This window comes from Myxine glutinosa, unplaced genomic scaffold (assembly GCF_964187855.1).
Source record: "Myxine glutinosa unplaced genomic scaffold, kmMyxGlut1.1 SCAFFOLD_1764, whole genome shotgun sequence".
NCBI lineage: Eukaryota > Metazoa > Chordata > Myxini > Myxiniformes > Myxinidae > Myxine > Myxine glutinosa.
The window spans coordinates 29,065-94,308 of record NW_027617859.1 but is presented as its reverse complement, the minus strand read 5'-3'; the positions used below and the strand labels follow the sequence as shown (position 1 = coordinate 94,308).

The 65,244-nt window shown below is 46.2% G+C and overlaps 1 protein-coding gene and 1 pseudogene across 1 annotated transcript; both read left to right on the top strand.

Moving 5' to 3' along the window:
* Positions 1-5,071: 5,071 nt before the first annotated feature.
* On the top strand, positions 5,072-43,722 carry LOC137419012 (uncharacterized). The gene is made up of 4 exons (XM_068105183.2): positions 5,072-5,554; positions 6,087-6,209; positions 33,279-33,416; positions 43,035-43,722. Exons 1-4 carry the CDS (start codon positions 5,098-5,100, stop codon positions 43,454-43,456), a joined length of 1,140 nt encoding a protein of 379 aa, XP_067961284.1. The 5' UTR covers positions 5,072-5,097; the 3' UTR covers positions 43,457-43,722.
* An 11,118-nt stretch (positions 43,723-54,840) lies between these two features.
* LOC137419014 (protein FAM200C-like) lies at positions 54,841-56,603 on the top strand (annotated as a pseudogene).
* The last annotated feature ends 8,641 nt before the right edge of the window (positions 56,604-65,244 follow it).

The window sequence follows — 65,244 nt, the reverse complement described above, 5'->3', positions numbered from 1 at the left end:
TTGGTGTGGATTACATCATTTCTGGATGTGATCAATGCCAGTAACCATCTATATCCCTCCCCTCCCCTTCCCCTCCTCCCTCTCCCTTTCCCCCTTCCCCCTCCACCCTACCCTCTCCCCTTCCCCCTCCCTTTCCCCTCCCTCCCCTCCCCTTTCCCCATGCCCCTCCCTTTCCCCCCCTACCCTCCTTTCTGCCCTACCCCCTTCCCCATCCCCCTCCCCCCTCCCCCTCTCCCTCCTCCCTCTTCCCTCTCCCTCCCCCCTCCCCCTCTCCTCTCCCCTCTCCTCTCCCTCTCCTCCCCCTCCCTCTCCTCTCCCTCTCCTCTCCCTCTCCCTCTCCCTCTCCCCCTCCCCCCTCATCCCCTCCCCCACCCTCCCACTCCTCTCCCTCTCCCTTCCCTCCCCTCCCCCCTCTCCTTCCCTCCCCTCTCTGCCCTCCCCTTGGCCCCTCCCCCATCCCCTCCCCCTCCCCTCTCCTCCCCTCCCCTCCCCTCCCCTCCCTTCTCCTCCCCTCCCCCCATTCCCCCCTCTCCCTCCCCCTCCCCTTCCTGCCCCTCCCCCTCCCCTTCCCCCGCCCCTCCTCCTCCCCTTCCCCCGCCCCTCCTCCCCCTCCCCTCCCCTCCTCTCCCCCTCCTCTCCCCTCCCCCTCCTCTCCCCTCCTTTCCCCATGCCCCTCCCTTTCCCCCTACCCCTTCCCCATCCCTCCTCACTTTCCCTCATGCTCCTCCCTTTCCCCTACACCCTTCCTTTCTGTCCTACCCCTTCCCCACCCCTCTCCCCCTCCCCCCCCTCCCCTCCCCCCCCCCTCCCCTCCCCCCTCCCCCTCCCCCCCCATCCCTCCACCCCTCCCCCATCCCTCCTCTCCCCCCTACCCCCTCCTCTCCCCACCTCCCCCTCCTCTCCCCCCATCCTCTCCCCCTCCTCTCCCCCTCCTCTCCCCCCTCCTCTCCTCCCTCCCCCCTCCCTCCCCCCGTTCCCCCTCCCCCTCCTCCCCTCCCGTCTCCCCTCCTCCCTCCCCCTTTCCCTCCCCCTCCCTCCCCCTTTTCCCCTCCCCCTCCCCTCCCCTTTTCCCCTCCCCTCCCCTCCCCTCCCCCTTTTCCCCTCCCCTCCCCTCCCCCTCTCCCTCCTCTCCCTCCCCCCCCTCCCTCTCCCCTCCCCCCTGTTCCCCTCCCCTTCCCCCTTCCCCCTTCCCTCCCCCGCCCGGCAATGCCGGGTACTTCTGCTAGTATAAAATAAGAACAAGTGTTATATCCGCAAAAATCAGCTATAATTATTAAAATTTCAATGTACCCCCTTTATATAATATATGTTTACTTTACACCGTGAACGAAAGAGTCCTTTTGTTTCACCAATCCTACAATTTTACTAATGAGGACGATGAGCTCTTTCCTCGAACCGCTTCCTTGTGCTTGTCCGAGTCCACATTACTCATTAGGTTGTACATCAATAGCTCCTTTATTTGGCACAAAGACACAGTACGTACCAGCTCTACACACCAAGCACTCGGCTTCCCATTTTTCTCGACCTCTTGGAAAACACGGGAATTCTGTCTTTAGTTCTGCCAGGGAATTTACAAATTTTTTTTGGCATTGAAAATAAGCAAATCGAATGAAAATTAAATTACATGTGCTCTCTCTACTTAAACTGGTCAAAGAGAAACAGACCAAGATTAATTTGATTGTGTGTGTTTTATTAATTAGATTGGGTGTGTTTTATTAATTAGATTGGGTGTGTTTTATTAATTAGATTGGGTGTGTTTTATTAATTAGATTGGGCGTGTTTTATTAATTGGATTGCGTGTTTTATTAGTTGGATTGGGTGTGTTTTGTTAATTAGATTGGGTGTGTTTTATTAATTGGATTGGGTGTGTTTTATTAATTGGATTGGGTGTGTTTTGTTAATTGGATTGGGTGTGTTTTGTTAGATTGGGTGTGTTTTGTTAGATTGGGTGTGTTTTGTTAGATTGGGTGTGTTTTGTTAGATTGGGTGTGTTTTGTTAGATTGGGTGTGTTTTGTTAGATTGGGTGTGTTTTGTTAGATTGGGTGTGTTTTGTTTAGATTGGGTGTGTTTTGTTAGATTGGGTGTGTTTTGTTAATTAGATTGGGTGTGTTTTGTTAATTAGATTGGGTGTGTTTTATAATTTGATTGGGGGTGTTTTATTAATTTGATTGGGGGTGTTTTATTAATTGATTGGGGGTGTTTTATTTAATTTGATTGGGGGTGTTTTATTAATTGGATTGGGGGTGTTTTATTCGGAGCGGGTGTTTATCGAGCGGGGTGTTTTGTCGGAGCGGGTGTTTTGTCGGAGCGGGTGTTTTGTCGGAGCGGGTGTTTTGTCGGAGCGGGTGTTTTGTCGGAGCGGGTGTTTTGTCGGAGCGGGTGTTTTGTCGGAGCGGGTGTTTTGTCGGAGCGGGTGTTTTGTCGGAGCGGGTGTTTTGTCGGAGCGGGTGTTTTGTCGGAGCGGGTGTTTTGTCGGAGGCGGTGTTTTGTCGGAGCGGGTGTTTTGTCGGAGCGGGTGTTTTGTCGGAGCGGGTGTTTTGTCGGAGCGGGTGTTTTGTCGGAGCGGGTGTTTTGTCGGAGCGGGTGTTTTGTCGGAGCCGGGTGTTTTGTCGGAGCGGGTGTTTTGTCGGAGCGGGTGTTTTGTCGGAGCGGGTGTTTTGTCGGAGCGGGTGTTTTGTCGGGGCGGGTGTTTTGTCGGGGCGGGTGTGTTTGTCGGGCGGGTGTTTTGTCGGGGCGGGTGTTTTGTCGGGGCGGGTGTGTTTTGTCGGGGCGGGTGTGTTTTGTCGGGGCGGGTGTGTTTTGTCGGGGCGGGGGGTGTGTTTTGTCGGGGCGGGTGTGTTTTGTCGGGGCGGGTGTGTTTTGTCGGGGCGGGTGTGTTTTGTCGGGGCGGGTGTGTTTTGTCGGGGCGGGTGTGTTTTGTCGGGGCGGGTGTGTTTTGTCGGGGCGGGTGTGTTTTGTCGGGGCGGGTGTGTTTTGTCGGGGCGGGTGTGTTTTGTCGGGGCGGGTGTGTTTTGTCGGGGGCGGTGTGTTTTGTCGGGGCGGGTGTGTTTTGTCGGGGCGGGTGTGTTTTGTCGGGGCGGGTGTGTTTTGTCGGGGCGGGTGTGTTTTGTCGGGGGCGGGTGTGTTTTGTCGGGGCGGGTGTGTTTTGTCGGGGCGGGTGTGTTTTGTCGGGGCGGGTGTGTTTTGTCGAGGGGCGGGTGTGTTTTGTCGGGGCGGGTGTGTTTTGTCGGGGCGGGTGTGTTTTGTCGGGGCGGTGTGTTTTGTCGGGGCGGGTGTGTTTTGTCGGGGCGGGTGTGTTTTGTCGGGGCGGGTGTGTTTTGTCGGGGCGGGGTGTGTTTTGTCGGGGCGGGTGTGTTTTGTCGGGGCGGGTGTGTTTTGTCGGGGCGGGTGTGTTTTGTCGGGCGGGTGTGTTTTGTCGGGGCGGGTGTGTTTTGTCGGGGCGGGTGTGTTTTGTCGGGGCGGGTGTGTTTTGTCGGGGCGGGTGTGTTTTGTCGGGGCGGGTGTGTTTTGTCGGGGCGGGTGTGTTTTGTCGGGGCGGGTGTGTTTTGTCGGGGCGGGTGTGTTTTGTCGGGGCGGGTGTGTTTTGTCGGGGCGGGTGTGTTTTGTCGGGGCGGGTGTGTTTTGTCGGGGCGGGTGTGTTTTGTCGGGGCGGGTGTGTTTTGTCGGGGCGGGTGTGTTTTGTCGGGGGCGGGGTGTGTTTTGTCGGGGCGGGTGGTGTTTTTGTCGGGGCGGGTGTGTTTTGTCGGGGCGGGTGTGTTTTGTCGGGGCGGGTGTGTTCTGTCGGGGCGGGTGTGTTCCGTCGGGGGCGGGTGTGTTCCGTCGGGGCGGGGTGTGTTCCGTCGGGGCGGGTGTGTTCCGTCGGGGCGGGTGTGTTCCGTCGGGGCGGGTGTGTTCCCCGTCGGGGCGGGTGTGTTCCGTCGGGGCGGGTGTGTTCCCCGTCGGGGGCGGGTGTGTTGCCCGTCGGGGCGGGGGTGTTGCCCGTCGTGTTCGATCGGGGGTGTTCCATTAATTCGATCGGGGGCGTTTTTGGTCGATTTTCGATCGGGGGCGTTTTTGGTCGATTTTCGATCGGGGCGTTTTCGGTCGATTTTCGATCGGGGGCGTTTTCGGTCGATTTTCGGTCGGGGGCGTTTTCGGTCGATTTTCGATCGGGGGGCGTTTTCGGTCGATTTTTGATTGATTGGGGGCGTTTTGATGCACTTTTAAGCTGCTTGCTCACTACACCCCGTGCTTTTCTGATTGCGGTCATAATGCAGTTTCTACTTGAGGAGCAAAAACTAGTGTAACAAAAAGTGAATGCAGCCCAATACCGTGTCAAAAAGTTCAGTATTCTACAGAGGATAGTGATGTCACCCAGATGTTACATCAAGCTGTAACATTTAACGACACTTGTTACAATGTTACATGAAGTAATTGCATCGATTAATGATTTATAGAACACTCGTACATTTACCATTGAAGTAATCAACAAGTTATATCACATATCTCAGAAATCCCGACTTCTTTCAATATGTGTTTTACATTATTGTAAATGGGGGGATGGGTGGGGGAGGACAGTGGGCAGCAGGGGGAGAGCAAGAGGACAGGGACGGGGCAAGCAGGAGGTAGCGGGAGGACAGGGGAAAGCAAGAGAGAGCAGAGGGACGGTTATGCAGGGGACGGGGAGGCGGGGAGAGAAGGAGGGGGACCAGGCAGAAGGAGATATATTTCAACCTCTTTGTGCAAGGAGAAAACAGTTCATCCGGCTGATGAAGGAATTCATTCTTCATGTCGAACACCAAAGCACAATGCAAGATACTTGAAGTAGGCTCAGAAATGCCAAAATATTTTTTCAACATACAAGAGTTACTGATGAATAATATACAAATATAGCCCATTTTTGTTTGTTTGATTGATGTCTCTTGTGCCTTTTTATTTTTTTTATCATTTTTATGTCTTTGACTATTGTGCGGATCATATCCTGTTCATATAATTTATTTAATGCCCCATGTACATTTCGACCGAGGTGGTAAGTATTTTGGTTTTGAAGAACACAGGTTAAGATGACATGTGGAACCTTTATTTTTTGTTGGTGGAATTGGTCTCTCCAACAGGTCATGACTGAAATGGAGACCTTGCCAGAATGGTTACAAACACAGGGCCTGACACCAGAAACTGCTCAAGCCGTAGTCACGCAGCTGGGTATTGAGAACCGTAAGGTGCTACAAGCCTGCACTGAATCAAATGCACTGAGAGCTGAGCTCCTCTCAAATGCCCAGCAAAAGTTTGCTTTTGCAATGTATGAAGAGTTCCACCGATTTATGGAGTCTCATGTGAAGCCAGGAGTTATCCAGTCTGCAAGCTCTTCATCGGCACACATTTTCTGCTCGATGCTTGACCAAGCAGGTGACCAACTTTCTGCATGTGCCCAGAAGCTGCGCTCATTGAAATCTTCCTTCGCAAGTTCGGGAGTTACAATTCCTAAACTTCAAAACACTCGTGGTTTGCATGGGATCAAGATACATGGTGTCCACAGCCTCCAGCGTGACATTTCCACGTTGAACCCCAAATCTGGTACGTGATCAAACTTTTTCTTTCCAATGTTTGCCTTCCAATATTTTTTAAATCAAAAACAGTTCAGTTTTTTAAATCTTGTGCTGTTGGACATCCATGGTTTGAAGTTCAATGTTAATCTTTCATGAAACTTGCCTCATTGCACCATTTATTGCTGTTATGTTTTCATTTATCGCTGTTAGTGAGTCTTGTTCAGGAGATTATTTATTTACCTTCACCAAAGCGTATCGATGGATATTTTTTTTTTCATTCAAAAGGCCTCTAAAGGTGGTTTTATATATTCAAAAGAAGCATGTTTTGTGATAAGTTGTTGTTCGTTTTGTTGATGGATGAAATGTACAATACATGCATTTTTTTGATTAACGCCTTTAAGTTTCCTTTTTTATAACGGCAAAGATCTTCTTTTTTTTTTTTAAATGCTGTAAAATGAATTATTTTTTTTTCCAACTGAGTTGTGTTTGAGTTTTCATGTGTACAACTTCTTGATGCTGTGCAAATTTTTACATTTAACTTGATGTGGAATTGTTTGCAGGTGAAGATGGTCTGGGAAAGACAAATGATACCACTCAAAACACCTGGAAATCTTCTGTTGTCATGAAAGAGTTAGAAATTGCAACAACACAGGAGTCAAGCAATATTTCATCTATTGATGCAGGTTGGTGTGACCAAACAAATCACTGCACCCCTCCAAAACATGGCACTTTGTTCTCCTTTGGTGAAATATATAATTTGAGTTGGAATAATAGTTGTGTGCAGTATAGAAGAAATCCTGACCTCCCTTTTCTTTTTTCATTCTTTAAAGACAGTACGTTTGTTTGTTTACTCCTGATGGCATTACAGTACTTTACCGATTAGTGACTACGATCATTAGTTGGTGGAGAGCACTTGAAATGGAACCACAGCCAACTCAGCTTGTCAGAAGGCTGAAAACCTCAATTCTGTGCCTTCTTCCAAATCTTGTGTTCCTGTCCCGTCGCTGTCTGTAACCACCAGATGCAACCACACCAACTTTCTTTAGCAACACCAGACAACAACTTTAGCAACACCACTGGATCGGAAGGACGCCTTCAGCTCCTGTCTCCTAAAAACCTGGCCTACTCGTCTTCCACATCATGTTTCTGCTCTGCTCACCCTATCCTTTGCCTCAGGCCATGTTTCATCTGCTCGGAATTCAGCGAACGTCACAGCATTACATAAACAAGTTGCAAAATAAATCCCCTTCACTACAAACTTATCGGCTTACTTCCAATCATCGAGGTCAGGGTATCTGTCATCGCAATTGTCATTGAATCCTTCCTTTTCTCGAATGGACTGATCTCAGGTCATCAATTGGGATTCCGACCAGGTCACTATCTTGGACATGCTGCTTCTACTCTCCCAACAATGGATGGATGCTTTCAATGTCAAACATGAGATCAGGGCTGTCTCTCTGGACATAGTGTATTCAGAAAGTATTCAGACCCCTTCACTTTTTTCACATTTTGTTATGTTGCAGCCTTATGCTGAAATCGTTTAAATTCATTTTTTCCCTCAATCTACACTCAATACCCCATAATGACAAAGAGAAAACAGGATTTTAGAAAGTTTTTGCAAATTTATTAAAAAGAAAAAAACTGAAATATCACATTTACATAAGTATTCAGACCCTTTGCTATGACACTTGAAGTTTAGCTCGGTTGCCTCCCATTTCTCTTGATCTTTGAGATGTTTCTACACCTTGATTGGAGTCCACCTGTGGTAAATTCAATTGATTGGACATTATTTGGAAAGGCACACACCTGTCTATATAAGGTCTCACAGCTGACGATGCATATCAGAGCAAAAACCAAGCCATGAGGTTGAAGGAACTGCCTGGAAAGCTCAGAGACAGGATTGTGTTGAGGCACAGATCTGGGGAAGCCTTCAAACAAAATCTCTGCTGCATTGAAGGTTCCCAAGAGCACAGTGGCCTCCATAATTCTTAAATGGAAGAAGTTTGGAACAACCAGGACTCTTCCTAGAGTTGGCTGCCCGGCCAAACTGACCCATCGGGGGAGAAGGGCCTTGGTATATAGAGGTGACCAAGAACCCGATGGTCACTCTGGCTGAGCTCCAGAGATACTGTGTGGAGATGGGAGAAACTTCCAGATGTGCATTGTCAGCTGTGAGTCCTTATATAGACAGGTGTGTGCCTTTCCAAATCATGTCCAATCAATTGAATTTACCACAGATGGACTCCAATTAAGGTGTAGAAACATCTCAAAGATGATCTAGAGAAATGGGAGGCACTTAAGCAAAATTTCAAGTGGCATAGCAAAGGGTCTGAATACATATGTAACTGTGATATTTCAGTTTTTTTCTTTTTAATAAATTTGCAAAATTTTCTGAAATCCTGTTTTCTCTTTGTCATTATGGGGTGTTGAGTGTAGATTGATGAGGGAAAAAATGAATTTAAACGATTTCAGCATAAGGCTGCAACATAACAAAATGTGAAAAAAGTGAAGGGGTCTGAATACTTTCTGAATGCACTGTATCTTGAGCTTTCAATACAGTTTGGCAACCCGGCTTGCTCTTCAAATTACTGCCTATGGCATCCAAGGCGAGCTCCACATGGCTTACTGACCTCTTCTACTCTCCTGGTTTTAATAAATTTTTAGTGGAATGAAATGAATGAATGAATGATCGTTTTAAGGCCATTTTCCCCGCTAGAGCGGGGGTTAGCCTTGCGGGCCCTATGACGATCATGGTTCCCTGTTTGAGGCAATGTTTTTATGGCCGGATGCCCTTCCTGACGCCAACCCTTGGTCACGCTCTTCGATGCGCAGGGATACGGTGTACCTATTCTAAATCGGGGTACACACCGTGATCATTCATCCCAGCAAGCTGGTACTCAATTTGTCGACCTCGGAAGGATGACAGGCTGTGGCATAAGGCTTATCTTAAATACCGGCTTATAAGCTGCACTATAATTACCGGTGTATAAGCTGCAACGTAACTACCGGTGTATAAGCCGTTCCGTCAATACCGGTGTATAAGCCGTTCCGTCAATACCGGTGTATAAGCCGTTCCGTCAATACCGGTGTGTAATATAAAATGAATCGTTTTTTTAAGGCCATTTTCCCCGCTAGAGCGGGGGTTAGCCTTGCGGGCCCCATGACGATCATGGTTCCCTGTTTGAGGCAATGTTTTTATGGCCGGATGCCCTTCCTGACGCCAACCCTTGGTCACGCTCTTACGATGCGATGCGCAGGGATACGGTGTACCCATTCTAATTCGGGGTACTCACCGTGATCATTCATCCCAACAAACTGGTACTCAATTTGCCGACCTCGAAAGGATGACGGGCTGAGTCAACCCCCCTGGCGTTAATTCAGTGATCGACCGGGATTCGAACCCAGGATCCTAGGATCCCGAGCCAGCACCCTAACCGCTAAGGCAACACCAGGGATACTTATTATAAGCAAAAATACAAATTATAAGCCGTTCCGTAAATACCGGTGTATAAGCCATTCCATTAATACCGGTGTAGAAGCCGTGCAGTAACTACCGTTGTACAGTTGGACCTGATATTCATGGGGGCATGTTCCTGGAAAATGCCACAAATGTCGAATCTGTGAATGTGGTGGCATTTCTTTTTCCAATGGGATAAAGGGGGATCATCAGAGGATCTTGATTCATGGAAAATCCCGCGAATGCTGAGGCACACCCTGTATGTCGGGGATTGTTTCATTTGGGCAAAAGAGGATATTTTCCTGGCGGTTCCTGGTTATAGGGGAAAAATTTTCAAGTTCAAAATGCTTTCAACAGCGAATGCACATGATTACCGTTTCATAAACAAGAAAAAGCAATCGGAGATTGCAGACCCTCATCAGGATGTATATTTAGTAGTTTTTAAGGCTTTTGTGTTAAAACAAACATGGTGGCCAAAACCATGAATGATATCATTATTTAAAAAAAATTCTCCACCAATTTATCCCGAGATGATGCTCAACAAATTTCATCTTAATGGATGAAGTTTTGTACTTGTCAAATTACGACGTCATGAGGAGGCACCTATAACATCATCATTAACATATGTTTTTCCTCATGGAGAGTTCTTTGCAATGAACCCTGTCAATTTTTTCTATGCAGTGTTTTCGGAGATATGGAGGTGCAAAGTTTTTTTTTTTCAAGATGGCGCCTGTACCACGTGACTTATGACGTCATAATTGTCATTGAAAAATTCGACAGGTGGAGGTGCACCTACGTTGAAAATTTCCTGTCAATCGGACAAACGGTTGTAAAGAAAATAATATTTATTCTGTGGGTAAAAAAAAACAAAAAAAACAGACTGAAGAACAAACGGACTCGAATGCAATACCCACTCCTTTGTGAGGGTAAAAATGCTTACAAAAATATATAAACATTGAACCGCGGGTCCTGAAGCTCATCTGAATCAGGAGCAACAGTCACTCACACCTCCCCTCCCCCCCAGGGGGACGCCCATATACCCAGATATTTTTGATAATGCCGTGAACAAACTTTGGTACATCACAGTTGCCGAATAAATGTTGTGGTCAAGTTTCATCAAATTTCAGGCCTGGGGATTTCAGATCGCATTGGTAACCGTTTTTCGGTTCCATGATTTAAGTTTATGGGAACTGATAGGAAACAGAATTCTGGTTCTGTGCCCAAACCTAATGGGAAACGATTTTTTTTCCTTTAGAATTTGTAAAGCAAAACATTTGTAATACAAAATTTAAAATGTAGTCTCCAATAATAAATCCTGTCATTTACATGTATGCAATGTAATGAATGCATGTTCATTATTGAGGTTGATTTTTATTATCAGCGAAGAGCAAATTCTGTCAATTTGATTGTGTATACCCTTACGAAAATTTTCTTATTATTTTAAGTTATATGATGATTCTCCATTTTTTTTTAGAACTGACTTTCACAATACTTTCTGTCTCATGAGTTGTAATGCAAGACGACAACAGACACTGTTAATGCTTCAACTATTATGTAAACCAACAACGAATCGACCCCCCCCCCCCCTCCCCCTCCTCTGTTCGGTCTGCACAATTTGAGAACCCCTCCGCGTCTAGCATAGCATAGCATAGCACTGTACTTACTACTACTGTACATACTAGTTGATTCTCCCTTGTTAGTCCCCTACCGGTATACACCGGAGGGGACTATAGGTTTGCACGCCGTCCCTCTGTCAGTTCGTCATGCAAAGAACAGTTTTCCGGACTTTTTTTTTCTAAACTCTTAATGCTTATGATTTCAAACTTGGTACATGGTCTCCTGATAAGTTACAGATCAAATTCGAACTTCACGACGTTTCGATCATTTTTGACAAAGTTATGGCACTTTGTTTATTCTAGAGTTCTCCTCAAGCCGCACCGCGCGCCCTCAGCCTCGTCTCGCGAACGTCAAAAGCGCGACACAGCGCGTGCTTTCGGGAGGGGTGGAGCCAGGCCGAACAACGTATATATATATATATATATATATATATATATATATATATATATATATATATACACACACACACACATCGATCATTGATTGTGAACCGGAAAATATAATAAATTACTGATATTTAGCGACTCGAAAGGTTCTTTATCAACAACTTATTTTCTCGTGCTTCTGCTGACCTGTCTGCAAGGTGTATAAATCGAAGTCCCGAGTGCGAATCACAGGTGAGCCCGTCCTGAGGTAATTAGCAATTGGGAACGATTCAGAACCTGTGGGTAAATAACCATTGGTAATTTCCCCAACAGTTTTCCGGACGACAGACTACCGGTAGGGGACATGTATTGCAGCGCAATACTCAGAATGCTCGTTAGGTTTATGGTACTCACAGCTTTTCAGAATTTCTCCACCACAGAATTGGAGAGAAATAAATAAAAACAAAATACTTATTTCAAGTCAAACTGAACAGTTTAATAACATCGTACAACTTCCATAAGTTTTGGTGTAACAACTTAAAGGTCATAGGACAATAAATGGATTGTATTGCAAACTGTGCGATGTTCCGCAAGTCCCATGTCCATATAATACATCGGAACAACGTGAAAAAGTACGTATTTAAAATCGTGTCCAATAAACTTTAAGTAATATCAAACGTGTAATATCAAAGTAGGACTTCAAATATAAATTTCAATATAGATTTTCTTGACCGAATTGCATGTTCGTTTTGCCGAAATCATTGAAAACTGTTGGCCCCTCTACTTTCAGGTAATGTATACATGAACTTTGAGATTTTGTATGTCATATTAGGGTTTAATAGTTTTATGGAGACCAGTTTACATAATATGCAGCACTGGACCACGGCTCGAATACAATACGGATGCCATTTTGAAAAGGAAGTCTGTGATTTAGACCGATGCGCATTGCGCATGTCCGTCAAAGCGGAAGTCATATCGTGAACCTGAATGTGGGAAACTACATGCTATCTGCTTTGCCGGCCTAATTTTGTTGGAAATATAACAACTTCTAAAATAGTTAGCTGAAAATCACACGTGAAGGTAAATACTACATATTTTTGCCTTGCACTGCCTTTCTGCGATGTGATGGGAAACGTACTTTCGGTTCCGTGTTTTTGCTATCACGTTACCGGTAACGATCGTTTCCGTGAAATCCGCAGGCCTGAACATTGTGTGCTTGATTCAAGCGATCATGTCTGAAGTGTTGACAAACTCACTCACTGACTCAGACTTATCTATGGGCACTGCTCGATCGCATAAGGCCGAGAAAAATATATTTCCGGTCTCTGGTCAGCGCGCGCATCGATTTTGACCCTGCGCGTCAACTTCTTTTTTTTTTTTTTTCAAATTTCCAATGGTACCGACAAGTACAACAGCGCACGCCTGTTGTTGCCGGGCCGGCGCGCTATCTCGGGAAATACGGGTCTGTGAAGGTCGCCATTGGTATCGACGTTCGCGCACGGTTCTCCCCTACAAAACTACGTTTAGTTTAGGATTTGCATATCCAAAGATTCCAAAGATATGAGTAGTTTTGTGTGCCGTGACGTCATGAATCCAATCGGCTGGATATTGTCATTTATTGAAACGAACACGTTTTGTCGGGTTCGTGTGAAGCAACCAGAAGGCCTAGAGAGCTGCGGTTGGTCTCGTTAGTTAGGCCTGGATCCTATCTCGTTTGTCATGAATTTGTAGGTGTCTGTGATAATCTGGTGGACTGGGAGAAGAGATCGTGGGAAACCATCGGCCTGTTAGACCACTTGCGCATGCTCCGTGTTGACGCGATCGACGCATTGGAATGTTTGATGGTACTTCGAGGCAGACTCGGCGTCAGAACAAATCTAATCGGGGGGGCATTAGGGTAACCGCGGGGGAGGGGGGGGGGCACAAACTGCCGTTCGATAACTCAATCTATGATGTAAATGCTTGATAGTAAGAGTTTGCCCTCAACAACCAGCACACCAACCCAGTTCGAATTTAAAAACATGCTACACACACACACACACACACACACACACACACACACACACACACACACACACACACACACACACACACAAGCCATGTCTTTCTCTTTCTCTCTGTCGCTCTCTCCCTCTCTCGCACACACTGCACTGTGCGTCATTAGAACATCATTTGAAATAGACTGTATACTCAACTCTTAAAAAGCAGACAGACCCAAAAATCATTCAACATTTTGCATAATAATCATGAAAACCAAGGCTGGCTTCCTAGTTAGGCAGTTAAGAGGAAGCATCGTTCATTTTTTCAGGAAAGCACCAAATTTGGCACAGATGTAGTATGGACCTATACAATTGTTTTCCTGAGGGGCGCCCAAAAATTCAAAAAATCCCAAAAAATGTCCTGGATGCCATGAAAAAGGGGAGAAAACGGGTATCGATTCGAACTGTAGATTTTGATATTGTGGTCTTGGCAATAGCACACTACTTTACCTACCAGTCACACGGTGTGGAGGAACTCTGGATTGCCATTGGCACTGGTAAAAGCTACCGCTACCATGCCATCCATAAAATTGCCACTGGCCTTGGCCGCAGGAAGTCCGAGTCTTTGCCATTATTTCATGCCTTCACTGGCTGCGACACAGTGTCATTTTTTGCCCAAATTGGGAAAAAGACAGCCTGGAAGGCTTGGGAGGCATACCCCAGCATCACGCAGACCTTTCATGCTCTCGCTTATAGGCCATCTGTGGACGCTATTACTATGGAACTACAGAGCATAGAAAGATATGTTGCCATCCTCTATGACCGGACTACCGAGATAAAGACAGTGAATGACATGCGCCGACACTTGTTCACGAAGAAGGCAAGAACAATTGATCACATTCCCCCAACAGCAGACGCCTTCGAACAACACCTAAAACGTGCATGTTTTCAGGCTGGACACGTATGGAGTCAGGCACTTGTGCCCTACCCAGAACTTCCATCACCAGCTGATTGGGGCTGGATGAAAACAGGGACTTCTTGGACACCAATTTGGACCACAATACGACTGATACAGGAGGCATGTTCAGAGCTTACAAGCTGCCATTGTAAGTCGGCCTGGAAAGGCAACTGTAAATGCTCCAGGGCAAATCTGCCCTGCACATCACTGTGTGACTGCGATGGACAGTGCTTGTAGTACTACGCGTCTGTGCGAGAGCCTCCACCTTTCAAGTGCCCACAATATTTAAAGTTAAAACTGCAACTGTGTGTAACTTTGATTAATTAATACTAGAGTCCCTGTATAAAGAGTTGCGCCATGCGCTGACCCGAGATTTCTGGTCACGTGATTTCGTGGCGCCATTTTGTCTAACTTCACCGTGCGTGAACGTCAGCTTGGTACGGGAATGTTGTTTATTGCCAAACAAAATGACTGGTTGTTCTGCTTTTGGTTGTTCAAACCAATCTGGGAAATATAAGATGTATAGATTTCCAAGTGATAAAGTCAGAAGACAAATTTGGGAAGCAAAAGTCAGACGAAAGAGCTGGAAAGCGATCGACTCCTCGAGACTCTGCCAGGTAGGCCCACGCCGCTTGATAATCGATGTTCAAAAGCAATTCTATCTGCTCGGGTTTTTTTTGGTTGTCTGTCCGTTGAAAACCCTTTTAAAGGGAAGTGATTTGTGTTTGTTTATAATCTTCAAGGAGCTGACCAAAAATGCATTTCTGTGGGAAGAACCCTGCTCAATTTTTTTCGGGTAGTCCTAGCGGACCGCATATTGTCATTGATTGATGAAATATCTGTACTGAATGTATGAACCAAGTTTTGTACTGAATGTTTACTGTGTTGGCCTCATCGTGTTCCTGGTGAAATTAAACAAGTTATGGTGAATACGACGTCGTATCTGTGCTTTTCCATATCTGTTCGACTAGACGAACCGTGCACACTGCAGGTATTTTTAAAAGTTTTTTTCTCTTTAATTACGGCTTGGCGCAGTCGAAAATTAAGTGTTAATTAAGTCGCCAGCTATGAAACATATTAATCGATCAGGCAATATCCATCAGAGTTCTGGGCAAGGGTGTAGTAATAAATGAACGTTTCAATCTTACTAGATGCCGATGACGTTTTCCTTATGTCAGAGACAGAAGCTGACTTGCAGCTTGTTAAATCATTACAATGGAAATTGAATATAAATGTCGATAAAACTAAAGTTGTACACTATAGAAATATGGCAATACCACGTACAGAATTTGTTTTAAGTGTGTTAGACTATATGTCGGCTGGAAGTCCTACACTGGAATTGCTCTCGGCACCCTTTTAAAAATATTGGATATGCCCACACTCCTTTCTAAAAGTTATTAAAATTCAGAGAACGACAGCATTGGTTTGTCTTACTTATAATGTTAGCTCTTATATGCAGTGTTGGCTTGTAATATGCATTACCATACCACTTTTAATATCACCACACAGCTCTTTTTCACGGCAATAGCTGAGTTTTTGACTAAACAAATATCACCTGTATGTAATAATAAGACTAAATATGTGTAGTAAAATTTTTTTTTAGCAGGTTTAGAATATATCACCCCATATCGCGAATGTACATGTATATCTAATCCGACACACTTAGACACAAAATGGCGTCCAAATTTGAGTTGCCACAACTCTCTATATACAGGGACTCTAATACCATTCCATTGTTATCAGAGACCAATAAAACAATGTGTATCATTTGGAATTGAAATTTTACCTAAAATACTATGAGAGATTCAAGGAAAATGGAAACACCATGGTGGCCATCTTGAAATTAAAGATGATGGATGCCAATCTTTATGCAATTGATCCCATTGGATTCAGAGACCATGAAAACATGGGGTAAGACACTGGAACTGTGGTGTTATCGCTCATAGTATAGAAGTTATTGAGGGAAATAGGTCACAGAGGGCGGTCATGTTGAAATTCAATATGGCGGCCACCAGGGGTTCTGAATTTTTGGGCGCCCCTCAGGAAAACAATTGAATAGGTCCATACTACATCTGTGCCAAATTTGGTGCTTTCCTGAAAAAATGAACGATACGCCCTATTTTTCGGTCTTTTTTTTTTGTTTTGTTTTTGTATACAAGATCGAGGCTCGTGTAAGAGCCAACATCAATCATAAAAAACAAAAAAAACCGGACACACAAAACATATAACAAGAAGACATCATGCGGAGCACGATACTTGCAAAATACGAAGAAGAAAAATTCCATTGATACAACAAATTGTCCATTTCATCAAGATTAAAATTGACAATCTTGATCAAAGCTCGGGTCAATAGGAAGAAAAGTGACGATTTTTCAGATGAAAAATGATGATTTTGGAAGGTTGACCTTGAGTTGACCTTTGGCCTTTTGACCTCAAATAGTATGTCTCCAAATTTAGTGACTCGATATGCAAATGCTTTTCAATTTCCAAGTCAATCGGTTGAGAATTGACGGCTTTTTAGATGAACATCGATGATTTTTAAACTTTGACCTCGAGTTGACCTTTGACCTTTTGACCACAAAAATAGTTAATTTCCCAATTTAGTGACTTTATATACAAATGTTATTCAATTTTCAAGTCAATCAGATTTAAAATGGCGATTTTAGAAATTTGACCTCCAGATGACCTTTGACCTCAAAATCAATAGGCTTCTCAATTGGGGCGACCTATACAACGTGGTCTTAACTGCCTAAGTAAAGTAAGTTTGGCACCAAAGGCTTGGCCTGGGGATGGGGGTTCGGGGGGGCACAAGAATTCATTTGGGGGTGGGGGGGCATGGCCCACGAATGCCCTCCCATGACACCGACGCTGCTTCGAGGCGATCTCGAGAATGAAATGGCAGTCTATAATATGCTTGAAGAACTTAATGATTTTTAAAATAAATACATTTTAAAACTAGAACGGGCACTCGGTAGAGCGCATACCTTCGCCGCAGCTACTGTTCTGTACTTGGCATGGGAGTGTAGGGAACAGAACAACAAAAATACGATTTTGACCTTTTCGTGACCTTGACCTTTGACCCGATTGCTCCCAAAATCTAATCAAATGTGTCCCGTATAATAACCAATCATCCCACCAAATTTCATGCAATTCGGTTGAATACTTTTTGAGTTATGCGAATAACATACACACACACACACAGACATACAAATAAATACACAGCGATCAAAACATAACCTTCCGCTTTTGCGAAGGTAATAACTTATTAAGCTTGTGTTCATTATTTACAAAAAGGCCTACCAGTACCAGTCCCATTGGCTGTCTTTAATTTCTCTCTGGACGGCGCCACGGCATATGAGGAGGACCGCAAGGCATGAGGACACAAACAACACCTCTATATGTGCAATCCATGCTTTTCAAAAAAAAAAAAAAAAAACCCGCATCGCTGCAACAATTCTGGAACTTTGATCTTTCTCAAGACCCACCTGTTCAGCACTGCATTCAACATTCAACCCACAGCATTTAACCCCTGACTATCACTTCTCCTTCTCCCTCCTTTTGCTTTAAATATTTCCCTATTGATTCTTGTCTTTTTGCAATTGTTGTTTTCATGTTTTGTTATGCATTATGTTTTGCACTCTGTCAAAGCGCCTTTGGGCTTCATGAAAAGCGCTATACAAAATAAATGAATTATTATTATTATTATTATCTGACCAGAGACCAGCAATATATTTTTTCGGCCTAAACTCACTGAACGAAAGGCCAAGTGAGCTAAAAGCAACATCAGGAACTGTTTCTAATGTTTATTGAAGGAATGTGCTTAGTTGAAAGTGCCTAACAATTCCGTAGTGTGAAACCAAAAAATAAAAAAAACCTTACCGTTTCAAAGTTTTTATTTTACAACCATGCGCAACTGAGAATTAAAATCTCGTGAACTCCTCGAACTCTGACGACAACCCAGGTGAGGGTGCTTATGCGTCGTGCTTTGAAAGGAATGTCGGCGTGGGCGCTGATTCGTGCACTGAGGGGGGGGGGGAAGCAGGAGATGGTAATGAAGAGGAAGAAGGTTTTGCAGGGGGACAATATCCTCTGTAATGAAGAGGGAGCAAGAACCTTCAACGCAAGGTTTTGTTTCGTCAGGTATCTCTCCACCTGAGGGACAAAATAGTTATGAAACAAGTCCAAGTAAATTGCTGCCATGACCCACGCCTTCCTGTTGGCCCTCCAAAACACCAGCAGAGTTTGTTTGTTCTTGCCCTTGAGAGCAACCAAGCTCAGGGAATGGAACAGCATCATGCGTTTCAGCATACGGTCCCCTTTTTGCATTTGCAAATAGGAGAAGAGATACCCGGTCCTTGGTGACCTCGAATCCCAATGTTGTCCACTTGTGCTTCGAGATGAAAGTTCTTGTGGGCATTTTTTTTTTCTCCAGACTAGGCCGGTCTCGTCTGCATTGAAGACCTGCCTTGGCAGGTGCCCCTTTTCGTTTATCAGCTGTGCGAGGTGAGCAGGGAACGTTTTGGCTGCATCATGGTCCACGGAGGCACTCTCGCCTGGCATTTTGACGTTGTGGAGACCGTACCTTTCCTTGAAGCGGCGAAATCATCCCCTGCTCTCCGTGAATGAACTGGGGCTGCTCGTACCCATATTGCTCAGCATAGCACTTATGCTCGCACCATCCACACCAGCCAGATGCGTGTAAATAAGCCTCGCCTTTTCCCAAATGAGAGGTCCACTCAAAGGCATGTTCTTCTATTCTGCAGACAACCGTCGTGTACTTTTTAGGGGACTCCTTGTAAGCTTTGTTAGTATTCTGTCCGTTGTATCTTCATCTGTGGCTGTACGTCTGCGACCACTTTTAAAAACCCTATGTATGGCTACATATGGCCCACCCTGTGTATATATATATATATATATATTGTTGTGGATATGAGGATTGTGTTTTTTTATTGTGTTTTTTATTATTATTGCTTTATTCTGGACCCTCCTTACTCCAGTTATGTATAAAGGTCAAAGGGCGTTCCCGTAGTTAATTCCATAAAGCATACACGTTAGCCAATCATAGATTTCCCCCCTTGTTGGTAGTTATATCTTTATTATGTGTATTAGGGTAAGGCCTTGTCTTCCATTAAGATGACACTCCATTGCACCAAGTGAAACCAGATAGATCCCCTTTCATTCCCATTCCCAAAATCTCAATTTCCAGCTACATCCCCTCCAAGTCTCCATTGCCAACCGCACTGGGCAGTTTGCCAGGTTTGTTACAGCGGTGGTTGCTGATTTCGCCCCAAAGCCGCCATTAAGCATGTGCTCAGCTCGGGGAAGAAGGGCGTGCCCGCCCATCGTCATCAAGGGCGGAGCCAGAGGGCCGTGCCGACCAATCAGGGCCGAGGCGAGCTGACCGATGGGCGTGTCCAGAAGGCCGGCGGCTTGATCGCCTGAGGCGCTATAAAAGCGCGCGTGCAAGAAGCAAGTTGTTGTTGAGACGTGTGGTTGGACCAGATGAGCTTTGACAAGATGAGAGAGACGAGTCCTGAAAGGAGCACGCGACGTCGACACAGCCGCAGCGGCAGCCACAGCAGCAACAACAGCAGCTTGGGGCCTGGACGGCAGTTTTGAGCAGGGCTGCGAAGGAACGGCGGCTGCTAAACGCGCCGATCGTGCTGCAGGACCCGTTGGACCTTCCTCTCCCTTCAGCCATCCACCTCCTGCCTTTCCATCCTTTTGTGTACGTGAGTTTGTTCTGTGTGTCTTGTCCCTGAGTATTTAATTAAGCTTGTATAAGTTAATAATTGCACTGTCTCTAATATCTTCTGTAAATTATTTTCTTATCTTTCCTTCTTCCTTGGTTACTTTGAGCATGTAAATAATAGGAATAAATTTAGTAGTATTTCCAACCTTTTCGTCTTCTTCTTCTTCTTCAAATCCGTGTTGCTTTTGTCTTTTCCATATTGAATATCTGTGGCGCGATCCGGCCAACGTTCGGGAATCGGGTTAGTCGGGGTAACTGTTCGGCCGCGGTGCCATCCGCTCGGCAAACCAACGTCCTTATCCGCGGTCCGTAACAATATATATATATATATATATATATATATATATATATATATATTATATATATATATATAATGTTATGGTTCTCCGCCGCCCTTCTTCCCCTTACCAAGGGGGGATTAAGCCCCTTGTTCTTTCTGGGCTTGGCGGAACCGAGAGACTTGAAACGCCTCTTCCAGGCAAATGCAATGTAGGGTTTCGGGACCAATATTCGCTCGTACCTAAATCCCTGCGTCGCCACGGAAGCGGGGAAGCAAGCCTCGCACGAGCCACGTGTGATTTGGGTACACCGAGCGGATTGAGTACCACGTGGCCCATGCAGTTACCGTTAAATATTGGACACCGATTAGAGCGGTTCTATTCGTACCATGCTTAGTCAATGAGGAAATCACAGGAACGATCGAATGGAAAGGAAGAACACAGGTTTAATTATTATTCCCACACGTATGTACAATGATCAGTAGATGCAGAGACATAGAGCAGCACTTAAACAGTCTTATTCTTAATGCCCAGACTCGGGGCCCGTCACACTCACACAGGGAATTGCAGGCAGGTTGATGTTCAGGCCAACCGCGCCGACGTGGTCGTCCAGGAACGGCCCCGTCCGGCTCTCCACGGTCCCAGCACGTCCCGCGAAGAAGGCACGCAGGCAGTGGAAGGATCCTCGTAGCGCGTCTCCTGAACAAAAGGCAGCCGATGAGGTAGGAAAGAAAACATACGCGTCTCTCAGTGCGGCTGGCGGCTACACAGCGCGTTATTATTCGCGTTGCCCAATGCACTGTACGCGGCTCGGCTTCAAGCTCAACCGAGCATCACTTTCATATGAGCGCGTATCCTGGTTCATGCGTGTCTTTCTCCACTCAATGCCAACTCAGTCCTTGTACCTCTCTCCTCAATCCAGCTGCTCGCGAGCCCTCGGTGCCAACTCCTCGCGCACTCTCTTCTTACTGCTCGCGGGTCCTCCTGGAGGCTTTGCGCAACGGCTTATATTGATACGCATCAAACCGTCTCGAACCTTCCAACCATGCCCTGTGACGCAGTGCTGCCGCCACACCCTCTGAGCCCTGATTGGCGGCTCGCGCTTACCGTCAGCTCCTCTGCCGCCCTCATTCGGTCCCGCCCCAACCCTCCTAGGCCTGCCTCGTGTTAATTCGCCCCAAAATGAACCAAAGGCAGCACAAAGAGGCATGAGGCTAGGGAGGCGGGATAGTCAATGGAAGTAGGAGTAGGACCTATTGTCCCCCGTCGCACAGCGGAGCGAAAGAGGGACTATGGTTTTCCCCTCCGTCCGTGTGTCCATCCGTGCATGCGGGCGTGCATGCGTGCGTAAGCGACGGACCGCATTCGAATTTGGTGTGTGGGTGCAACCCACGTCAAAATCCAAGATGGCCGCCGCCATGTATGTCTGATGCCATGTATGTCTGAACCTTGAGGTGAATATCTTGAAAAATAAGCGAAGTACCAACTTCTAATCTGGTGTGTGGGTGCATCTAGGCATAAGGAATAACGCTATTGAAAATTGGGTCGCCACATCAAAATCCAAGATGGCCGCCACCATGTATGTCTGAACCTTGTGAGCGAAATATCTCAAAATAAGCGAAGTACCAACTTCTAATCTGGTGTGTGGGTGTATCTAGGCACAAGGAAGAATGGTGTTTAAAATTGGGTCGCCACGTCAAAATCCAAGATGGCCGCCTCCCTGTATGTCTGAACCTTTTGTGCGAAATATATCATATCATAGCATGTTTTCTGCGTCTTCCACTTTGTCAACTCGCATCACTTCCCCGACGGGGGACCGAGGCGTAACGCTTGTTCTCCTTACTCTACTCAACGCAGAACTAACAGAGGAAAAGGACTAAGCTCACAAATACTAAGAGATAACTACACAATTGTTACGGAAACAGGGACGGCGCTCCCCTTAGCAAGGGGGGGGGGGGGTTAATCCCCCTTCTATTTGCACTGGCCGTCTCCGATCCTGAAGCTACCCCGCTCCCCTGTGGGGTGGGATTGGTCAAGGGATTCCCGTACACCCCCGCCAATCCCTCCACAAGGCAGGTGGGTAACTCCGCTCGAAACCACGGACAAGATGGTATTTGCCGAGCGGGTTAGCAGTCCGAAGTTTGAGCCGTTAACAAAGACTAACCCGATTGCGGAGCTTTGGCCGAAATCGCACCACAGGAACTCAATGGGGAAATCTCTAAAACGATCGGATGAGAAAGAAGAAATCAAAGAATGGAGGAACAGGTATTTATTAATTACTATTTACACAACCCAAAATCAAAGAGAAGAAAAGAACAAAGTAATATACGGAAAATGGAAGGAGCAGAAGGACACAGAGCAAGCTTATCTTCACAGGCTTAACTTATACCCAGGACAGAACAAACAAGACAAACTCACGTACACGAATGGATAGTATGGCAGGGGTGGATGGCTGGAAGGGAGAGAAGAGTCTGTTCAGGATGGCAGGCTGGAGGCGAACGGCCGCCGACTCCTCCGCAATCTGGTTCACGCGCAGCAGTGCGTCAGAGCTTTGCGCGCAGGGGGTGTTCCAAGCGGCGTTTCCCTCAGGCCTCGTATGTCCTCCGCCTCATGCGTTCTCTCTCCACTGCTTTGCCTGCCCACCTCTTTCCACAGAAGCACTCTCCACAGAACTCTGCTCACCTCTCCACAGAACTCTCTCACTTTGGTTCAGCGCACCTCCCTCAGAACTCAGCTCACCTCTCCACAAAACTCAGCTCACCTCTCCATAGAACTCAGCTCACCTCTCCACAGAACTCAGCTCACCTCTCCACAGAACTCAGCTCACCTCTCCACAGAACTCAGCTCACCTCTCCACAGAACTCAGCTCACCTCTCCACAGAACTCAGCTCACCTCTCCACAGAACTCAGCTCACCTCTCCACAGAACTCAGCTCACCTCTCCACAGAACTCAGCTCACCTCTCCACAGAACTCAGCTCACCTCTCCACAGAACTCAGCTCACCTCTCCACAGAACTCAGCTCACCTCTCCACAGAACTCTGCTCACCTCTCCACAGAACTCTGGTAGGGGCTCCGCGCAACGGGTTATATAGCGCCACACCCTGGAACGTTCGCGAAACTGCTTGATCGTTCTCTCTCCGCCCTCTCAAGCCAAACCCACTCATTCTTGGTTGGTTGATCGGGGCTGGCTGGCTCCTCCTCTTGATGACGATGGGCGGGCCACGCCCTTCTTCTCGTTAGAGCACATTAGTAATGGAGGCAAATGCAGTTGGTAATGGAGGTAATGCAGTTGGTAATGGAGGTTCTGGGGCCATCGAAAGGGGATCTATCCTATTTGATTTTGGTGCAACGTAAGATCGACTATTGGACACACAGCCTTATCTGAAACAGACTAATGAAATAACTATAGAGAGGTTCTATGATTGGCTACGTGCTTGTACATGGACTAGCTAAGGTGCTCATTTCAATTAACAGCCAATTAAGGGGAAATGTACACAGGAAATTTACTACTAAATTTACAAAGTGAAGGTTCTAAAAACCATAGCAATATCATAGCATGTTTTCTGCGTCTTCCACTTTGCCAACTCGCATCACTTCCCCGACGGGGGACCGAGGCGTAACGCTTGTTCTCCTTACTCTACTCAACGCAGAACTAACATAGGAAAAGGACTAAGCTCACAAATACCAAGAGATAACTACACTATCGCAAAGCTACATGTTGCTTGTGTGACTAACTATGAGGGGGAAATTTTACCTTTATTATACAAACTGTTACCAAAACTCAAAACCGCAACACTACCCCTCTCCCTCATCAGACTCGTCCCCGAGTCGAACCTACAAAAATTGGAACGACCGGTTTTGAGAAAGTCTGGGAACTAACTTTTAATTTTACATGTGACATATAGATGTGGTTCCCTCTAACATTTACTCTAACCCGTGTGTGCGACAGTTTTAAAACACTAAATATGTCCCACCTATTGCGTTGAGTAGCTACTCTAACACAATCACGCCCACAATTAACCGAATCTGGAATTTGTTAAACTACACATAGAGCCGGTGGGCACCTTTTTATATGCAAGCACAAAACCTACTCCTTATTTGCAGTTCTATGACCCAGGACCTGTCCTTTTTGAAAAGAAGATTGGAGGGGAGAGAAAGCACAGCAAAAACACAAACACTCATAAATTCACATTTCATTTGCTTCTTGCATCTTCTGTGTGCATATATCAAACCGGCAAGCCGCCGGACCGGCAATGCAGGCCATTCCTGCTCTTCAGGGCTAAATAAACTTACAATTCTTCTCATCCCTAGCACACCATAATAAAAATACACAAAAACTGTGTTTATTGTATTTCTTTGTCAAGCAGGGCCAACCCTACGTGGTCCAACTGCGTGACATTCATGCCACTCAAAAGAAGTGGTCCGAAGATGCAAGGGAAATTTGCAGCAAGGTACTGCACAGGTGAGGTGTAAGGCCACAAAACTTGTGGTCCATAAGTGTAATATGTGCAGCAAAGTGTTTGTGGCTGCACAGGTGCAGCAAAGTTACAATAAAGGATACGGCAGCAAAGTGCCGCACGGTTCGGCTGCACAGATGTAGCAAAGTACAGCAGGGGTGCAGCACAGCTCGATGGTGCTGCACAGTTCCACCTCCAAAATGGTCCTGGGGTGGGGGGAGGGACATAGCACGACCAGCAAAGCGGAAAGGGCACAAAGGTACACAAAAACACAAGGTAATGCAGCATGAGGGGCGTGGAAGAGCGGGCAGAGCAAGCTCGTCCCAAGCCGTCCGTACCCCCCAACGTTAGCTTACATTACCCTAGCCCTTCCTTGTATTTACAAATTCGTCTCTACGTCTTGTCTCCCATATCCCCCTCTACTTCAAATTTGTCTCCCAATCCCTCCCAGGAAGGAAGGAATGGAACAAACACAATGTCCCATTACGTCATGATGCGTCTTACACTCAAACAGTTTACTTGGCCTTGGTGTGGAGCTTCGTCCTTGGTGAATGGCGGTGGATGGCGCCAAGGGAATTTCTCAATTCCTAACTACTCTAGTAACATTAACTTTTAAATTACCCGGGGTCATACCCTGCCAATCGGCCTCTTTAAACTATGTGGTTCTAAAAACCGAATTCCCATTGCCCACCCTGTGGTGCTCTTCAAAATTTGGGTCTCACTCCGACTGAATTTTCACTCTGTGCCCTTGCACAATTTTGGGGCTGGGACGTGTGGCTCCACTAGCAGGTCCAACGACCTGCGCACCTCCGCCACTGAAGTCGCCACCCGAGCCTACCTGCTCCTGCGACTACCTAAACTGGGGAAGGCCCCTCCTGGCACTTTACCCCTCTGATGCCCTCCTTGGCATTGGGCAACCCGGGTCCTTCTCTTGGATGCTCGGGCCCCACTGAACAACTCACAACTACTCTAACTGGCTCCCAGAGCCTACCTGCGGCCTCACCTGGCCGACAAACTACCAGTGGCGGAGTGCCCCAATAACCATACGCACCAATTAAGCCACACGCCCAGCCATTTCACTGACTCACGCACCCTCCAAAGCACTACTTGGCCACTACCTGCACCACAGGTGTCAATATCCAAACAATTTACCTTAGCCCACTACCTGACTTTACACTACCCACCCCGGGCGTCCGTGAATGGGTTCCATCTCCCCCCCATTTACTCCTTCGCATCATGCATTCCACACCTTTTATCTCGCCACCAAATTCGCACACCTTTTGTGCTCACACACTTCTTCCCATACACCAAAACGCAATTCCTTTTATTGTTAATACACAAATCCTCAAACACACAGCATCATCTATCTAGCTGCTTTTCCCCTAACACTCATGCTTCCCTGTCATCCCATTAAACTAAGCACTCCCATCGTCATTAACAACCATCGCATCTCTCTACGTCCCCACTACAGTACAAATGTCACTACTTAAATCTTTTGTCTTCTACTGTCATCTAATTCCCTATCAATTATCCTAGCCCTCCATCGGCTAGCTTTGGTGGTAACCATCGAAGTTAGCCGAGGAGGTAACCATCGCTGGCCCCCCATGTGCCTAACACTGTCATCCCCCTAATCTAATGCTCATGGGCCCTGAACGTGTGAGGAATGGTCAAACTACCATTCCCCCACGTAGGGTGCGCAAGATTGGAGGTCAGGTTTTTTCGAAGCTGTCCATGCGCTCACGCTTTCGAAGTTAAGTAATTTTTCACAATTGTGTTTTTGTCGAAACTGTATCTATCTTTCAGTGTGTGTACCCATAGTGTGTCTTTAGTAAGATTCTCGGTGTTAATTTTTCATACATGTGTACAAAATTGTCGGTTAATTCATGTCGCGTATTTTGAGGCCTAGTAGGCTACCGTGTCAGACCTTGAGGCTTTGTTTTTCTCTCAGCGGTCCGTCGATTGCGCTGCAATTACTTTCGTTCTCTGTTTTTGTCCGTCTTTCACCCCATACTTACTTGTTTCAAATCTCAACTCAAAAAAAACAAACCAAAAAAAACATTTCCTTCTCTGTTCTTATTTGTTTATTCGTTGTTCTTATTTGTTCGTTCGTTCTTCGATCACGTGTTTCACCCCCATTTCCATTTTCCATTTCCCCAGATAGTTTTCACTGCTCAATTTAAAAATGTTTAAACTTTCCCCTGAAGAACTGTATTTTGTCGTATATTATAACACCTTTTTCTTCTTCTTCTATAAAAGGATGCTTTCGACTTTCTCACCAAATCTATTCATTCCAAAAAAAAATTCCATCTCTTACAGTTCCTCTTTTCTACATTCCCGAAACTCTCCTGCACTCCACCCCTCCTTCAGCGTCCTCAAACATATTTTTGACTCGAAGGTCGCAAGAAACTCATTTTGCAATAAATGTTCGTTTCCCATTAATCGCACACTTTCTAAAATCCAATCTCACCTCTCCCCTCCAAATCTTCCCCATCACCCCTTCCCTCCAAAACTTCCCCATCACCCCTCCCCTCCAAAATTTCCCATCACCCCTCCCCTCCAAAACTTCCCCATCACCCCTCCCCTCCAAATCTACCCCCTTGCCCTTCCCCTCCAAATCTTCCCCATCACCCATCTCTTTCAAATATTCCCCATCACCCCTCACCTCCAAAACTTCCCCATCACCCCTCCCCTCCAAATCAACCCCCTTGCCCTTCCCCTCCAAATCTTCCCCATCACCCATCTCTTTCAAATCTTCCCCCTTGCCCCTCCCCTCCAAATCTTCCCCATCACCCATCCCTTTCAAATCTCCCTCCTTGTCCCTTCCCTCCTAAACTCCCCCCACACCTCTCCCCTCCGAGACTCTCCCTCGGCCCTCCCCTCCTAGACTCCCCTCCCACCCATCCTCCTCAGTGTCCTCCCCGCTTCTTCCCCCTTCCAACTTTCACCTTCATCTCCCCCAACCTTCTGCCTCGCTCTTCCCCCTCCTCAAGTAACACCTCACTGTGCCTCACCCAATCACCATCAAACCTTTTGTCTGCCCCATTCTTCCCTTTCTCCAAGCTATTCTGAAATCTCTGACGCACCTTCAACAGCTCTCCCTACCACATTCTCCTCTTCCACATCTTACCCTACCCCTCTGCCCCCCCCCCCCCCTGTTCTGTATCCGATGCTCCCCCTTCCTCTTCATTAACGGTATGGACCTCAAACATCCAGGGCCTTCGCTCAAACTTGACTGATCTCTCCATACAGGTTGCTTCTGACAGACCAGACGTGATCTGCTTAACTGAAACTTTCCTCCTTCATGATGTCTCTGATTCCTTGGTATCTCTCCCAGGTTACTCCCTCCTCCGGTATGATAGACCTGAGCCTCGTCCTGGAGGTGGGGTTGCTATCTTTATAAAAAAAAACTCTTCCTCACTCGCCCTGCACTGCCCTCTCTCCACCTCACCCCCAGGAATACCTTTGGCTACGGCTTCCCCTTCGCTCCCACCTTTTGTTCATATGTGTGTTGTACCGTCCTCCAAACAGTGATGACTCCATTTACATCTCCCTGTCTGACAACATGGACCAACTTCCATCCACTCATCCCAACTCTCTCTTCCTCATATGTGGTGACTTCAACTGTCATCATGCCAGATGTCTGGGTGTGGGTTGCTCTCACACCAGCCATGGCACCTCAGCAAAGGACTTCTGCGACTCACTGGGACCGACACTATCTGTCAATTTCCCGACCCGGATCTCAGTCAATGGAGTATCTTCTCTTCTAGACTTGGTTCTGACTAACTTCTCTGCAAATGTCTGCTGCTCTTCTTCTTCTCGAATCAGTTCTTCTGATAATTTCCTTGTTAAAGTGGACATCTCTGGCCATTCTCAGAGAGCCTCCTCAGCGCCGACGAGTCTGGCATTTCACTCAGGCTGACTGGCACGGCCTTCAAGCAGCCATCAATCATCTGGACTGGTCTCCCATCTCTACTGTCTCTGACATCAACTCTTCCTGGGAATTCTTCCAAAGTAAATTGCCCTTATCATGCATGCACAGATTTATCCCATCTTGTCTTCAGTTGTCATCCCCTTCCTCCTGTCCATGGTACACTGAAGCTTGTGGTGAGGCAGTTGCCATGAAGCAAATTGCCTTCACCTCATGGAAGGCAAATCCAACTGAAGGAAATCTCAATTCCTTTCACAAAGCTCAGAACAAGTGTGTGTTTACCCTCAAGAGAGCCAGGAAACTATATCTCTCTACTCTGAAGACTGAACTCTCAAACCTGTCTCCCTCCTCCAAGTCTTGGTGGTGTTTGTTCAAATCTGTTTCTGGTGTTTGTTCCCCTTCCATCCCCTATCCTACCTCAAACAGCTACACAGCTGACTCCTCACGTGAAAAAGCTGAATGCCTCAACTCTGTGTTTGCCTCAAAATCTTGTGTCCCAAACCTGTCCCTTTATGTACCCTCCGTACCCAGTCATACCCAGCTGCTCCGAGACTCTGTGTCTTTCTCTCCTGACAAGGTGGAGAAGTTTCTGTCAATCCTTGACTATGATTCTGCAACTGGACCAGATGGCATCTGCCAATGGGTCCTATAATCCTGCTCTGCTGCACTATCTCACCCTCTCTCTGTGCTCTTCACCCTCTCTTTTGCTCAAGGTCATCTAACATCAGCTTGGAAATCAACAAACATTACCGCTTTACACAAAAAAGGTGCAAAAACAGATCCTTGCAACGACAGACCAATCAGCCTTCTCCCAATTATCAGCAAAGTCATGGAATCCATCATTGCTTTGGATATCAAATCTTTCCTCTTCTCCAATGGCTTGATCTCTGATCATCAATTTGGTTTCAGACCAGGTCTCTTCTCTGGACATGTTGCTTCTGCTATCTCAACAATGGATGGAAGTCCTCAATGCTAAACAGGAAATTAGAGCTGTCTCCCTTGACATATCACGTGCCTTCGATACGGTCTGGCACCCCGCTCTGCTCACCAAACTCTCCTCTTTTGGTATCCATGGAAATCTCCACGCATGGCTGGCGTACTTCCTCTCTGGTTGTAGTCAACGTGTGGCCCTGAATGGGTTTCTCTAATCTCCCTTTCCTGTTCAGGCTGGAGTTGCTTAAGGCAGTGTTTTGGGCAATGTGCTTTTTCTGGTCTTCATCAATGATCTCTCTGACTCTCTTGAAAATCCTCTCTATCTCTTTGCTGATGACTCCACACTCTGCCGCTCAATTCCTCATATCTCAGATCGGCAGTCTGCAGCCTCCTCACTCTCTGCAGACCTGGACCAAATCGCAGACTGGTCAAACAAGTGGAACGTGTCTTTCAATCCTGACAAATCTCACACTCTTACTACGTCTCTCCAAAAAGATCGACTGGAAAACCCTCCCATCTATTTTCTGAACAATCCTCTCCAAGAAGTTATGTCACTCAATTTTTTTGGTCTCACCATCTGCCATGATCTTTCCTGGAAGAACCACATTTCCAATCTGGCCTCCGAAGCCAGTCGCCGGGCATCCTCCGTCTTGCGAAGTCCCTCCTTGGCACTCCTGAGCTCCTCACCACATACAAGGCTTTCATCTGCAGCTCAATGGAATACTGTTTTCCTCTCTGGGTTGGTGCTCCTGCCTCACATCTAGCTCATGTTCACGCTGTTGAAACCAAAGCATTTAGAATCATTGGAATCTCCCGCAATGAAGCTAACTCCGAGGGCCTTTCACTCACCCACTCACTGCAGGCAAGTACTGTAGGTGGTCTTTCTGTCTTCGACCGACTCCTATCCGGCCTAGCTCCCCCAGCTCTATCTGTGCTCTGTCCCCCAAATATTCCTACTGGTCGCACAAGATCTGCTAGTAACCCTCTTCTGGTGAATTGCCAAAATCAAGACTCTCTGCTCACCTTCACCCCTTCATTCCTCTTTACTCCCGCCTCTGGAACAATCTCCCTCAATCTCTTCAATCTCACTCCTCCCTCCAGGGAGGGAGACGTCGGCGTTCGTGGGGCGGGGTTTACTTGCCCGATCATAATGTCCGGTTATACTATCAGCATGATGGTGTGATGGCCGTTGTTGTAATGGCGGCCCTTTTTGATGAGATAAAACGTAAGGGACAAATCGCAGGGGCAATGACATACTGGGGGTTATCCTTAAGTCCAACCTAATTAGCATAGCTCCACCCCTTGTATGGAGACACAAATACAATCTTATTCTATGTCGATTCCCTCCTTACATCGAGGTGGGCTTCTTCTTCACGTCACACGGTCCATGCTAATTTAGACAATCCTAACTTCACTAAGGTATTTCATCTCCTACCCCCACAAACCTAACAATATTTTCCAAACCCTACACCCCATACAATGTACATTTTTGATAATCCAGATATATTTGCCACTAAATGGCAATCATGACCTGCAAAGATGTACCAGAAAATGCACTGCGAATATACAAAACGTGAAAATTAAAATAAAAAAAACACGATTTTGCATTTTTGTGATATCGTAATTTGATGCAAATAAGCTCCACAACAGCAACTGGAACAGCAGTCTGGAGAGTGCACACCTCCACCAGGCTGAACAGTTTGTTTTGTATCCCACTGATTGGCCAGATCTGGATTTGGACCTGAACCAAAATCTAATCTACTTGTTCTTGTCACCTCACCAACTCATCCACCAAGTTTTGTCACAACTCGTCTCCAACTTTTAAAAAATATCTACCATATAACACACAATGTGTGTGTGTTTGTATTTGTGTGTGTGGCTGTCCCCCCTCATAAGGATAGGTTTTAAAGGCTTTGAGTAGTTTAGGAGGGATTTGACTTGAGGGGGGGGGGGGGGGGGGGGGTTAATGGGCAATCTTTGAACACGACTGTGTCCACCTGTTAAAAGACTCTGAGGGCACAGAAGATCCAATGGACCCCAAACACCCAAAATACCCTGAAGATCCGAAAGAGTGAAAACACCCTGAAGACTGATAAAGACCCCAAATACCCCGAAGACCCAAAAATATCCCAAAGAGCATTAAACACCCAAAAGACCCCGACGACCCAAAATACGCCAAAACCCTTAAAAGATTTAACACCCAAAAGACCCCAAATACCCTGAAGACCCAAAATACCCCACATTCCCATAAAGACCCTGAAGGACCCAAATGACCCAGAGGACTTAAAAGACTGAAAGGACCCTGAAAACCGAAAAGACAACAAAAACCCTGAAGACCTAAAACACCCCAACACCCTTAAAGACCCAAAATACCACAAAGACCCTGAAGACTGTTAAAGACCCAAAAGACCACGAAGACCCAACATACCCCAAAGACCTTTAAATTCCCCAAACACCAAGAAGCTCAAAAAGCCCCCGAAATCCCAAAGGACCCAAAGACCCTTAAAAACCAAAAAGACCCCGAAGACCCAAAATATCCCGGTTACTGAAAAGATTGAAAATATCCCAAAGACCCCAAATACCCAAATATTTAAAAAGACCCTGAGGACCCAGTGGACCCCTAAGATCCAAAATACCCCAAAGACACTTAAATACCCCAAAGATCCAGATCGAGGACCCAAAATACTCAAATGACTCAAAAGACCTCGAGGACCTAAAAGACTCAAATGACAAAGACTCCGATGAACCAGAAGACCCAAAAGACGCTGAAGACCCAAATTACCCAGAGGACACGAAAGACACAAAAGACCCCAAGGACTCCGAAGACCCAAAAGAAGAGTAATTATGCCTCTGACACTGGTATTTTATACGGTGGCTTGCAAACTGTGCGTCATGGTTGGTGTACAGAAGCGCTTTTTTTTTTTTAATCACAATAAATACAAGGCACAGGGAGGTGAAATTTGCTGCACGTGATGTGCAATGCGTGCAGAGTAAATCACGTGTTCATTTACGTCTGTAGGATCTCATAAATAAAGATGATATAAGCACCCCTGACACTCGGCCCAGACTTCAGACTTTCGCATACTCACGTGGCTGCACCGTCAAAAACTGTTCCAACCCGTCATTTTTGACCGGCTTTATACTAGTCATGTTATATATTGGTTTTCACTCGATCTCTCAATGGTGAAGAATCACTTTTAAAATTATCTTATCCAGATCTGGATCTTCAGCAAAATCTAATCATTTCGTCCTTGTCAAACACCCAACCATTCAACCAAGCTTCGTCCAACTCCCGGCCATAACTTTTTGAGATATCTTGTTCAGACAGACAGTGGTGAAGACATAACCTCCATCCACCTTCATTGGCGGAGGTAATAAAGGACATTGTGTAGACTGAAGAGGATGGTTAGACCTTTCATCAACATCAGAATTGTTTCTCGCTTCTATAGAAAAGGTATATGAGTTTGAACGAATGTAGTAATTTTTGGTGGTTACCATGGAAACGATTCTGTAAAACATAATTGCACCACTTTTAGACCCTACATCCACCCTGGTAATGACCCCCACAGATCCCCCTAATAGCTGGAATGATTGGCAATTTTCTACCTGACCAAGTGTGCTGAATTCAGATTTGGCTGATACACTATTTGCTATCTCAAGGCAGAAGGTGGATTACCAGGGACTGTCATCACCCGCTTGTGGCAAACGTTTTTTGTTTCTTTAGACAACCTGTGCACGCCTATGTCTGCCTTTCTCAAGCTCCCCCTGGTCACACGCATTTTTCGAGAAACCCTCGCCTGCTCACCCTCCCCACATCCAGGATTGAATTACCCATCTGCATACGTTTGTCCACTTGGGGTTTTAAGTTATCTCCTTGAGGTTTTAAGTAAATAAGAATGTTCAAATGCTGGGATGAGATAATTGCACATGTATACTTGATGAGCCATATACCTCTACCTGTTTTGCAAGTGTGGTAGCATTGTAAACTTCGTGTCCCAGCATGCTATTGACAATGACTTGTCTGCAGGTGATATCGGTCTTGTGAAAGAGGAAGATGGACAAGACAATGATTCATCAGCCCTTCAAGCTTTGGATTGTGTTTCTGTAAAGGAAAATCCAGTTGCTGTTCATTTGACAAACTGCAACGCTGACTGTTCCGAAAAAGGTGATTCAATCTGTGCAAAACATATAATCCTCGTTCAGGATAAATTAAAATTTTGAAATCGTCTTAAATATTGTTATGGGTTTGGGTGGGGGGGGGGGGGGGGGAGGGGGAGGGAATGGCTCAGACCCCCACTGCTCAACCTTTGACCCTGAAGCTGACAAGCCACGTGAAGCTGGCCAGCCAGAGAATCCATCTGAGGAGGCTAATTCTGGCAGGGTCCCTGCTCTAAGGCTCTCATTACCTTACTGGTGATGCATTGCCTTACCTTACTCGCCTTACCTTACCCTCCAACTTCCCACCCTGTATTTATTTATTATATATGGCCGAGCGAGACCATATGTCGAAGGTTGGCTATCTCGTACAGCAAATCGATGTGGTACAACTTACCGTCTACTTATTAGGTAAGCAAAGACTAACCAATAGGGAAATGGACAATCGAGTTGGTTAGAAACAGTTTATAAAGGATTGAAGAAAGGCACGTATTTACCGACAATATTCACAAGTAAGCACAGAATGCAGCGACACAAGGAACAAAACTTAAACCCTAAACATGAAAGAATCTCTTGCACATTCTCAACTTATAGTGCGGGAGCCCAGAAACATTTGTTTCACATCTCGAGTACAAAAGGTTTGAGGCCTGGAATATATGCATCTATGATAGGAGACCCCAAAAAGGCAATTCTTAAGTTCTGCAATTCTGCACAGCAACCAGGGGGCGCCACCAAAGACCCCTAAATGTGACTCTTAATTCACAATTTGAGTACATCTTTCAAACTTGTCTTAAAATGTTCTCTATAGGAGTGGAAATCAGAATTCCCAATTCTTAAGTTTTCAATTTGTGTATTAGGTCGCTTAAGAACGACCTAATTAATGCTAATTAACGCTAATTAGCATTTTTAATTCACAATTTGAGTACATCCATGAAACATATGGCAATGTATTCCTTAGGTCATCCTAAATCAAGATCAGTCATTCTTAAGTATCCATTTCATGTATTAACCCACTTAAGAACGCAAAATGTACTCATTGACCCCGTCCCTGGCAAGGTGAGTGTTAATTCACAATTTGAGTACATCTTTCAAATTGGTCCCAAACTGTTCAGTAGATCATCGTGAATCAAGAACAGCAATTCTTATGTGTCCATTTCATGCATCAACCCACTTAAGAATGCAGTCAGTATTGTAACGGAATTTGGGTTGTCACTGGCTGCTATCCCCCCTCCACTCCCTGGCTCCACTCCCCCTCCACATCACTGGCGGCTTTAACAGGTGGCGTTTGGGATGAGATGGCGGTAAAGTTCTTGTAACAAGAAACATGGTAACCCTAACCCTAACCCTAACCCAACCCTAACCCTAACCCTAACCCAACCCTAACCCTAACCCAACAAACAATACTATGCTGTAGGCCTAATAAGCATTCGGGGCCGATACAGAATTATGTAGCCCTAGGCCTAGGTGGCGCGCAGGAAATGTCCAGGCAGATGAGGGTATCCAAAGTTCTGTATGCATACCGATTTCAGGTTCGAACCACAGCTGAGTAGAAAATAATGACTTATTGCCTCAAAATTTGAAATAACTTCTTTTGGATTTCACTGACCAAAACTGACTGACTCGCCATGCTCACTGACCACCCGCTGTGATTTTATTTTTCAGACAATGATTTGAAACATGCAACCATGGAATCGGCCACCAATACTACGCCTACTGTCCAGCCTACTGTCCAGCCTACTGTTTCATCATTGGAACGCAGATGTATTCTTCACATCCAACGCAGTGCAGACAAGAAAGCTCGTCCAGACGTTCTACCTTTCAAGGATACGCAATGGGAAGCAGTAGAAACAGCAGCAGCTAATAGACGGCAAAAGCAACATTTCCAGGACTCTGTCTATTGTGGTGTAGTTCAGAGATTGCCTACGTCTCCTGCTGAAATGGATGGTTACCATGTTTCTTGTTACAAGAACTTTACCGCCATCTCATCCCAAACGCCGCCTGTTAAAGCCGCCAGTGATGTTCACCGTAGCAATGCCCCACATTTACGTCCATCCAAGGAGTCGGCACCTTCTACATCATCTGCCGGGATTTTGCCACCTGTTTGTCTATTCTGTGAGAAAAAGATAAAACGACTCAAAGGTGGAAGCGTCGAACTGTTGGGAAGATGTGAAACCATTGAAGCCGGTGTATCGATCCAAAATGCAGCAAAGACATTAAATGACAGTAAGGTTATTCCAAAAGTAGTTGATACGGATTTAATTGCCAAGGAGGCCCACTACCATCATTCATGTAAAAGTGCGTATTTGTTGTCAGCCAATCGAGTTTCCCAAAAGGACACACGTGAAACAAAAACGCCTTCTGAGACCAGTGTGTTGGACATTTTTGCATACATTGAGCAATCTGTAATAATAGACAACAGACCTGAACTTCTTAATTCTGTATATGAACGTTATCTTGATATTTGTTCGGCATCCGCAGAAACGCCCAGGGGAAGCGCCTTCAGCCTCTCTAGGACATTGATGAGTCACTTCAAAGCGCGCATAAAGATACAGAGTTCACTTGGGAAAAGGCTTGGAAACATCTTATATAATGCAGAAACCGCAGATGATGCAATTCGTGTTGTATATGATTACACATCTACTGATGAGAGAACAATCGCCAAAGCAGCATTGCTTTTGCGCAACCAGTTGCTCAAGGTTGAAAAGGTCGACCTTCCTGAATGTCCGACATTGGAGGATTTAAGAAACGGGGACTCGTCACCCCCAAAACTTGTAGTAGATTTTTTCAATATTTTGTACGGAGGGCTAAAACCAGAGCGATATACAGAGTCAGTAAAGCGCCGCGCAAATTCGTCTAGTCAGGATGCCTTGTTCATTGTACAACGGGGTCGCGCAAAACCTGCAAAACATGTAGCTCTTGGTATGAGTGTTAAGTCGGTCACTGGCAGTAAAAAAATGGTTCAAGTCCTGAACAGGTTTGGTCACTGTTTAAGCTACAACACATTGGAAGAAGTTGAAACTGCCACAGCTGAATCCATTCAAGAACAGAAGCTTGCTTGTCCAAAAGGAACAGTCGTAGGTAAACCAGTCGGATTAGCCTTCGACAATTTCGATGAGATGACTCAAACCATGTCTGGAGCCAATTCGCTATACGATACCATGGGTATTCTGTACCAAAATGTGCCAGCACCTGATGAAGAACGTGAAGCATCTGCTGTCATGGCAGTTTCAACCTCAACTAGTGCTCGGCAAGTAAAGACAGGCAAAAGGAAGAGAACCCTTGAGAGTACAGATACTGCACTCCAGCCATATAGGAAGATACCAAAGATGACGAAGTTCAGTTACAAAAACACTGCAGTCTACAGCCTTCCAGATGTTAGCAACAAGGCTCGCCACCTGGACCTCGTGTGGATGATGAGCCATGCCATTGGCAATGATGTATTGCCTATTATGTGGGTTGGGTTTAATGCAAGCATTTGCAGTGACCACCTTCCAAAACAAGAGGTTCTATATATGCCAAACTTACGCCAGCCTATCACCAGCCTAGAGGTCGTGCAGGAGACTCTCCTCATCACGCAGAGGTGTGCTAATGAGACGGGACAGAAATACGGAATAGTCAGTTATGATCTGGGCGCAGCCAAGCCGGCACTTCAAATACAAGTGACTGAGAAACCGAAATTTGATAACATTTTCATAATGTTAGGCCCATTCCACATCGAAATGGCTTTCTTCAAGGCTATTGGGAAACTCATGTCCAACTCTGGAGGACCAGAAATGCTGACTGAATCTGAGGTACTTGCAACCGGATCCTTAAACGGATTTTTGACGGGGAAACATTTCAACAGGTGCAAGAGATTGCACCCCATACTAGCCCTTGCTCTTGAGATGCTACACTTCTCATCCTTCTTAGACTCTTACCCACACAGAGAAGAAACAGAAGCATTGATAAGCAGCATTCAACTGACCACGTGGGAGCAGCTTCAGTCTGCTCTAGACTCGGACGTCTTCAAAGCATGCACAGCCGCGTATGAAGCATATACCCAAGTGACAAGATCTGGAGGCCATGGTGCAACCGCCCAGTTTTGGAGAATGTATATAGATTACATTCATAAATACCACGAGCTCGAACGGGCGATTCGAACGAATGATATCGATCTCTATACATACTCACTGACCGGACTCATTGGACTGTTCTTTGCTACAAACCATGTAAATTACAGTCGGTGGCTGACAAAGTTCCAACTCGATTTGATGAACATGGAAGACAGCCATCCTGGCCTACGTCAAATACTGGAAGCAGGCGTCTTCACTGTACGACGAACAGAACATCCATTCAGTAGATGCCCGGTCGACTTGACTCTAGAACAGACGATTAACGCGGATGCAGCTTCGAGAAGAACTGGATTCACTTCTTCAACGAATAATTATGCGGCACGACTTCGCTGGATGCTTACGAAATCCACTAGAGCTTCATTCGTTAGTCTACTCCACGAAATGGCTGGGCTGATAGTCAAAGAAGACACAACTGCTGAACTGAGACCTGCACGAATAAAACGTGACGATAGAGATGTGAAAACCATGGTGAAACAAATCCAGGATAGTTGCAATCCGTTTGGGAACGAAACAGATGCAGATACCATGTTGTACAACATCCATACAGGAAGGGCAACTAGTGAAACAGTCCGCGAAAGTTTACTGAATGTGCCAGCAAGTGGAAGGACATTACACCAGGCATTCATCACAGCATGCGAGGCCGATGACAGTAGGTTTGAACAACCCATAAAGAAAGCTCCTCTCAAAACATTCGTAGACGAATGTGCCAGAAATAGACGAACACCGGATAAGAAAGTGGCAGTTCTGAAGTGTACTCGTGATTTGATGGGCCGCCTAATAATCCTTGCATCAAAGCGTGATGTTGACCTGCAGCATATATTCCAATATCCCCTTACACCAGTACCACTCACGATGTGCAATCCTGATGAGAGCATGGTCAAGACAGATAAAAGTAAGTTGCTTAACTTACTGGAGAGCAAGGAGATCAAAGGAGACGGACCTCAACAGATCAATGCATACGTAGTAGATGGACAATATCTTCTGCACACCCTACCTCCAAACTTACCACCCACATATGGAGGTCTAGCGAGGAGCATACTCTACCAAGTATTGTCATTGTCCAAAGTCCGGGTACACGTAGCCTTTGATGATTACCCTCAACCGTCACTGAAGGATGCAGAAAGAGCCAGACGGGGGACAACAGCCGAGGACAGCAGATCCTACATTATTACTGGTCCAGCACAAAGAAGGCCCAACGATATCAGCAAAGCGCTAACGTCCAGGTCATTCAAACGGGAACTTCCTGATTTTCTTGCAAGAGAATGGCAGGATCAAGCATACGCTCATATACTTGGGACCTGTGATGTCTTCCTAGATGTTCCGTCAGGCCAGTGCTTCCATTTCCACGTAAGCGAAGGAGAGGTCAAGCGAGATACCGTAGACATGCTCAGTAACAACCATGAAGAAGCGGACACCAAGATCTGCATGCATGCAAAGGCAGCAGACACCTCGAATGGAAATGTAGTAATACGCGCCTCAGACACGGACATAGCTGTTATTCTGCTCTATCATTGTGAGAAATTCAGCAGCCACATCTGGATGGATGTCGGTACTACATCCAAGCGTAATCGGAGGCTCATTGACCTAACAGCGATATCCAAGTCACTGGGACCACAACTGTGCAGTTCCCTCCCTGCCTTCCATGCCTTTACCGGCTCGGATTACACCGCAGCATTTGTAAGAAAGGGCAAGGTTCAGCCCTTTAATAAGCTGGAAAAGATGCCCGATGTACAGCAAGCTTTCAAAGCTTTGTCAACAGATGGACTGCCAAGCGAGAAATGCAAGGACACACTCTTGAAATTCACTGCTATAATGTATGGAGCCAAAGAGAAGTCGAAGGAAACGTTAAACGCCTACAGGTTCAAGACCTTTGAAAGAATTTACACGCCCAAGTTAAGAGGAAAGAACCCACTTGAAAAGCTGAAGGGAGCTGATGCCAGTAGTATTCCTCCATGCGAAAGAGAGGTTGCTGCCCACATAAAGCGTGTATCGCTTGTTTCAAGAATGTGGGCCAATGCTGACCAGCCAATCATCCAGCAACACCCATCAGAGGATGACGGATGGGAACTAGTGGGAGATCAATATAAACCCATCTGGTTTGAGGGAGACCAACTTCCGGAGTCGCTCGTTCCAGATGATGAAGAATTAGCTGATGCTGACGATGATGAGGTCCTAGCGCAGTCATCTTCTGATGAAGAGGACGTTGAAGGAGATGGTGATGATGGTGATGTGTAGGTTTACAATCGACCAAACCTGTTCATACGATTATATTCAGTACGGTACATATCCAAAGCATCCTGACAGGGAATTTGTAATGTTTTTGAAATTTTAAGCAAAATAATGTTAGGAATGTTGGATAAAACAACATATATACAATCATGTTGATGTTTGAGATAAATTCAATAATTTTTCGTTGATATAGTTAGTTGAGTTTTTACATACATTAAAATTTGTTTTTAGTTCAGGGTAATTAGCTTAAACATGTTAAATAGTTTATAAGCGATAGTCAGAGATAAAACAGCAATATCGCTAATAGAGTAAAAGTTAGACATTAGGTATTAATTTTTATAAAATTAACATTAAAAATTGTTTTTTGTTCCGAGATTTGAGATTTAATTGTTGATGGGCGGTAGAACCAGGACGCCAATTTACTACATGACTTACTATGATCTGATTTTGAAGCATAATTCATGCATACTAAGTACATTTTTGTGTAGTTTATAAAAAAATAAAACATTGTGTTTGTATACAATCTATGTTTCTCCTTTTTGTCAGTGTGCATTCTTAAGTGGGTTAATACATGAAATGGATACTTAAGAATGACTGATCTTGATTTAGGATGACCTAAGGAATACATTGCCATATGTTTCATGGATGTACTCAAATTGTGAATTAAAAATGCTAATTAGCGTTAATTAGCATTAATTAGGTCGTTCTTAAGCGACCTAATACACAAATTGAAAACTTAAGAATTGGGAATTCTGATTTCCACTCCTATAGAGAACATTTTAAGACAAGTTTGAAAGATGTACTCAAATTGTGAATTAAGAGTCACATTTAGGGGTCTTTGGTGGCGCCCCCTGGTTGCTGTGCAGAATTGCAGAACTTAAGAATTGCCTTTTTGGGGTCTCCTATCATAGATGCATATATTCCAGGCCTCAAACCTTTTGTACTCGAGATGTGAAACAAATGTTTCTGGGCTCCCGCACTATTATCTGAATACAAGACAGGCATGCCTCACCCACTCTGGGAAAATTAGAGAGAGAAAAGAAGAGTTTTGGTGTGTGGTAGTGGCCTCTCGCAAACCCGACGCAAGCTGGCGTGCTTTCGTTGATCCCAAAGTGGAGGGAAGGAGAGGAAGCGAAGGGAAAGTCAGGGCTTTTATAGGCCAAGGGCAAGGCGTGACCTCATGGAGCAAAGGTTAGAGCAACACCGTTTGAGCTGCTTGCGTTTCTTTCCCATTGGCTCTTCTTTGCCGCAGTTTGAAGTGTGGCGCCCGCATCTTGACAGCTTCGTGGAACGGGGATGGCAGTGGTAATCACGGCTTTGAATATGTGTTTTGTAACGGAATTGGTATACTGTAAAACATGTTGCTTTGTGTGCATGGTTGTGCTGTTGGAAAATGTGGGGAAGGAACGGTTTAATGGAGAGGAAGGTTTTGGAAGGAATCGGTGATGAGTGGGATTACAGAGGAATCGGTGATTGAGCGGGATTTTGGAGGGAATCGGCGACGAGCGGGATTATGGAGGGAATCGGTGACGAGCGGGATTATGGAGGAATCGGTGACGAGCGGGATTTTGGAGGGAATCGGCGACGAGCAGGATTATGGAGGGAATCTGTGACGAGCGGGATTATGGAGGGAATCGGTGACGAGCGGGATTATGGAGGGAATCGGTGACTAGCAGGATTATGGTAGGGAATCTGTGACGAGTGGGATTATGGTAGGGAATCCGTGACTCACGGGATTATGGAGGGAATCGGTGACGAGCGGGATTATGGTAGGGAATCGGTGACTCGCGGGATTATGGAGGGAATCGGTGACGAGCGGGATTATGGAGGGAATCGGTGACGAGCGGGATTATGGTAGGGAATCGGTGACTAGCGGGATTATGGTAGGGAATCGGTGACTAGCGGGATTATGGTAGGGAATCGGTGACTAGCGGGATTATGGGAGGGAATCGGACTTGCGGGATTATGGAGGGAATCGGTGACGAGCGGGATTATGGAGGGAATCGGTGACGAGCGGGATTATGGAGGGAATCGGTGACGAGCGGGATTATGGTAGGGAATCGGTGACGAGCGGGATTATGGAGGGAATCGGTGACGAGCGGGATTATGGAGGGAATCGGCGACGAGCGGGATTATGGTAGGGAATCGGTGACGAGCGGGATTATGGAGGGAATCGGTCGAAGGCGGCGGCACGGCAAGGGTCGAAGGCGGCGGCGCGGCGAGGGTCGAAGGCGGCGGCGCGGCGAGGGTCGAAGGCGGCGGCGCGGCGAGGGTCGAAGGCGGCGGCGCGGCGAGGGTCGAAGGCGGCGGCGCGGCGAGGGTCGAAGGCGGCGGCGAGGGTCGAAGGCGGCGGCGCGGCGAGGGTCGAAGGCGGCGGCGCGGCGAGGGTCGAAGGCGGCGGCGCGGCGAGGGTCGAAGGCGGCGGCGCGGCGAGGGTCGAAGGCGGCGGCGCGGCGAGGGTCGAAGGCGGCGGCGCGGCGAGGGTCGAAGGCGGCGGCGCGGAGAGGGTCGAAGGCGGCGGCGCGGAGAGGGTCTAAGGCGGCGGCGCGGCGAGGGTCTAAGGCGGCGGCGCGGCGAGGGTCTAAGGCGGCGGCGCGGCGAGGGTCTAAGGCGGCGGCGCGGCGAGGGTCTAAGGCGGCGGCGCGGCGAGGGTCTAAGGCGGCGGCGCGGCGAGGGTCTAAGGCGGCGGCGCGGCGAGGGTCTAAGGCGGAGGCGCGGCGAGGGTCTAAGGCGGAGGCGCGGCGAGGGTCGAAGGCGGAGGCGCGGCGAGGGTCGAAGGCGGCGGCGCGGCGAGGGTCGAAGGCGGCGGCGCGGCGAGGGTCGAAGGCGGCGGCGCGGCGAGGGTCGAAGGCGGCGGCGCGGCGAGGGTCGAAGGCGGCGGCGCGGCGAGGGTCGAAGGCGGCGGCGCGGCGAGGGTCGAAGGCGGCGGCGCGGCGAGAGGGATAGGGGGGGATAATTGAAGGGGAGGTGAAGGGGGAGAGAATTGAAGGGTAGAGGAGAGGGGGGTCGAGGGGTGAGAAATAAAGGGGAGGGGAGAGGGGGGAGATTAAAACGGAATGGGTGAGGGGGGAGTGATGTGACTGTGACAAATCAGCTGCTTCTTATATAACCGTGCTGAAGGGTGACATGGATGAGAAGTGTCAATTTAATCTTTTAATTGCACATTAAATATGTTTCCAAATTGCGCTGTTCACCTTTTAAGAGTGCTTTAAATGCATTTTTTCCAATTGGTTCGTTAATGGATTTTGTCGCAGGTTGTGACCACAGTGCGGTCATTCTTGTTACAGAACATTCAGGAAGCAATATTGGACAAATAATTCCAAGGCACTCTTTGTTGGAGAACAAGATTCAAGATCAAGATCAAGACTCGTCACCTTTACAACACCAGTTCAGTTTTCAACCACAAAATGCAAAGGCTAAGACAAAACGTTCAAAAGATAATGTTCTCAAAGGGCAAAAAAGAAATGTTTGCACTAAGGATTTTGCTTTGACGAGCAAAGTGAAAAGACACACTGATGTCGAAACACGAGCACGCCCACATAAATGCTCCGTTTGTGGTAACGATTTTGCGTCAAGCGGTAATTTGAAAATACATATGAGGATCCATACAGGAGAGCGTCCTTACAAGTGCTCCATCTGTAATAAGTGTTACTCTCAAAAAGTTTGTTTGAATGTGCATATGAGGGGCCACACAGGGGAGTGTCCATGAAATTGCTGTTTGTGGTAAAGGTATCTTGACGAAAGCTCATTTAAATTTGCATATGATGGGACACGCAGGAGAGCATCCACCTGTGCTGTTTGTGTTAAAGGGTTAAAGAAAGTTTTAAATCTCGATGAAAGAAATCGTTTTAACCCGAGGAAGCATTTGTTGTGGGTCGTTTTTGTCCAGCATGATTTTGTTTTGCGATGACTTTGTTATAAAAACTTTTTTGCCCATTAACTTTCATATTGGCTTCAAATAAAGACCAATACATATTTGTGTGTTTTGTTTTGTGCACCGCTCCTTTCCTATACCATCTCCAGGCGCTCGCTGCATGACGTCATTGCCGGGCACCGGAGGGGGCCTGGCAATGAAGCGCTGCAAGGGAGTACTCAGTTTTCACTCCAGTTTCTTGTTTTCTTGTTTGTCCGGGTGATATCCCAGGGTGATGGGCCTGGTGTTGGCTTAGCGCTCGGGGTGCCGGCTTGGGATCCTGGGATCCTGGGTTTGAATCCTGGTCGATCGCTGAATTAACGCCGTGGGGGTTGACTCAGCCTGTCATCCTTCCCAGGTCGGCAAATTGAGTACCAGTTCACTGGTAATTCTCTGTGTTGCAAGAGGTGACTAACATGGTTGGCGGCAGGAAGGGCATCCGGCCACAAAACATTGCTTCAAAAAGGGGACCACGGTGCCCAAAAAAAGCCACCCCCGGCTCTGCGGGGAGAAATGGCTTCTCAAGGTGGTTCATATTTCAGCCATCCTTTGAGCTAGAAAGCTGAAATTTGGGCACAATAGTGAGCAGGTGCTTTGTCAAAAACGTTATTTTTTGTTGTTTGATTAATCAATTATTACTTGATAACAACAACAACAGGCATTTTAAGGCCATTTTCCCTGCAAAAGCAGGGGTTACCCATGACGATCTTCATTTTGCCCTATTTTCTGCATCTACCCTTGTTAACCCCCTTGCCCGCATTTCTTCTTCGACCATCTTTCGCCAAGTCTTTCTCGGTCTTCCCCGTCCTCTACTTCCTTCTACATTCATTTCCATCACTTCTCAACCAGTCACTTTCATCCTTCCTCAACACATGACCAAACCATCTCAACCTGTTCCTCTTCACAGCATCAATCACAGGCTCTATTCCCATCATCTTTCGCAATTCATCATTTGTCTTTCCCTCTCTCAACGATACTCCACACATCCACCGACCCATTCGCATTTCCACCCTTTCCAGCCTTCGTTGCTGCTCTATGTTAAATACCCATGTCTCGCTCCCATAAATCATAACACTTCTCACACATGCAGCATACACCTTTCCCTTCAGCTTCAACGACACCCCTCCTCGTCAGCACACCACTCAGTTCCGGAAACTTATTCCATGCACATCTCACTCCAGCAACCTTTGCCGAGTCTGATCCACCTTCTCCATTCAGCATGTCTCCGAGGTAGCAAAATGTTTTCACACCTTCCAGCTTCATGCCGTCTCCAAGATCCAACTCAACATTTCCTCCATCTGCAACTCCTTCTGTGCACACCTTACACTTGAATGTAGCTGCCACACTGGTTAATTACCCTCTCAAACCACTACATTTTTGATGAACCCACTCGGCGCACATTGTACATTGAATGGAGTTCACTCTGATACCCTTCCTGCGCACAGCACACGGCCACTTCCCAGTTCTTTCCACCTCACCACATGCTTTACCACTTGCCATCACCTTCGTTTTTTCTGATATTCACCTTCAGACCTTTTGTCTCCATACATTCCATCCACTTGTTCATCTTCTCCTTCAGTCCATCCATACTTTCTGCAATCAACACCAGATCATCTGCACACAACAGCTCCCACGGTAAACCCTCCTTTACGTTCCGAGCCAGCACCTCCATCACAGCTACAAATAGTAGTGGACTTAGTACCGACCCCTGATGCACTCCCATCTTCACCTCAAACTCACCACTGTTCCCGTCCTTCGTCCTTGCAGCTGTGCACGCTCTTTTGTACATTGCCATCACTACTCTGATCAACCATTCCTCCACTCCTAACTTCCTCAATGCCCATGTCACTACTTCACGTGGAATCCTATCGAATGCTTTCTCCAGATCAACAAACTCAAGAAACAACTTCTTCCTCTTCTCCATGTACTTCTCCTGCAACTGCCTCACAATAAAAAGCGCGTCTGTCTTTCCTCTTCCTGGCATAAATCCAAACTGCATTTCGTCAATCTTCCCTTTCTTCCTTGTCCTCTCCAACATGCTTTCCAATACCTTCATTCCATGCTCCAATAACTTTATCGCTCGATACGAGCCACAGTCCACGGGGTCACCTTTCCCCTTGCATAGAGGGAGGGACAAGGGTACTCAGTTCCCAATCCACTGGACTTCTTTCACCACCAGATTGCAGATCTCTGTCATGCTCTTCACACCCCAATTTCCCGCTGCCTTCAACATATCTCCCACAACTCCCGTCGGCCCTCCTGCTTTTCTACTCTTCATTGCTTTTATCTCCTGGTGTTGGCTTAGCGGTTAGGGTGCCGGCTTGGGATCCTAGGATCCTGGGTTCGAATCCCGGTCGATCGCTGAATTAACGCCAGGGGGGTTGACTCAGCCTGTCATCCTTCCGAGGTCGGCACATTGAGTACCAGCTTGCTGGGATGAATGATCACTGTGTGTACCCTGATTTAGAATAGGTACACGGTATCCCTGCGCATTGTAGGAGCGTGACCAAGGGTTGGCGTCAGGAAGGGCATCCGGCCATCAAAAAAAACATTGCCTCAAAAAGGGAACCATGATTGTCATGGGGCCCGCAAGGCTAACCCCCGCTCTCGCGGGGAAAAATGGCCTTAAAACGATCATTCATTCATTCATTCATTGGTTTTATCACTTCCTCAACTTCCTTCTCGGTTATCTTCTCTGCCGGTCCTAAAACTGGGTTACTCTCTATGTTGCCATCCCATTCATTCTCTGCATTCAACAATATTTCCATATATCTCTTCCATCTTCCTTTAATTCCATCTGGGTCCACAACGATTTGTCCCACTTCATCCTTCAAGCAACTCACCCCCATCACATCACACCTCTTTCGCTCTCTGCTTTGCAATCCTGAATACCGCTCTCTGACCCTCTTCCAAATCCAAGCGTTCTCCGAACATTTTCCTACATGCCTCCTGTGCCTTTGCTACCTCTTTCTTGGCAGCCTTCTTGGCTGCCTTTTAACTTTCATACTCTGCCTTTTCTGCCCCATACCCTTCGCTTTCTGCCACTCCTTGAACTTCTTCCTCTTCTCGTCAATCTTCTTTCCAACTTCATCATCCCACCACCATGTTTCCGAGTGCCTCGGTGGTCCTTTTGTCCATCCACATACCTCACCAACGGCTCCCAACAGACTATCTTTCATTGACATCCAACCACTTTCAAGCTCAACCACATCATCCTCAACCATACGCAGCCTCTCTTTTAATGCCTCCCTCAGTCACCTCTTTCAACCTCCACACCTTCATTCTCGGTTGGTACTTCATCCGCCGAGCTCTCCTCGCACCTTTCACCATTATGTCGCAGACAACCAAGTGGTGTTGTGAAACAGCCTCCTCTCCCGGGATCACCTTTGTGTCCCGGAGGTGCCCCCTAACTCGCCTACGCACCAGCAGGTAGTCAACGGTCGTCGTCGACCCACCTGACGTGTATGTAACAAGCTTAGTATCCTCTTTCTGGAACTGAGTATTACAAATCAACGAATCAGCAAACTCCAAAATCCTTTCACCTTCTCCATTTCTCACCATATCTGTAACCCCCATGAACTTCCTCAATTACTCGATGAGTTACTTAATTATTATCGATTAATTAAGTACTTATACATTTCCTTTCTCTTCTGGGCAGCAATATCTCGGGCACCTTTTGAGCTAGGAAGCTGATATTTGGACAGGACAATGACCAAGTGATTTGACTGCAAAGACTATTTTTGATTTATTGATTAATCAATTAATAGTTTAATTAGTCGATTAATGACCATCAATTAAGTTTTTTAAAGTTCGATTCGGGCGAAATGTTGGTGGTTTCGGTATTCTATTAGCCAATTGATGAATAATTTAATTATTTTACAATTATTATTTATTTATTTTCATTATTAATCACTTATTTATTTTCTTTCTCATCTGGGCAATATCTCAGGCATCGTTTGAGCTTGGAAGCTGATATTTGGACACGACAGTGACCAAACCAAGTGATGTGGTTATAAAGGATATTTTTTGATTTATTGATTAATCAATTAATTATCTAATTTGATTAATGACGATTAATTTTTTAATTTTAATAATGACGGAAGCCTCTCCTCCATGGAAGGCACATGAAAGCCCGCTTGGAGTTTGCAAAAAACCACCTAAAGGACTCAGACAGTGAGAAATAAGATTCTGTGGGCTTTCATGTGTCTTTCACTGAGGAGAGGCTTCCGTCTGGCCACTCTGCCATAAAGCCCAGATCGGTGGAGGGTTGCAGTGATGGTTGTCCTTCTGGAAATTTCTCCCATCTCCACACAGGATCTCTGGAGCTCAGCCAGAGTGACCATCGGGTTCTTGGTCACCTCTTAAGGCCCTTCTCCCCCGATTGCTCAGTTTGGCCGGGTGACCAGCTCCAGGAAGAGCCCTGGTTGTTCCAAACTTTTTCCATTTAATAATTATGGAGGCCACTGTGCTCTTGGGAACCTTCAATGCAGCAGAATTTTTTTTTTTTGAAGGCTTCCCCAGATCTGTGCCTCGACACAATCCTGTCTCTGAGCTCTGCAGCCAGTTCCTTCGACCTCATGGCTTGGTTTTTGCTCTGATATGCATTGTCAGCTGTGAGACATTATATCGATAGACAACCCACCTTTAGAGGCCATTTCCCCCGCAAAGCGGGGGTTGGCCTTTTTCGGGAACCGTGGTTGTTGTTATTTTTCGGGCCCCTTTTTGAAGCAATGTTTTACGGCCGGATGCCCTTCCTGCCGCCAACCCTTTTTGTCGCCTTTTACGACAAACAGGGAATTACCAGTGAACTGGTACTCAATTAGCCGACCTCGGAAGGATGACAGGCTGAGTCAGCCCCCTGGTGTTAATTCAGCGATCGACCGGGATTCGAACATTATGTAGATAGACAGGTCTGTGCATTTCCAAATCATTTGAATTTACCACAGGTGGACTCCAATCAAGGTGTAGAAACATCTCAAAGATGATCAAGAGAAATGGGAGGCACCCGAGCTAAATTTCAAGTCTCATCGCAAAGGGTGTGAATACTTATGTAAATGTGATATTTCAGTTTTTTCTTTTTCATAAATTTGCAAAACTTTCTAAAATTCTGTTTTCTATTTGTCATTATGGGGCATTGAGTGTAGTTTGCTGAGGGAAAAAAAGAATTTAAACGATTTCAGCATGAGGCTGCAACATAACAAAATGTGAAAAAAGTGAAGGGGTCTGAACACTTTCTGAATGCACTGTAAATGTATTGTATTTGTCAGATGTAGGGCGCCACTTTCTATGAACTTTTCTAGAGCATTACTTGGTTCCTCCTCAGAACACAAGGGTAGTCCAGCATGCACACGAGATTTTTTGAATGCCTTTTATTTTGTTTTGTTTGGCATTTTCTCCAAGCTCTGGAATGTCCCTCGTTTTCTATACTTTGCCAAATGGCACATACCTTTATATAAAGAGGCCGTTTCTATGCTCCTGACATTTTACCCAAGAATGTCCCTTTTCTATAGTTTGCCATATGGTACAATGGTACATCCCATATAAAGAGGCCTTTTATATGCCCCTTGACATTTTTCACAAGATGCATTTTAAATACGAACAAAATGCATTTGCTCATCGTTCAAGACTTTATTCAAGACTATATAAAAGACATGAAAAAGTAAGGGGGGAAAAAACATTCAAACTCATCAGCCCCAGCTTGGGGGTCGAATGCTTTATCCATTAGGCCAGGGGTTCTTAACCAGGGGTGCTCGCACCACTGGGGGTGCGAGACTGGTATGTTAGGGGTGTGAGTATGTTGTACTCAAACATGGTTGATCTTTTGGATGTGCAGAAAAATTATATTTATTTTGTCACTTTTATGATGCAATTGACCACATAAATAAATATTATGCTCTGAAACAAGAGCTGATGTAATAGAGTGAGTATATTACGTTTGGTAGCGTGCAAAGGAGAACGAGAGATAAGAGGCGAATACATGTATGTATGTGCTTGTCTGCGATGGGGCGGAGTTATCGTGGTGGCGAATTCATGTATAAATAGTCGGCAAAAAGGTATTGGAGTCATTTCCTGTCGTTCCAGTGTGGGGTGTCGACTGGCCTGCGAGTCGGAGTGTTGACGTGCACTGTAGTGAGATCTCCTGTGACTGTTTTTAAGTATGTAAACTTGGTTTGGCTACACAGTATACCGTTTCTTGGTTTTAATATCCCAATATTAATTAATTATTGTATTGTAGTGGTTACCTTATGCACATGTCGCGGTTACCTTATTCACTTATCCGCATGTGACAGTTACCATTACGATGGGTTTGGTATAACCCACGCACACGGGCGTTTGGTTGTGTCGTCGTGTCGCACGCGCGGCTGTTGGAGCCACGCCCTCCGAAGAGGGTGCTTGGTTTGATATAAGCCGTTACGACTTCCGTTCGTGAGCAGTTGCTGGAGATTTCTGTGCAATAAACTACCTTTTGTACCCAACGAAATGGCCTCTTCTTATCGTCTTCGGCAACCGCTAAAGTATTTATTAATTATATAATAATAATTATATTATCGTATATATATAATTTATAGATTATTATTATTATTAATATATTAATTAATTATTATCTACTATGGGCTAGCGGCTCGGGTGCCAGCTTAGGATCCCACGATCCTGGGTTCGAATCCCAGTCGATCGCAGAATTAACGACAGGGGGGTTGACTCATGCCTGCTAACCATCCTTCTGAGGTCGGCTAATTGAGTACCAGTTCACTGGTAATTCCCTGCTTGTTGTAAAAGGCGACAAAAAGGGTTGGCGGCAGGAAGGGCATCCGGCCGTAAAACATTGCTTCAAAAAGGGGACCAAAAAACAACAACAACCACGGTCCCCGAAAAAGGCCAACCCCCGCTTTGCGGGGAAAAATGGCCTCTAAAATCCTTCCGAGGTCGGCTAATTTGAGTACCAGTTCACTGGTAATTCCCTGCTTGTCGTAAAAGGCGACAAAAAGGGTTGGCGGCAGGAAGGGCATCCGGCCGTAAAACATTGCTTCAAAAAGGGGACCAAAAAACAACAACAACCACGGTCCCCCAAAAAGGCCAACCCCTGCTTTGCGGGGAAAAATGGCCTCTAAAGGTGTTTTTTTAAATTTTATATATATCTATCTATAATTCCAGTAATCTCTGTCTGTCTGTATGTTTGTCTGTGACCGCTGTTTCTCGACAACCACGGGTCCGATATACTTTTAACTTGCCAGGTATATTGCTGGGGACCCGAGGATGTGCCTTTTCAAGGTTTCATATTAATCGGACAATTACTTACCGAGCTATGTCCAAAAAACGATTCAACCAATCAGAGAGCAGCGAACGATCGCGTGTGCTGAACGTGGCGGGCACACTCTGCCTCGGATGGCACATTTGAGAGCGTATTCATTTATTTCACGTTTGCAAACTATGTTGGCGTTAAACTATGTTTTACAACTAATAAAAACGAATTTGCGATTCATTCGCTTTCCTGCGCGTTTGTGCACGCGATGGCGATTTCTTTACCAAACTCCGGAAGCCGTTCGCTTTGGACCAAACCATTGCATGTAAATAGAGGGGGGGGATTGTCACCACTCGCAAGCCGTTCGCTTTGGACCAAACCATTTCATGTAAATAGAGGGGGGGGATATAATTTTAGATATAGATATAGTACGGGCATGCCCTAGTATATATAAAACACTGTGTGTGTGTGTGTGTGTGTGTGTGTGTAATGTTACCGATAGACTCCTAAACGGAGAGGCTCACGTACTTGATATTTGGCACAGACATGGCCATTGAGCCTGGGACGAACATGGCCGACCTAAAAATTTATTTCATAATGTTTTTACCATATTTTTATCTCAGCGCGAAATATTATGACCGGAATCTGTGCAGCGCGCTGATTCGCTCAGAGCGATCACGTAATGTTCGTTGCCGCCATTAACTCAGTTACACGTTCGCACGTATTTCAGAGCGATTGCGTTTTTGCCGGGTACTTCTGCATGATTAGCATTTAGCATGATTTAGCATGTTTCACATAGATTTGTTTTCAGCGAGCAGAAGTACCCGGCATTGGACGAATAAATATATCGATAGTGCCGTGTAGGGCGGAGTGATGCCGCTGTGGGACTGGGAGGGACCGAGCAAGGTCACTGTGGGCGGGACCGAGCGAGGTCGCTGTGGGCGGGCCCGGGCGAGATCGCTGTGGGCGGGGCCGAGCGAGGCAGCTATGGGCGGGGCCGAGAGAGGTTGCTGTGGGCGGGGCCGAGCGAGGTCTGCGTTAGTGTGTTGCCGTTGCCGCTGCCTGGTATAAAAAGATGGTGCTTGATGTCCGTATCATTACAACAGACATTCCAATGATGATGATGATAAATGTTATACCACTCAAGGAAGGCCCACAACTCAAGAGAGTGGAAAAAAACAATAAAATGAACAAAAATACGGGGAAGGAGAAGCAACCACTCAGAAGAATGACAGAAAATCATTTCCCTTAAATGTACCGTGTTCACCAACTAGCACGACCAGATACAGGACACCAAAATAATTTCCCTTACACATATCGTGTCCACCAACCAGCAAGACCATACCACTTACTTCTGGATCAAACTGTATTGCAAATATTCAAACGGTTTTTACATGCTGCCGTCTCCTAGCAACCAATGAAATTTTTCAAAAATATTGTAGCTTCACTTTTCACGGAGTATGAGCGTTCTATATATTTTCAATTCAGTGCGCCCGACTCGCTCACGTACTTGATTTGTGGCATAGACATGGCCATTGGGCCTTCATGGTGTAATTTGTGCGAGGCTTTTGTCCGAGTGAGCTTGAGTCGAGAGGGCGAATGTACGGGTTGGGAATGTACGGGTCTCCCTTCCCCCGCCCGGCAACGCCGGTACTGGAGGGCGTCACAGGATCGGTGAGTCTCCAAAAGCCGCTTCGTGCTGTTGCGAAGATTCAGGACGATGTCGCGATTGTTGTGCTGCTCTCCGACCATGAGAACTGCAACGTCATTGTTGACTGCCCCCCCCCTCCCCTCCCCATCCCCCTCCCCTCCCCCTCCACCCTCCCCCCTCCCCTTTCCCCCTCCCCCTCCCTTTTCCCCCTCCCCCTCCCCCCTCCCCCTCTCCCTCCCCTCCCCCTCCTCTCCCCCTCCCCTCCCCCCCCTCCCACCCCTCTCCCCCTCCCCCCCTCCCACCCCTCTCCTCTCCCATCCCTCCCCCTCCCCCCCTCTTCTCCCCTCCCCCCCTCTTCTCCCCTCCCCCCCCGCCCTCCCCCTCCCCCCTCTTCTCTCACATTTATACACGGAATGCCGGGTACTTCCCCCCCCCTCTTCTCCCCTCCCCCCCTCTCCTCCCCTCCCCCCCTCTCCTCCCCTCCCCCCCGTTCCCCTCCCCTCATCTTCCCCCTCCCCTCCCCTGCCCAGCAATGCCGGGTACTTCTGCTAGTATATATATATAAGAGAGATGTCTGTCTGTGTGTGTCTGTGTGTCACCATTTTTCTCAGAGATGGCTGAACGGATCTTCGTCAAACTTTCAGAAGTTCATCAGTGAGTGACTGGGAGTGTTTTAGGCAAAAAAAAAAAAAATTGAAAAAAAGGATCGTTTTTTTTGGAGTTAAAAAAAAAATCGCTCGATAGTGCCTGAGCCTTTTTGATTAATGACAGTTATATACAAGTACACATTCGCATTAATAAAAACAAAACGATCACCAGACATTTGAACACAGATAAATCAAACAATTCCGGAAGTGTACGAAGTTGGTAGTACGGCTTCTTCTTCTTCCTGATCGGCATCACACTTACCTCAAACGTGAGCCACATTCACCCACCAGCATATATCTGAACCCCTTCCTCTCCTGCCTCCCCCCCTTCCCTTACCCTAACCCCCCCCCCCCACCCACCCCGACCCGGCAATGCCGGGTACTTCTGCTACTAGTCAATATTGTCGCGGTGACCCTTCCGGTTAAGACCAGGGACCGCGGAACGACCAAACACGGATTTTGCTTATGTGGCGCGGGAAGAAGGGAAGTGGAAGCTGTGGTAAAAGTGCTTACCTTCAGCGAACCGACGGCAGCTTCGATCCTGCAGGGAAATTAATGAACTCTAACACCGGATCAGAATGTACAAAAATAGGGATTTATTCACGGACCCGAAACAATGAAACGCGACGGCAATCAAATAAACTAAATCCTACGTTGGGATCCCACACACCTCACTTCAGAAACGAGACAGGGGCAAATGAATTAATAAAATAACACGTCGTGTAATTATGAATGTGGTGCGTCTTAACTGTCCACCGTCTTGTCCCCACTTGGCTCCAAACCCCGGCGTGGAGGAACCCTTCCGTCCGCCTCGCACGCTTCGCTAGGCCTGAGCCAACGCCCTCGCCGTTCGCACACGAGGTCCCGCCCGTTCACAGCACTGAGCCCCGCTCCTGCACAAGCACCGAGCACCGCTCCAAGCACAAGCACCGAGCACCGCTCCAAGCACCACGCAGATGGCGAGCCAACGACCACCAGGACCTCTCAAGACCAAGAAGAAGCGCAAGAGCTTCAAGCACGTCGAGACAGCCAGAGAGCGCAAGGGCTAGAACTGCTGAAAAGTCGTGCAGCACACTTTTATCACCTGGGCGGTGACGTCAGCCTTCGCGCGCCCCCCCCCCCGCCCCCAATCAGCGTCACGTAGCTTCCCGCCAGCCACCGAACCTTCCAGAGACCCCTCCAATCACACGTTCCCTGTGGCGTGGTCACGTGATGTTGCTCAGCCTAGCTGGTGATGTAGCTGATGGCGGCCACCCGGCGGTGCCCCGAATCTGGCTTCTTCCAAAGTCGTTGTAAGGGAAGGGAATTTAATTACTGTGTGCACTACAGGGCCTATCTAAGTGTTTATATGTGTGTGTTGCCATAAGGGACAAAGGTTTGATTACCAGGTGTGACACACAAGAGCTGTTAGCTTTCATCCCTACACTATCTAACACCTGAACATCCTGGTATGTTCACAGGTATACTCTTACCCGACAAACCGGATTACACATGGAACTTATTACAGGGTAGATTCCCTATCGTGACAGACGAAGCATGTTACCTATTCAGATCTACCTGACTTTAGATATTGCTCTACCCTACCGACATAACAATATTAATGCCACATCGTTTTTGTTTTTTTTCTAGGTTAGTCTTCAGAATGTCCAAAAAACGAAGGTGGAACGATGACTATGTTCAATATGGCTTCACGTGTATTACGGAGAAGGATGGTACACAACGCCCACAGTGCTTCCTGTGCAGTGTCATGTTCTCAAACTCAAATTTGAAACCATCAAAGCTCAATGAACATTTCCAGAGTAAACATGGCAGCAAGGTTGCAGGGAACGACATCACAACATTAAAAGCCAAAGGAGCGAGGTTTGATCATGCCGGCACTTTGCCAACGTATGGATTTTCACCAACAGAGAAACCTATGTTGCTTGCCTCTTATCAAGTTGCATAACAGGTTGCTAAGTCAAAGAAACCTCATACAATGGGCGAGGAACTGATAAAGCCGTGTGCCCTTGAAATGGCAAAGATTATTCTCGGCAAGGAGGCAGAGAAAAAACTGCAACAAGTACCTTTATCAAATGATGTGATACATAACCGAATCGTCGACATGAGTCAAGATATTCTGGAACAGATTGTCGCAGATATTGACTAGTCCAGTGAAGATTAGCCTCCAAGTGGATGAAACAACAGATGTGTCAAACTGCTGTCAGCTACGGGTAGTGGTTCGGTACATAAAGGACAAAGAAGTTGAAGAAAATTTTTATCTTCTGTCAGTCACTGAAAGCAACTACGCAAGCTGTAGATGTGTTCAATATGATAAAAGAATTCTTCACAAAACACCAACTCAATCTCAACATGATTGGTTCGATATGTACTGATGGAGCACCAGTCATGTTGGGCAACCGTTCAGGCTTTGCTGCACTAATCAGAAAAGAAATTCCAGACGTGGAGATCACCTACTGCTTTCTTCACCGGCATGCACTTGTAGCAAAAGCATTGCCTCCAAACCTGAGGAAGACTTTGGATGTTTGTGTGAAAATAGTGAACATGATTCGTGGTCGAGCTTTGAATCATCGACTGTTTCAGTTGTTTTGCGAAGAAATGGGTCAAGAACATACTGTGCTTTTGTATCACACAGAAGTGAGATGGTTATCACGTGGTCGTGCATTATCCCGTGTGTTTGAATTGCCAGAGGAAATTCAGCAGTTTCTCCGTGAACAGCGACAAGACATAGCTGAATATTTTGATTCTCCTGAGTTTATTCAGATGCTTGCCTATTTGGCTGATGTGTTCACAGCACTCAATGAGCTCAATCGCTCTCTGCAGGGAAAGGGGCTCACCATTGTGACTGCAAGCGAGAAGCTGGTTGCATTCAAAGAAAAACTTGTTTTATGGATTAGGCGTGTAACGAAGGGAAATTTGGTGAATTTTCCATCCCTTGAAGGAACAGTCACTGAGGATGCTTCCTTGCAACCTGGCTTTGTTTTAACTATTATTGAACATATTCAAATGCTGCAAACTTCATTCCATGGTTACTTCTCATGTGCAGAGCTGCAAGCGTGTGATAACTAGATCAGGCACCCTTTCCAGATAAATTTGGAGGATATTGATGATGACAGTGACCTCAAAGAAAATCTCATCGATTTGAGAAGTAACCATGGAATCCAAATGGAGTTCACCGAGGGTCATCTGGAGCACTTTTGGGCGTCTCAGCTGGAAACATTTCCCGAACTAGATAGGAAGGCTCTCGCTGTGCTAGTGCCTTTTGCGACCACGTATCTGTGTGAAACTGGATTTTCGTGTCTGCTTCATATCAAAACCAAGTGCAGATATCGGTTGGATGCTCAGCACGACATGCGAATAGCACTCAGCTCCAAGACGCCGAGGTTCCATACCATCATAGAGAACTAACAACAGCAACGAAGGCACTGAGCTTGGTGCACAAGCACAATTTCTTGCAACACACCATGCAAAGTACTAGCAAATGGAATAAAAATCTTTACTAATTTGAAGTTACCTTGGTATTGTAATGAATCATTTAGTTGCCAAATATGTAAATTTGTAAAATATAAATACATTTAAAACCATGATGAATCTGTTATTGATAGCCATGATAATTTTATTATTCTTTCATGACAGTGGGGACAGGGGTGTGATAACTACTTGGTGCTTTGCAAGGGGTGCAAGTAGGGAAAAAGGTTACGAACCCCTGCATTAGGCCATTGAGCCAACATGTTAGGAAAAAAAAAAAATTAAGTGGTATAAAGTGTGTATATATGTATTGTTACGGGGTCCTCTGTGATCCCCTGGTCTCAGTAACCTCCGAACCCTGAGAGGAACCCCGGCAGAAAGATATATATGTTATTCCGTGTCACAATCAAACACTAATGAAACCATCCAGGAAACCACCAAAGGAAACAATCCAAATCAATAAGGAAACCACACCCTTGGTTGGCAATGAACAAATATTATATTAAAAGCACATAAAAAGAACCATACAACAATGGTGGCAATCAGCCCGACAATCAAATCTTAAAATGGTAACCTAGCTCAAACTCACGGCACCCCCAGGGACTTAAACCGAGCCCTTCTCAATGTCTCTGGAACACAAGGGTGCTCCCGGCGAAGAGGCGATGGCGATGAGGCGGGTAAGGAGATGTAGGTAAGGCGGGGACCGTCACGTGGTCCCATCCAACCCCAATTGGCGGTGGAAAGAGGAATCCCAAAGACGCTATCCCAAACGTGCACATACACCGTGCAGTCGTGAACCGCACCGTATTCTTCAAAGGCCGCTGTCGAGCACACACATCCTCGGCAAACCACCGGAGGGCGGGACCAGCGGACGCGACTAACCAAGGGTCCGCGAACGACACGCGAGGTCCCCGAAATGGCGGTCGGTTCGTCTTCGGGCCGCAGCCGCTAGGCGAAGATTCTCTGGAATCTCCACCTGTACCTGGCTTCGCAGGCTTTTTCCCGACACCAGCGATATCCACGATTGCACGAGATTCCTTTCCAAGACTCAAAGTTCCCTCTCCATGGACGCTCGACCACGCGGGGTGCGGAGCTGTTACCAAAACGCCTCGTTTCACCTCCCCCTCACGCGCTCTTCTTCTTCGCTCCACCTTTTCCGTTGCCCTATCCGATTTCCGGCATCATTTTGTCATGAGCGCTTTTAAACCTTTTAACCACAATAACCCTTACTGAGAACCAACAATAATAATAATACCCACAATAATTAGGACCGAATCCGTAACAGTATATTCATATCTACAATATACCAGTAGAAGCCGAGAAACGAATTTTCAGTCCCCATGTATTTATTTATGTATATATTGTTACGGTATCCAGAGGGGAATCTCACTGCCGGCACCAATTTGTTACGGTGCTCGGAGGAATCCCGCTCCAAGACACCGAATGTGTTACGGTCCGGCGTTTGGGTTTACTATGAGGGGGTTAACCTCCGTTCTCTCCCGAACTTACCGGACCTGCGGCTGCCGCACACGAATAACTTTGTACTTAGCAGGTTGCGAACCAGCAACTACGAACACCGATCGGAGACCGTACCATACGTACCCTCCGGCGGTTTCCTTTGTTCCCTGATGTAAATTTACATGGCCGAGCGAAACTGTTGGTCACCGCCAGAGGGATAATGCTAAAGCCGTTCAGTCGATGATAAACTGGATACGAACATGGTGGATCAATTGAGAAGAGACATTCACGAACAGAGAGAAAGGAAAACGTTTAACAATTTGATTTATTACAGATATTTACAATGTGATTATTTTAATAGCAAAGAAAAAGGGACGAGAAGCAGAAACTTAGCTTATACTATGCCTTATTACGATTACTACGGATAAACATCACATGGGCCCAGCACACTTTCATGGGGGAGGGGAGAGGAATGAACAATGAAGGACCTGATAGCACAAAGCCTACGTGCTCTCAAACTCCTCCTTGTGGTGCCAAACGTCCCATTGCTGCCACTGAGAAGCACCAGCAGGTAACGACGATCCCAACACGGACCGGCAGAGTGAGATCTATCGTCAGCATGTAAGAGTGACCCAGCCCCCAGGAGTGAAGCAACATGCTAGGCCAACAATCCAGGCAGTCACACAGGCCCGGAGTGTAACAATGCAGGTGCAGAGGCCTGCGAGAGGGAGACCAGCCAAGAGCACTAATGTCCACATACTCAGTGGGGCGAGAGAGAGACCGGGAAGAGAGCAAAGTGTCCACAATGTCCAAGAGCCAGCACAACTGCGATCGCCTGTGATGCCACGAACCAAGAGCCCAGACCACGAGCAAGCAAAAACCGTGACCGCCTGCGATGCCAGCCACACCCAAGATAGAGAATCAATCTCTTTAAAATCCCTTTGTTCACCCTCCAAGGGGGAGGGTGGAAATCTTGAAGGTCTCCTGGCTCCCGATTGGTGGAGCCCGTAACTCCGCCCCGATCACCCTGATTGGTGGGTTTCTGAACCTGGACACCATGGTGTCCCTTGGAGCCCGGTGCAATGTCTGGTAGCTTCTCTTATAAGTGAAGGACCTTTCCCCAACGCATGATATAATAACCCGAAAGAAGGGGAAGAACCACCTTTAGAGGCCGTTTTTCCCTGCAGAGCAGGGGAAGGGTCTTTGCTCTTTCACGAGCCTCGATTCAGTATAGAAAAAGAAAAAAAAAATGGTCTGCTATTAAATAACTGCTCGAAGGAACCTGTATGGTGGTTGCCATTACTTTTTAGTGTTTTCCCAAAACTGCAACACTACCCCCTCTCCTCTCCAGACTCCTCCAGAGTCGTTCACACATGTGAAACGCAAGGTGAGTTGGGCCAGTTACAATTACCTTTTCAACAAAACAACAACAAAAAAAACATTATGTGGCAGGTGTTTATCCCCTAACTACATACATTCGATTCTTAACCTTACCCCTTGTGTGTGTGTGTGTGACAATTTAAGCTAGTTATGTCCCACCTAATGTGTTGGGGACTAACTAACAGACTCATACGACAACCTTATAACAAAAAAAACGACCGAAATTGCCGGAATTTTTGAAACTACAACACATACCCGGTGGGCATACACATTACACAATGAAGCAACTTATTTACAAATACCGACCCAGGACCTGTAAAAGAAAATTCTGCAAGAGGGCACCTGTAATTTCATCCCTAACACGGCAGGCCGTATGCCGTACACAGTCCATTTCAAACCGGCCACTAAAAAAAACAATCAAATGACGTAAAATGGCAGCGGGGCTGCAGCATGGTGGTTGAATTGCAGAAAAACAAACTGTGGTCCTGGTCGGTCCATGCGCTAGCGCAGCATGGGGCAATTCCATTAGACATGCATTAAACATTCCCCCTAACGACACCTATCTCCCGGGAGAACACCAAAACATACGGTACCAAATAAATGAGGTGGCGTGGCACCACTAGGCTCGCCGGCGGGGCAGCCCGGTGAGGGGGGGAGGGGGGAGTGGGGGGAGGCGTGCTCTTAAAAATTTGGGCCCCGCCCATCAATTTTTCACTGTGCGAACTGTGTAGTTTCTGAGAAGAAAGTAAATACATATTTTGGGGGGCAACCCCCCAGTAGACCTCCTTTGGTCCGGATTTTTTTAAATTTTTTTAAAATATCGTGAACAACCTTTGGTACCTCACTGGTGGTGAAGGTTGTGGTCAAATATCATCAAAATCGTGTGTGTAGTTTCAGAGTAGAAAGGAAATATATATTTGGGGGGGGGGGGCAGGGGGAGTACAACCTGGACTCACTAATTTTACTCCCCCGTAGACCCCTCCAAACCCCGATTTTTTAAAATGGCGTGGTTTTGGTTTTAAAAAACCAAATAAATGAGGTGGCGTGGCACCACTAGGCTCGCCGGCGGGGCAGCCCGGTGAGGGGGGGAGGGGGGAGTGGGGGGAGGCGTGCTCTTAAAAATTTGGGCCCCGCCCATCAATTTTTCACTGTGCGAACTGTGTAGTTTCTGAGAAGAAAGTAAATACATATTTTGGGGGGCAACCCCCCAGTAGACCTCCTTTGGTCCGGATTTTTTTAAATTTTTTTAAAATATCGTGAACAACCTTTGGTACCTCACTGGTGGTGAAGGTTGTGGTCAAATATCATCAAAATCGTGTGTGTAGTTTCAGAGTAGAAAGGAAATATATATTTGGGGGGGGGGGGCAGGGGGAGTACAACCTGGACTCACTAATTTTACTCCCCCGTAGACCCCTCCAAACCCCGATTTTTTAAAATGGCGTGAACACTTTAGTCACATCATACCAAATATCATTTGTGCCAAGTTTGGTCACAATCCCATCAGCGGTTTCAGAGAAGAAGTTGAATGTTGACGGACTGACGACGCGTCATCGCATAAACTCCCTGGAACTACGTTACAGGTGAGCTAACAACATAACAATATAAATAAATGGGGCACCGAGGTAAGTTTCACAGAAGATTATGACATTGAACTTCAAACCATGGATGTCGAAGGGCACAAGATTTTGAAAAAGCGAAATGTTTTTGATTTAAAAAAAATATTTGAAGGCAAACATTGGAAAGAAAAATCTTCACGTACCAGAGTTGGGGTTTAAGCTGGAACCATTAGGCTGGAGGCTGTGGACATGTATCCTGATCCCATGCACACCACAAGAGCCTTGAAGTTGAGCATTTGTAACTCCTGAACATGTGGATGAAGATTTCAGTGGTCCGACAAAATGCTATATATTTTTGAGGTCAAAAGGTCAACCACTTTTTTTTCAGATTTCTGAAATATTCAATTTTCGTCCGATTGACTTGAAATTTGAATAGGATTTACATATCGGCAAACTGAATTCAACAACCAACTACTTTTGAGATCAGCATCGGCCAAAAGGTCAACATAGGCCAGAGGTCAACCGCTTTTTTCGAAATTATAAAATCCTCAATTTTCATCCGATTGACTTGAAATTTGAAAAGGATTTACATATCGGCTAACTGAATTTAACCAGCATTTTTCAGATCAGCATAGGCCAAAAGGTCAACATAGGCCAAAGGTCAACAATAATTTCCAATTTCTAAAATCCTCAATTTTCATCCAATTGACTTGGAATTTGAATGGGATTTTCATATCAGCGAACTGAATTCAACCAACAACTATTTTTGAGATCAGCATAGGCCAAAGGGTCAACATAGGCCAAAGGTCAACAACAATGTCAAATTTCTAAAATCCTCAATTTTCATCCGATTCACTTGAAATCTGAAGGGAATTTACATATCAGTTAAGTGAATTCAACCAACAACTATTTTTTAGGTCAACATAGGTCACAAGGTCAACATAGGCCAAAGGTCAACCACTTTTTTGAAATCTCTAAAATCCTCAATTTTCATCCGATTGACTTGAAATTTGAAAAGGATTGTCATATCAGCTAACTGAATTCAAACACCAACTACTTTTCAGATCAACATAGGTTAAAAGGTCAACATAGGCCTAATTTCTAAAATTGACAATTTTCATCAGATTAACTTCAACTTTGAAGACGATTTGCATATCAGGTCAGACCAGGTCATTCTACTCTGGATATGCTGCTTCTGCTGTCTCAACAATGGATGGAGGTCCTGAATGCCAAACAGGAAATCAGAGCTGTCTCCCTTTACATATCACGTGCCTTCGATACGGTCTGGCACCCTGCTCTGCTCACCAAACTCTCCTCATGGTATCCATGGAAATCTCCATGCATGGCTTGCGGACTTCCTCTCTGGTCGTAGTCAACATGTGGCCCTGAATGGTTTTCTCTCATCTCCCCTTCCTATTCAGGCTGGAGTTCCCCAAGGCAGTCTTCTGGGCCCTGTGCTTTTTCTGGTCTTCATCAATGATCTCTCCGACTCTCTGGAAAATCCTCTCTATCTCTTTGCTGATGACTCCACTCTTTGCCGCTCCATACCCCATCCCTCAGATCGGCAGTCTGCAGCCTCCTCACTCTCTGCAGACCTGGACAAAATCACAGACTGGTCAAACAAGTGGAACATGTCTTTCAATCGTCACAAATCTCACACTCTTACTGTCTCTCCGAAAAGACCGACTGGATAACCCTCCAATCTACTTTCTCAACAATCCTCTTCAAGAAGTTCTGTCACTCAAGCTTTTGGGTCTCACTCTCTGCCATGATCTTTCCAAGCTGGCCTCCAATGCCAGTCTGGGCATGCTCCGTTGTGCGAAGTTCTTCCTTGGCACACCTGAGCTCCTCACCACATGCAAGGCTTTCATCCGCAGCTCAATGGAATACTGTTCTCCCCTCTGGGCCGGTGCTCCTGCCTCACACCTAGCTCGACTTCACGCTGTTGAAACCAAAGGTTTCAGAATCATTGGACTCTCCCGCGAAGAAGCTAACTCCGAGGGCCTTTCAATCGCTCACCGCAGGCAGGTTGGTGGTCTTTCTGTCTTCTACCAACTCCTATTCGGCCTCGCTCCCCCAGCTCTATCTGTGCTCTGTCCCCCAAATATTCCTAGAGGTCGCACAAGATCTGCCAGCAACTCTCTGATGGTTAAACTGCCAAAACCAAGACTCTCTATTCACCTTCACTCTTTCATTCCTCTTTTCTCCCGCTTCTGGAACAAACTCCCTCACTCTCTTCAATCCCACTCCTCCCTCCAGGTCTTTAAAGCGGCTGTCCACCACCAGCTATCTTCCCCCAACCAAAACCTTGATCTTTTCTACCCCCGTTAATTCACCCCAATTCCACTTTTTTGAAATACCGACTTCTTTCCTGGATATCCTAGCAGTGTCCACATGTTTTTTTTTTTTAACTCTCCCACCCCCCCCCCCCCCCCGCCCCTTCCCTTGCCTCCTCCCCCCCCCCCCCAAGCCGTCTCCCTCCCACAGATTTCCCGATGTCCCTGCTCTCCATCTTGTTCTCCCGCTCCCTTTATCATATGTTTCATGTTTTATGTGTCAGTTTGTCTTTTTTGTGATCAATGTTAGCTCGAACACGAGCCTCGACCTTGTATACAAAAAAGAAAAAGAAAAAAAACGCACTGAATGAAACCACACTAATTATCTCCCGGTAATTATCTCTCCACTAATTATTTTTGAGGTCAAAAGGATGCTCTACTGATTGCCATTCTACTTTGTTCTGTTTTGCCAAGTGTCGCTCTTTGAGTGATTTTTCATTTATTTGTTTGTTTGTATGTCAGTCGCCTGCAGGTCACAATTTTCAACCGATCTTCACGAAATTTCACCAAGTTGTAGAGGTCGTCACAATTGAGAAGCCTGTTGATTTTGAGGTCAATGATCATCTGGAGGTCAAATTTCTAAAATCGCTATTTTTAATCCGATTGACTTGAAAATTGAACAGCATTTCCACATTGTCACTAAATTGGGAAACCAACGTTTGAGGTCAAAGGTCAACGGTCAACTCAAGGTCAAATTTCCAAAATCATCCATTTTCATCTGAAAAACCGTCAATTTTCATCCGATTGACATGAAAATAGAACAGTATTTGCATATAGAGACAATAAATAGGATAGGGAAAGGAACTATTGTTGAGGTCAAAAGGTCAAGGGTCAACTCAAGGTCAAACGTGCAAAATTATCAATTTTCATCTGAAAACCCATCAATTTTCATCCGATTGAGTTGAAAATTTAATAGCATTTGTATAGTGCCTCACTGAATTGGTAAACCAACTATTTTGGCATCAAAAGGTCAAAGCTCAACTCAAGATCAAACTTCTAAAATCATCAATTTTCTTCTGAAAAATAGACACTTTACATCCTATTAACCTGAGCTTTGATCAAGATCGTCAATTTTAATCTTGATGAGATGGACAATTTGATGGGTCAATGGCAACCCTTTTGGGGGGGGGAGGGGGTCGATTTTGCAAGTATCGTGCTCCACATGATGTCTTCATGTTTGTCTGTCTGTATGTCAGTCGCCTACAGGTCACAATTTTCAACCGATCTTCACGAAACTTTACCAAATGGGAGAGTTGGTCATAAGCAAGACGCCTATTGTTTTTGGTGTGAAAAGGTCAATAGGTCAACATAGGCCAAAGGTCGCCAACTTTCCTCAACTACAAAAAACTTTTCCTCACTTTTGTAAATCCTCAATTTTCATCCGATTGAATTGAAATTTTAAGAGGACTTGCTTAGGATTTTAAGAGGATTTTAAGAGGCCATACCTAATCCTGAATCCTATTCATTCTAATTGTACATATCCGATCACGGAATTCAACCACCAAGTATTTTTGAGGTCAGCATAGGCCAAAAGGTCAACATAGGCCAAAAGGTCAACATACAGTCACGTGAAAAAGTAAGTACACCCCATGTAAAGTTTTGACTTTTTCAACATATTTCAACATACAGCTATTTGATCTTCATTTCAACAATATTGATAGATAAAGGTGATATAATATAACAAATATCATGAAACATTTACATTTTGTAGTCCATTGTATAATTTAAATAAACATAAATGCAACTTTCGCATGTGGAAAAAGTAAGTACACCCCTACATTTATCACTACTTCAAATACCTAAAATTAGAATCAGGTGCACCAGCTCAGGTGCAAATGATTAGAACATCAT

Excerpts from the sequence above, each read along its gene's own strand:
- LOC137419012 (XM_068105183.2), top strand. The coding sequence starts at position 5,098 with ATGACTGAAATGGAGACCTTGCCAGAATGGTTACAAACACAGGGCCTG. Across the intron at positions 5,555-6,086 it reads CACGTTGAACCCCAAATCTG|GTGAAGATGGTCTGGGAAAG; the intron begins GTACGTGATCAA and ends AATTGTTTGCAG. Across the intron at positions 6,210-33,278 it reads TATTTCATCTATTGATGCAG|GTGATATCGGTCTTGTGAAA; the intron begins GTTGGTGTGACC and ends ACTTGTCTGCAG.